The sequence below is a fragment of the Taudactylus pleione genome, unplaced genomic scaffold, assembly GCF_031769625.1.
Source record: "Taudactylus pleione unplaced genomic scaffold, aTauple2 ptg000016l, whole genome shotgun sequence".
Lineage (NCBI taxonomy): Eukaryota > Metazoa > Chordata > Amphibia > Anura > Myobatrachidae > Taudactylus > Taudactylus pleione.
The window spans coordinates 25,616,355-25,688,443 of record NW_028284418.1 but is presented as its reverse complement, the minus strand read 5'-3'; the positions used below and the strand labels follow the sequence as shown (position 1 = coordinate 25,688,443).

Here is a 72,089-nt window from a genome sequence, read left to right as displayed (position 1 = left end):
AATCACTATATTAATTACCTTAATTGTTATTCACATGTTTGCAATCCGTTTTTTTTTTTCAATGTCAATAAACTTTATTATTGTTAGTGTGTGTCATTGCTTCCGCAGAATACGTACGGTTGGACCAAGGGGATGTTTTTTCAAAATTAAAAGTTTGTTTGAATGCTACTATTGTTTTGCGTTTTTTTTATAGGCCGATTTTGGCACTTTATTTAAAATATTTAAATTAGCTTACGCATGTCACTGCATCAAGCCTATCATAACTCACATTATATTTGTGAGGGTGTAGGTCACATGACTCATACAATAACCAATAGAATGGTTTCTGTTAATTTACAAAGTACATTATCCAATCAAAATTTTTCTAGGACCTTTATTAAAACTGTTTTGTGTAAAAAAAATCATTGCCATCATGAGAGCCTCAGCTTTTTTTAGGCGTGAGCTCCTGGTCCTCACTGATGTGATGGATCGGAGAATCACGGAGCATCCGCCCCCCATCACCAACCTCCGCAAGCATTTGGCCTACACGGAGGTGCGCCGCCACCTGCGTTCCATCGGCTATCGCCGAAATATAGGCCGACTGGAACGCAGGTGGTCGGGTTTGCGCCGCAGATCCCCACGCCTGTTGGCCAATTTGCGTCAGCAGATCCGTGAAAGTGTTTTTTTTTTTTTTAAATGTAAGCATACCTGCGTGTGCATGTTTCCCGTATAGCCCTGTTTCTTTATTGTGGACATACCTGCATGTGCATGTTTCCCGTATAGCCCTGTTTCTTTATTTTGGACATACCTGCATGTGCATGTTTCCTGTATAGCCCTGTTTCTTTAGTTTGGACATACCTGCATGTGCATGTTTCCCGTATAGCCCTGTTTCTTTATTTTGGACATACCTGCATGTGCATGTTTTCCATCTAGCCCTGTTTTTTTTGGTGTGTAAATGTTTAGGCCAAAAAATGAAATATGTAATATTAAAAATGTATCTACATCATTTAGGGGCTGAGCGCAGACTCCAACGCCACCGACGTCGGGCTCGTCCCCTATCCCCCACTCCCACCCAAACATCCTCTGCCCACTCTTCCCCAAATTCCCCCTCCACCCCAGACCTGACCGACCGTGAGGCCACTCCATCTCCTCACATTCCCATCCCTCCAACTTCACCCTCCCCTCCACCCCCCCCTCTCTTTTCTTCACCCTCCCCTCCACCCCCCATCTCTTTTCCTCACCCTCAACTTCCTCCCAAATAACCCCTCCTCCATCCCGCCTGCACTGGCCCACCTCTGATGAGGACGATTTCGGGGCTCCAGGCCCAGTCAGCATTATGACCGGTATGTTTCCCTTTTAAAGTATGGTTGTTTTGTCGTTATTTTGTTTTTGGTTGATGTTCTCCTTTTGCCTGTGCAGTTCCAAATTGTAAAGTATTTTTTATGTTTTTGATATATATCTTTGTGAAACAATGTCTAGGATGTTTTCCCCTTACACATATGACACATGTCCAAACACTCATACTTGTGTCTTTCTTGTTTACGGTACCAAAAAATGTCGTATTTTTGCGTAGTTGTCACTCTATTTTGTGTTTTTTTTTCTAAAATTTTGTTGTCCATTTTTTTTCAACAATCTTTTTGTTTGGCATTCCTTTTGTTTTGGAGATGTTTTTTTCCACCTTTTTTTGTATATTCTGATTTTTTAGTTGTTTTTTGACATATAAATTAAGGTGTCATTTTATTAATCCAAACATTTTTTAAACCCACAGAGGACCAGAGGCGTAACGAGGAAATTTATGCTGGCTTGCACATCTTGAGGGGCCATGTCGTTGCCATGCTTGTGGCCTTGGATCAGATTTTGGCGCTCCGGCGCCACAAATTTGATTATTTTTTTCTCAAAAATTTGTTAGAAAATAAAATTTATTTTGATTAATTTAAGTCTCATTCCTTGTCTGTAAATCTTAGGTTGTTGAACCTTACATAAGTCTACTCTTTTACCCTGAGTTTTTGGGAAATGTAAATTTGATTGTAGAAAGCTCAAGTAAGTATGTAAGCTGGCACATTAAACACCTAACAATACCAATAGGTTTGTATACTTAACGGAAAAAATACTTTTTTCTGTTTTGTGGGTAATGTAAAAATCAAAACAAACCTGCTTAGGCCTAGATTAGAAAACATACTGATTCACCATAATACTTTTGGTGTTTGTTTTTAGGCACAAAGCAGGGTAAAAATGTTTACAAATTATGAAATTACAGGATTAGCCATTAATCAAGTTTGCATTTTTGGAAACGGGTTACACTTGGTTGTAATTTACGATGGAAATGGTTTTTTAACGTAAAAAAAAACTTTAATGCACACAAATAATAAACACCAAGTGAAATGACACAATAAATACAAACATTGAAAACACACACACAAGTCAAAAAATCACCAAAACCCACAAAAAAACAAAATCAGGAACTGGTTGAAGAAGTAGCATGCCAACATGAATCCACAAATGAGGAGAAGAAATCATTCTTCCCGAAGTCATATCAAATGTGTCCACAGAAAGTCATTTGTGTTGATCAGGTAGTAGACATGGATTTTTATGGTCATTTTAGGGATTAAAAAAAAAAAAAAGTTAAAAGTGAACAATAAAATATTACATGTCTACATTGTGGCTATTAAATAAATTGGTGGAAATAATTACCTAGAAAATCTGGCCACCACTTCATCACGTATGGCCCCCCCACATACTGACCTCTGACCAACCTCGGGGGGGCAGTCCTCAGGCAAGGCATCCTCTGGCTGCATTGGGACACCACTCCTTATGGCGATGTTGTGAAATATCCCACACAGGACCACAATTTTCGAAACCATAGCCGGGAAATACATGAGGTCGCCACCAGAGCGGTGGAGGCATCTGAATCGGCCTTTTAAAAGGCCGATACAGCGCTCCACCACCTGCCTGGTGGCTGTAAGTGCAGAATTATACTGACTTTGTGGCCCTGGTGTGGGAACCAAATAAGGAGTGAGCAGCCAGGGCGTGCAAGGGTAACCACTGTCTCCTGTGAAAATATAAAAAAAAACATCAGGACCATTGTGTAACAAGCTTTGTATTGGTTTCTACAGAAGGTGTCAACTTACCCAGAAGCCACGCATCACCAGCTTGTAGGTTGTTTAATTTGTGCCAAATCCCTGATTGCCGGCTGACGAAGGAATCATGTGCACTGCCGGGGAATTTGGTATTCAGGGACAGGATCTGGAGGGAGGCATCACATACCACCATTACATTCACCGAGTGAAAGTGCTTTCGGTTCCTAAATATAGCCTCCAGCCTTGCTGGAGGCTGAAGTGGTATGCGAGTGCCATCCACAACCCCTATGATGTGTGGGAAGCCAGCAATTTGATAAAAATTAGCCTTCGCCACATTAAGGGAACCCATATCCAATGGCATGTTAATAAAATGATGAAGGTGTTTAAAAAGGGCCTCCATCACTGCCCTCAGGATCCTTGAAAAGGAGAATTGGGATATTCCAGCGACTATTCCCACAGTGGTTTGAAAGGATCCTGAGGCACAAAAATGTAACACCGACATTAATTGCGTAAGTGGTGGTATTGCTGTAGGAATGAGAATTTGCCGTTCAAGATCACTCTCTATTAATGAGAGAGTGTTTATGATGATTCAGGGCGGAAGACGGTATCGCCTTAATACCTCATCATCTGGCATTCCAAAAAGGGTGACCCATGTTCTATATAACTGGGGCCTTGCACGCCTGCAAGGCCTACGCCTGGGACGAAGTTGAGGTTGGTCAGGTTCTGGAACCATGGCCAATATAATACGACCAACATCAACATGAAATGTTAAGCCAGGTAGTTATTGTTTTAGACAAATGTGTTATGAAAAATATACTTATCTTATCAAAGCAAACCAAAGATGCTTACAGGCCTGGGACGTGTCATGTGCAAACTAACCTACATTTCAAAAGTAGAAAATATTTTTAATATTTTAATGAACTATGAATGAAAACAAATAGTTTTTGAAAAAATAGAGAAGGGAGCACCCATTAGTTCTCAAAATAGTACGCTACTTTTACAATTAAATAAGGACACAGTTCGCTAAATAGTAAGCTACTTTTACAGTTAAATAAGGACACAGCTCGCTAAATAGTATGCTACTTCTACATTTAAATAAGGACACATTAGTTCGCTAAATAGTACGCTACTTTTACATTTAAATAAGGACACATTAGTTCGCTAAATAGTACGCTACTTTTACAGTTAAATAAGGACACATTAGTTCGCTAAATAGTACGCTACTTTTACAGTTAAATAAGGAAACATTAGTTCGCTAAATAGTACGCTACTTTTACAGTTAAATAAGGACACATTAGTTCGCTAAATAGTATGCTACATTTAGTGGTAAGACATGATTTTTCACAGAAACAAAAAAAAATTACTTAGCGAAACATATGCTAAGACCAACACATCGAAATTTGTAAATTCATAAAACCAAAAACACTTACCAAAAACAGACAAATATCCCAAAGTTATAAAACTTCACTGGGTCACTGCCAAAATAACTGTTAAAAAAAAAACAATAAAATAAATATTGGAAACTATTTACTATTAATTTTTTAGGTGGATTTTTGAAATACTTACTCAAAAAATCAAATCAAAATATCCAAAAAAAACGCAAATATGCTAACGGAAAAAAAATAAGTAAGAAAAAAACCAGAAAGATAAAAAAAAACAACTACTCCAAAACAACCAACCAGTACCAACAATCCACTACACCGCAAAACCTCCAACAATCAAATAATGCCACCTCGAATGGAGTCACACCAAGCCATAAATAGTCTTTATTTTCCCGCTCAAATTAAGGACGGACAATAGGAGCGCACAATCAATGATGCGGCCGAATAATGCTGACTCATGTATAAAAACATCACTGAAAAGCCAAATCGGTCTGCTGTAGTGAGAACTGAAGTTCAAAAATGACTACAGAGCAGCAAAGCACTGGCCAAGAGGTGCAAGGTAAGTATTTGTCTTTTTTGGGCTAAATGATTATGTTTACCAATAATTTTGGGCACATTTTACATTATAAATTTTTTTATCATTTTAAAAAAAGGTGTTGAGGATGCCATGGAAGAGGCTGCTGGGCCTAGTAGGCCAACTAAGCAAAAAAAAAAAAAAAGGCAGCCACAATTCACAAGAAAGGAGATGGAGGTTTTGGTGCAAATGTGCAATGACAACCTGCCACAGGCACCAAGGAATATGGGTGCAAGCCAGAAATGTAAAATGTGGGATGATATAGCCAGTGCTGTCAATAGGGTGGGTGAGTTTGAACGTTCAACCCGGGAGGTCAAACGCCGGTACGTAAAAACTACATTTTAGTCAAAAATGTTTACAGGTCAAAATACTGCAGGAATAATGCCAACTTTTTAACCCACAGATGGAGCGACTTCAAATATCGGCTTAAGTAAAAACTGGCTGATAGGGCTAGGCATGCAGGGGGGACAGGTAGGGGTCCCACCCCTGTGTCACTGGAGCTCACAGATTTGGAGGAAATGGCCCAGGGGTGTGTGCAGGATGAGGAGGTGTTTGGCGTGTCGAATATGGATACCGACATGCCAGACTTTGCGGCTCCTCATGTTGCCCCAGGTAAATGTTGTAATGTTAACAACTCAGAAGTGTTTTTTGGACAATATCTAGATTATAATCTTACTGTTTTCTCTTTTTTGTCACAGAGACACAGGCGGATGAGTCTGCTCCAGAGGTGAGCTTTGGCCGCAGAATTTCTACAGGCTCTGCAGGGGAGGAAGCAGTAGATCCGGCTGGGGACCCTGTGGAAGACAGTTCAGGGCAATCCCCCTCGCAGGCAGTGGCCCTCCTCACTGATCTCAATGTTAAAACGGATCAGCACACAGAGATTCTGCTGAGGATGGACGCCAATCTGCTACGGGTGGCGGATGCCCTGGAGCTAAGTGCTGCAGCCAACGTGACCATTACTAAGGCCCTGGCGGAAAATACTGGGGCCAATGTGCGAATAGCAAATGCCCTGGAGCAGCTCGTTCGCCAGCACATGTTGGAGCCGGCCTCCCTTCCTGCTGGAACATCAGGACCCTCCACCTCTGGCATAACAACAGCCATCCCTCCAAATGTGCCTAGCCCTATGCCTAGTCCAAAGGCAACAACACCTGCCTCTGGCCAGGCCAGCCGAAGGACTTCCTGGACCCGTTCATCTCCCTCCCTACCCCGGCCAAACGGACTAAAATGCGATGACAGCACTGGCTAATTTTCCCACAATCCATCTCTGTGTTTGCCCCATATTCCTTAATGCCCAAAACCTCCCTCTCCTTTCTTGTGAATTGTTTTTTAATTGTGTTTGTTTGTGGATTTCAAATGCCACTTATTTTGTTTGTGTGTTGCTAAAAACCTTTGTTATTTGTTTTTACATTATCCAGAATTTTTTTATGGAAAAAAAAACAAAAAACATTTAATAAAATTCTGTTGAAAATCTGCAAAATTCTATTGTTAATTTATTCCAAAACTGGTTAAAAGGTAATCCCGCAAACAAAATGACAAACAAGCCAACGGAAATATAAACATTAATTTTGAGAAAAAAAAAGGTTAAAAACAATTTATGAGTTTTAATTAACACTTATCAAAAAACAAAAGGACGATTGTTTTCTTGGCCCCCAAAAAAAGAAGAAAAATAACAAACATGCGTACAATATTGTTTCCCTAAAAAAAAACCCTTCAAAATATTGCAAAAACACACAAAATAAAATGACATTTGTTAGCTAATTGATTTTATGACCCAGAAATTAGCAGCTGAGTAGTTCACCTGCGTTCGGTTTTTAGCTACTAAAAAATGTCTATTTGCTAAACACCTTACAAGCATTTTTGCAATTCAAAGATGATTGTTTTTGTGGCCTCAATTGATAAATCCCAAGACCATCGATGTGCCTAGGGAAGGATGAAGAGACCATCGTCATTGCGGTAGACTATACCAGACCACAAGCTGAGCGAGCAGTCTTAATGGATAGTGGATCAGACAGTGACGTATCACTTGTTCCGTTCACATTGGCCGCTCGCATCAGATAATTTATGTATGCCCAAAAAACGCCTCGACACGCCTGCGTTTTCCCATCTCCACCCCCGTCACCGCCCCAAAATGGACAGTTCTGTCAATCACATTTGACATGTCACTTCCTGTTCGCTGTTCGACGACCGACTGAAAAAATTATCGCATTCAGCCGTACGCACATGCGCAATGTTACACCGACGCATGCGTGGTTGTACAACATCGGCTGACTACGAACGAACATCCGCTTACGAGCGGCTCTGAATGAGGGCCACAATTCACAAACACAGAAAATTATTTTTTATTTTTTTTGGAGTGCACGTTGGGGGTTACAGCACCCTTTAACGGACAAGCCAGCCGGCCCTTGATTTATGACATAGGCGCACGCTTGGCGCTAGTTTGTTGATGCACGTACGGCTACTGCGCACACAATTCACAAACAGAAATTTTTATTTTTTTATTTTTTTTGGAGTGCACTTTGGGGGAGCACCCCTGATGGACAGATCACCCCCTGGACAACACTACAGCACCCCTTTAGGACTACAGCCTTTATGGGACACTACACAACATAGTCCAGCCAACCCCTAAAGACTTTGGAGTGGACACAGCCCCTATGGACAACTGAAGCACAACACAGCCCAGCCAGCCCCTATGGACAACAGCAGCACAACACAGCCCAGCCAGCCCTAGCTCCCACCCTCCCACTTCACTGTCCACAGCCGGAGTGAGAAATGGCGCTGACGCGGGGACCTTTTATAGAATCCAAAACCTGCGAGATCCGGAAGGCGGGATGATGACGTTTTGCCTCGATTTCAGTTCCGAGTCAGGCGGGAAACCCGAGCCAGACTCGGTTCCCGACTCGGATCGGGGGGGCTCGGGGGGGTTTGGATTTCAGAAATCCGAACCCGCTCATCCCTAATATATATTGTGATAGGATCACTGGTAAAGTGGTCAGTGCCCTAGGTTTGCCCTAGGTTTTTGACCTATGTGTTCTAAAAAAGCCCCCAGTCTGCACTGAAGCAGATTTGAGTTTCGGCTTTTGGAAAAGCTGGTTTGGGACCTGGGGGTGTGGATGTGAGGAGAGGGTGGGCTGCATCCACAATCCACTCCAGGTTTTGGTTTTTGGCCTGTTAGCAGGCTCATTAAGCTCTGCACCTGAAACTGGCTGATATAGGCTGTGTCTAATTGTAAGGGAGTCTCATACCTGGGAGAGCAAGCAGGCTGGCTGGCTCAGAGAGAATTTGTGAAACTACCTGTAAGGTCTGTGCATACGCTTGTGTTGATGGTGGAGGCAGTAGGCCCCACTGTTTCTTTAGAGAGGGGACCTCTTGTTTAGTTAGCGCACAGACAGGCTAGCGTTTACTTTTATGTTTTGTTTTTCCTTTTACTTGGTACAATAAAGACTGGCGCCGTTCAGTTAGCACGAAATCCAGACTGGTGTACTATTTTCCGGCTGCTGTGTGCGTATGAAGAGGGAGTCCATCTACCCCAGGAGAGGGACCCCTAATCCAGTCCTGTTATATATATATATATATATATATTATATATTTATAAAGCCAACAAACTATCCCAAGTTGCGCAATCAGTGTCTATTTCAGACAATTCAGATAATGTCCATATTATATATGCGTGTTGCAGCACTGTATTAAAGTGTATGAAAAAGGAATACAGAAGGCGCACAATGGTGAAGTATATTACAGCAACAAACTTTACTAAAAAATAAATTAAACCACTCACATAAGCAATGTGTGATACATTGCAATATCACAATTAAAGTATGAGGAAGCAGAGATACCCGATGAAGAACTAGCATCCTTGATGTTATTCCACGCTACTCTCTGAGCCTGTGACGTCAACGCAATCATGTCCTCGTCAAGCCACGCCCACACTACATGGACAAAAAGTATTCAGACGCCTGACCATTACACCAACAGGAACTGTAATGACATTGTATTCAAATACATATAATTTTAATATGGAGTTGGTTCCCCTTTTGCCGCTATAACAGCTTCCACTCTTCTTGGAAGGTTTTCCACAAGATTATGGAGTGTTTCTGTGGGAATTTGTGCTCATTTATTCTGTAGAGCAACTGTTGCCACAAAGTTGGAAGCATAGCATTGTCCAAAATGTTTTGGTATGCTGAAGCATTAAGATTGCCCTTCACTGGAAATAAGCCCAAACCCTGAAAAACAGCCCCATACCATTATCCCTCCTCCACCAAACTTCACAGTTGGCACAATGCAGTCAGGCAGGTAACGTTCTCCCGGCATCCGCCAAACCCAGACTCGCCCATCTGACTGCCAAGTGTGATTCATCACTCCAGAGAACACGTTTCCACTGCTCCACAGTCCAGTGTCGGTGTGCTTTACACCACTCCATCCGGCTCGGCTTTTCCCGCCTGGCTTGGATCACAAAAAGAGGCACAACGTCATCTACCCGCTGTCAGAGTCTCGCAGATTTTGGATTATATAAAGGTCCCCGCGATCTGCTCCATTTTTACTCCAGATGTGGAGAGAGAAGCTAGTAGACGTGTAGTCACTGTCAGTCACTCAGTGTGTGTGTCCAGTCGGAGTCTTGGGCGGAAGGCTGCTGTTGTGTATTCCAAAAAGGGGCTTAGGCTGCAGTATATAATGGGGGGCTTCCGTCACAGGGTGCTGCAGCTTCTGAGTCACCTGTCCTGTCAGTTAACTATGGCTACTGCTGTGTTGTTGTCCATCAGGCAAAGGCTGCAGTCCATAAAGGGGTGCTGTGTTGTCCAGGGGGGTGGGTGCTGTGTCAATTAGGGGTGCTCTTCCCCAGTGTAAAATAAAATAAAATGGCTTTTTTTCTTCTTTTTTTTTGGTTGTGTGTGTGTGTGCGTTAGCAATTTAGCTGAGCTATTATTGTACGGTGACACTGCCGCAGTTTATCATCCACGTATTTGTGACTCTGTAGGTGGTCTTTCTGCACTCGGCATGGGTGCGTTGTTGATCATAAAGAAGGGGAGCTGTCTGTGTTGTTCATCAAGGGGCTGCTGCCTCGTTCAGGGGTGCTCTGCCCCAGTGTTAAAATAAATAAAAGTGAAATAAATATTAATATTATCAATCCACTAAAAATTAAAAATATATATATATTTTTTGTGTGTGTGTGCATTAGCAACTTAGCTGCGCTATTATTGTTTGGTGACACTGCCGGCCAGACCACAGTTTATCGTCCACGTATTTGTGACTCTAGCAGCACTTCCACCAGCAATACCACCTCATTTCTATTAGATGTATAAAAATTAAAAAACCTACTCCAAATTAAAGATGTCTTTTAGGAATTGAAGAACTTGATCCTACATAGATTAAGAATCAAAACATTAAAATAAATTAAAACCTAATCAATCCTTCCGTCCTTTCCCTGTCTTCAGTCCATAAACATATTCCAACTCCATCGGGCCTCTGACCTAGTTAAGGAAAACATTCTTGGTTTTCAAAATTCCTAGGGGTTGCATAGTTTATTAAACTGCCATCCTGTCTACCACTGCAATCCACTCTGTGCCATGTTGGAAGCTGAACTTCAACATGTTAGTGCTGCCCACTGCTGTCGCTTAACTTATTCAGCCAGCTAGCTGGATGCAACCTTTTGGCCTAAACTAGATGAAATCAATATTGTGAGCTGTGAGGTGGTCAAAAATGACTGGAAATTAATGGAAATAAATGTTATTGAGGTTAGTAATACTGTAGGAACAAAAACGGGCCCAAATTATTTTAGCTGTTTTATGGGGTTTATTTAGAAAAAAATACAGATCCAAATTCAAAACACGTTGCCAAAACCAAATCCAGATCCAAAACACGAGGAGATCTAGATCCGAATCCAAAACACGGGTGTCAGCGCACATCCCTAGTACAGACTAGTATTTATTAAATCCTCCAGAAAAATGTAAGGGCCTGATTCAGACCCACTCGCGAGCGGCTGGACTTTCCTTCGCTCGTTGTGTTTGATCAAAGGGGGCGTGCTGTCGATGTTGATTGACAGCACGCCCCCTTTGGTGGGCGTGCCTGCCAGACGGAGGCGCTCCCTAGGGAACGCCTACCATCAGAAGCCGGCCCCACTTAGTAGTGATGTCAGTGGGAGTGATTTTGGCTCTGATAGAGCCAAAATCACTCCTGGCCTTGCGGTTGAGAAACTCAACCGCAGGCTTCTGCTCGCACTGGCGACCATCGCGACCATCATCCTGCACGCTCGTATAGGCTGTGGGTGGTGACCCACAGCTATACGAGCGTCCAGGAGGACGCTCCATATTTATGGAGGTGGGCCCTGATTCAGAGCGAGCGCTCTGGTCAGAGCGTCCGGCTCTGAATCAGGGCCTAAATCCACTATTTTAGAATTGCCTCTGCTGCCTGGTCATTATAAATTGGTCTATAGTTATGGGTCATTAAAAAAAACAAAAAACAAAACTGTGGCCTGTAACCATCAGTAAGAGCTCAGTTATGCATTTGCAGTCGCCAATGGGGATGTGTTTGATTTTTTAAAACACACAAGATACTCTTCACAAACAGACTTGGGTTTAACTCTGCATCATCCTCATTATGTCCACAGTTACCTGCATATTATATCCTGCAATGGCCAGCATGTTATGTGCAGCAATGACTAACATATAATGCATAACAAAGACCAGCATACTATCATCTAAAAGGGCCAGCATTATTCTGTATACCCAGAAACTTGCAGCCTTAAAAACCATTTTTTTAAAATAGCATTTTTATATTATAGAATTGTTTTGAAATATTTTACATTATTAAATCCTTAGGTTGACATAAAGTAAATGTACATATTTGCTTTTGCTATATCTGTCTTTTTAATGATTTGCTTTTTACATAAAATCTGTCAAGTTGTGCATGACAGAAAGGCCATCTCGCACCCAGGGTTTAGAATTACTGGTTTACAGTCATCTGAAGGCAGCCTAAACAAGCAGGGCACTAAACACACGGCACTGGCAGTGGGAGGTATCTCATCTATGGACTAACAATATAGGTCAATTAAGACCACACAGAGACAACTATGGGTAACTTGGATTTACATTAGATTTCAATGTCAACATACAGCTACTGTGATATACATTTCTATTTATTTATTTTATGTCCATTTACAGGACTTTGTTGCCATCGTATCTCCACGTTTTATATAGATATTGCAGTATTAAAAATATTAATGAAAATAAATGGGTTGGTCAACTCTCTAGATTTTTACATTCTTTAATGTACTTAACTGAAAGGTCTACAATTGTAAAAGTTTCCTAATCAGAAGTGACCATCAATAAACATTACATGGCCAATCAAATCAACAGCTTGTGGCCAGCATTTGTGGCAACTTAAATAAAATTAAATAATATATCAAAGATTGAATGAAAGAGTTGACTACTTCAGTTTTTGTACACAATTGTGCAAGGGTTACAAATTCATTATAGGAGAGGTGTGCAAGGATTGGAGCCAGGAAGGTTTTTTCCTCAGTCTGTGAATTTTATTTAGAAGAGTAAAGAATGGAAGTATAAAATTAACACTTGAGACATGCTATAGTAGTAGATTCAAAAATGCTGGTTTAATTGGATCATTGTATGATGTGTTTTTTATTTTTGACCCATTTAGTTTGCTCTTGGGCTACCTGATGTTAGTAATGAAGCATTATCTACCACTTGAACAGACAATGTAATCAGATATGTAATAATATAATTATTTGCCAACTGTTTAATGACTGGAATTTGTACTTTCATTTTGACCAGCATAAATTATTTATTTCTTTTTTTTTTACGAATGCAAAGGGCTAAACACCCGTCATGGCACTTGGGAGTAGATGAGATGAAACTTCCTTTTGTAGAGGAAGATCATTCAAATTGGGTTAAAGTTGTAAATAGGGGTTATTTTTAAGGGTGTATGGTTCCAAGGCTATCTATGCTAAATACGAAATATGTGTGAAAGGGGGTGCACAACACCTGCAGCCTTCCTATCGTCCAGAAAAAAACGAGTGTCACCCCACTCAAGATATCATGTAGAACAAAAGCAATCTGAACAAAAGATGGCGCTGGATAAAAAATTTAAAGGTAATATTCAAAGAAAAATCAATAAACACCAAACTTCTTAGACTCCTTTGGTTCAGTCTTTAGTTTCTTTCTTCATAAAAGCTGGAGTTCCTCTAAGGTCCTCAGTGTTATGTGTATCCAAAAGACAAAAAGGAAAACAAAACACAATGTCTCTTTTAGGTGTAATTCTTAAGAAAATAATTCCAAATGTCATAAAGACAGTCCATATATATATATATATATATATATATATATATATATATATATATATATATATATATATATATATATATATATATGCATATAGTTGTGGTCCGGCTCTCCTGAGAGAATATTAGTATGGCAGGGTGCCCGCACTAGCTACTCACAGATACCGACAGAAGGTGCAGCACTCCTTGCTCTTAATAACAATCCAAAACAACGGCTGTTGACTGTAGACTGTATTTAAACAGTGTTTGTATGTCATATAATTTAAGCCTGATGACAGTGCGGTAATAAAGGCACTGAAACGTTGCTATATCAAGCCGTTGTTTTGGATTGTTATTAAGAGCAAGGAGTGCTGCACCTTCTGTCGGTATAAATATATATATATATATATATATATATAAAATCCACGTACCCCAACTCACATGTAAGCGGGGGAATTTCTATCTTGGTATCTTTAGCCTCCCTCCTAGTCACGTTCCCCAGTATATTTTATGACAGCCGTTTAAAGATGATAAAAGACTGGTGGGTGCCAAGCAGGAGGAAGGTTATTCATCAAGGTTTCTTTGGTAGATCCTCCCGATTCCGCCATCTTATCTATGCTAAATAACTTTATTTTGCCACCAGCTTCAAATGGTTTTAGTCAGGATGATGATGATTTTTCTAGCTCTACAAGTTTTTGCATGTTGGGTTGCATCTCATTGGAGGAAGAGAGCTATAGTTTTCTCCAATTTTGACCAATGCTGATGATTAGTGTTAGGACAAAGGATGGTCTCTAGGATTGTAAAGTCTTAAGTAGAACAAGGTATCGTATAAAGAGCATGAGGTCACTGATTGTGCTCCCTGTACTGCATCTGAACACCTTACCTTTCACCTGGGGACTTGAACAGTAACCTAATTATTGGGGTAATACAAAACCCAATCATTTGAACCATATCATGCACCCTATTTCAAGTATAATTTAAAAACTGCACTAAAATTGCTGGATTCCTTATTTACAAACATCTAAACCTGTAAACAAACTAAGATACATTACAAAAGGAGCACAACCAAATCATTGGGGCTTTAATGTGGATGTTTGGAACAGTGAGATTTTATTTCTTTGAGTCGCCGAGAACAAATTGTTACCAACAGAAATGAGAAAGTGGCTATGAATCTTCATAATCATTTACAGATGATGGTCTCTTTTCCATTTATGGATAGTCAATGTGTTGCTACAATAAGGATTGAAAACATGTTTATGCGTTTCAGTAAGATTGTATGAAGGTTGGGGCATGGCCTGGCCGAGCTGGTGGTAGGAGGCTGACTCCATAGCACCTAGGCCCAAATATCTGTTACAGTTATCTTGGATCATTTGCCCGGATCAGTGTCCTGGGTAGGTGAATAGGTGGAGAATCCTGTTCCTACCATTTCACAGCTCTATGTGGGTTTCTACAGTCAGGTGACTCCCGGTCCCGACCGCCATCTTGAAGTGCTGCTCTGCAATAGTGACTGCCGCTGGACTGAAGGAAAATCCACTGTCTCCTCTCCTGTGGCCCCCAGAGTGAAAGACTGGGATTTCTCATTTTTTGGATGTCCACTACCTGTTGGCCTCTAAGACTCTCCATATTGTATGGGGAGTGGCTCTAGACTGCACACCCTAATAGGTGCTATCAAGCTGAGATTATGAAATACTATGCACAGAAAAAGAAATTGCTGATGCACTATGCGATTATTACTGTTCAAATTGAAATGTATTTTGTCATTAAATATAATTTCAGATGTAGTTAGCATATCAGTGGCCAATGATACGGGCCTGCCCACCAGCGTCCAGGTCACCTCGTTTAGCAGGTCCCTAACACTCAGGGGTTCATATCTGGAACAAAGGTTACCCCAAAACCAGCCCAGCCAAGGACCCCCCCAGGGCATCACATGAAGGAAAAGTGACAGTGAAGTGTTATAAAGTATATTGTATCTGGGGATCGTCTCCTGAGAAGTTTTGTATTACCCTAATATCCTGATATGATACCTGCTGCCTAGGTTACCTCCTTCTGTGGCTATGCCTTCTCTAAATAATATGGATCGTGTCCTTAAAGCTATTGCTGACTTTGAAGAGAGGCTCATGGCTCAGATGGTGAATCTGCTGAGTTGTCTCTTCCATGTTACAACTTACCATACACTGAGGCTTGGCTTGCTGAAACGGAGACTTGCATTCCCACTCTGGAGGGTGATGATACTCCTGTTGTTGGTCACTCGACCGCCTTCAAGTTTTGGAGAAAACAAATCCGATATCATCCGATGCCATTTCAAGGATGCTTTGTTAATATCTTATCACCTCCTTTGATGTTTGATTCTGTGGGCCTAATTTCTTCTACGAAATATCAATATTTGGATTTATCCTCTTTGAAAGTTGCGAATACATCGACAATTTCTCCATTTTGGATACTTCAATTCTGCATTGGCTCTTCAAAAAGCCAGTCTTTTCTATTTGCCAGCTGTGACGTAGATTCGGGATTTATAATTTCAGTATTATATGTATTTTTTTGTTTGTTTTTGGGAGGGCTGGATTGAGACTCTTTCTTTCTTTGTTTTGCAAGAGGCAGAGGCTTGTCCTGATTAGTAATCTGGAGTCCATTGTGTTTGTCACACTGTTAGTGCCTTTTATGTGTGTTTTTATTTCTCCGCACTGATGTATGCATAAATATCCAGATTTTTCCAAATTCTCATATTTCTAATGCTAGAATTGTATTTTATTTTGTTTTAGTGTGGGAGGAATTTTACCCCTTTTTTGTGCCTGGGAGCTGGGTCACGTTTGATTTATTGTCCCTTAGCTTGTTGCCCCTGTCAATTATCCAGTACAATTATCTTTTATCTGGGTTGGGGGATGGTGGGGGTTTTACTACTGATATAGAAGTATTCTTTATATCCTTATATTTAAGTTGGGGGGGGGGGGTAGTGGCTCTTGATTACAATTGTTCTGGGGTCCTATTTGTGAGCTGGGGTTAGTTCTAACTAGTATAGGACCATTTAGTCTATTGCCCTGTTATTTAGTTTGTGTTATTATCCAATATTTGGGTATTTGGGGGGTTAGGTACTTAGTTTAGAATACTGATGGGCTAGGGTAATAGGGGATCCAGGTATACCTAGGTTGGGGTTAGATTATAGAGGGTAGGGATTTATGGAGAGGTTTGCTTTGGGGTTTAATGGGGGGTATATATTTAATTTTGTTTAGGTTTATATGTTGGTGGATAGTAAAATGTTCCCCTTTCTTTTTTATTTTTATTTTAATTTATTTTATCCTGTTTTGTGATATTTCTTGAAGATTGTACAATGACGAGATATTCTGTTTGCTCATACGACCTGCTCTCATTTAGCTCTATATCGCGTGGGCCCAGATGGTGCCTATGGGTACGCGTTATAATATCCATATGGTCTGAGCTGGTTGTGTTATTTTTTCCTTTTTGTTATATGTTTGACTTGTATATTATTTACAAGTATCTACTGATTTGGCTGACATTGTATATTTTATTGTGGATTAAGCTGTATCATATATCTGCTGACATTGATACTACACTGTAATTTTTTTTAATTTTGTTTGGGTGTATTTCGAAAAAATCTCAATAAAAATTACAAGATTTAAAAAAAAAAAGATTGTATAAAGGCTGCATAGGAAGTTTGACCTTCCAGATGTGATTTGCAAAAGAACAAAAAGTTAATACCAGAGTGTAATGCATGTAGCTGGACTAAATACTGGCAATTAGTGATAAATGCAAATTAAAGGGAGCCCTGTTAAGTGCATACTTACTGGAGACTGCAATCGCAGTAGTGGAGTTTGAAGGCCTTAAGAGAATTCGCTTTATGCCAGTACCATGAGCGGGACCTGGATCATGATGGAAATGTGTGTATACAGGTGCCGTGGAATGTACACACCAGTGGTTACCTTATCACTACAGACAGCCCAATTTCTTAACCAGTGGGATGGTTTATTAGAAGATAGGCGATATACAGCTGGGGTACACTGGTGGTAATAAAGCAAAGCTTGAGTGGAGCAGGATGTAATACAGCTCACCAGCCGATGAGTGTATACTTCTAGCAGGTAGCGGTGCAGGATGCTGGAACAACTATGATAGCGTTAATATGCCAGGTCTCAAAAGGGAGCTAAGTGGGAGATGGAATGGTATTAAGGAAGCTAGATTCAGACAGTTTGAAGGAGCTACTGGGGCTGAATGTGGAGTGTATTTTGGTATTGCAGCAGTATCTCAGCAAAGGGAAACTGTGACTCTTCTCAGGCAGCTCCCTTGACCTAGCTGAAGAATGGAAAATTCGTACACAGAATGATGATGACAGCAGCCACACTCAGGATTGAAATATAGTGAGGATGCTTCCATTTATAACTACAAACCTGATCTCAACACATTGTAGTCCACACATTAATAAAGCCGATATAGATAAATAGTGGTTAATTATTTACGCAAAATGTATGGTCAATGGCAGCTTGTGGGCAATTCAGTGCACAGGGAGTTCTTCAGATAGGAGTCCTCATGTCTTAGCACGATAGAAGCTTTTACTGTCATTGAGTCTTGCTCACATGAGTAAGTGGAGCATAGCTTTCAATATGAATGCAATGCACAGTGACCAATGTTCCAGGCGTTTACTCCATGTTCCCGCAGACCTATGTATGCGCAGTAGACTCTAGCACAAAGTAAGATTATATCTCCCTGCGATGCCCAAGATAGAGAAGGGGGCTCACACGGAGACTGAACACACGTTCCCTCCTCTCTTAAGCTGCCCCGGAGCCATGTAATCTGATGAGATGTCATTGTTGTTTATCACAATTTCCTTGGAGTATAAGGCTCGCTACATATATAGTTTTGCGTGAAAGTGTGGCCAAATTGCATGTTTCCCTGAACCTCTAAGTGAAATGAAAGTTAAAACAACCTCTGCAGGATAATACATTGTCCTACACAATTACGATTTACTTGTTGAAAATAATGGAATGAAAAATAAAATAATATAAAAAGCCACTTAAACATTGAAAATAATTGCTTTTTGAATACAATTTGACATTATAGAGCATATACAAACAGTTTGGTCACTAGTAAAATAGGTGCAGCGCGAGCCCCCACTAATGGCTCCCATACTGTGGGAAACAGAGTGAAGGGGCAAGCACAGAACTCCCCAAAATATTTTAAACATTTTTTTAATTCAGGTGATTTTGACTGATTTTTGCTAAGCAAAATTATGAGTTTCTAATTCACTTGAACAGGCAGTATATTATCAATGTGCGCTAAATAACTTTTGAAATACATTGCCTAAAGACATGAATGGGAAACACTTTGGGCCTAATTCAGAGTTGAACACAATGCCGATGTTTACAGAGTTGAGCGATTACCAGTAATCTGCGCATGTGTCTAAATCGCCCTGCGCATGCGGCCAGGTACATTATCGTAGTGTTTTGCAGTGACTTTTTACTTTCAGTGTGAGTGACAGGGAACGTGTGGAGGAGGTAATGGAGAGTGGTGGCAAAGAACATAATTGTGTCACGACCGTTTTGGGGCGTGTCAAAGCTTGCGCCTGTTGTACCATATGCAAGAAATATGGCTCCAGAGTCTCCCTTCCCATGGTCATTTTGTTGGACTGAGGATTGTCAATAATCGAAGGATCTGTGACTGATGCTGCTTCTTTGTACACAGAGGGTTGGATTTGCAAAAGCTGCCATTGGGTTGTTCAATACATCTCCTGGCGTCTACATATTTTCACATAGCAGCTGCATACACAGATGCAGCAGCAGCGGCATTAGCGTACAACTCTAATCAGGCCTCATTTCTACAAGTCCCAGTAACCGGTGACAGTCTGGGCTTGGCGAGACTTTTAGTGCCACAATAGTATATGCTGCTTTTTTTAATTATTAATTTTTTGTTTATTTAAGAGCGTTTATTTCAAGTTATTTAAATCAGCAGTGCATTTCTATTGGGCTTTTTACACCCAATAAATAAATTCAAATAAATGGGAACTTCACACATCTTACTCTTGTGGGGCAATCTCAAGTGCCCACACCAGTGAGATTATTTTTGTAAATGTTGATGGTGATGTATCAATTCATCCTTTGCTAAATTCACCTTGTTGTAAACTTCACAATGCAGACATAAATGATTAATGGAGCTATTTTTTTTTTATTAGTTATTTAAATTTCGATTTGCTTTTAGTATCAAGGAGCCTATTTTATTACTATGGCCAGAAAGTAAAGATTTTCTATGGCTACTTCTTGGGCCAATTTATCAATAATAATAAATAAAAATAGATTGCGGGGGCTGGCAGCAAAAAGAGTATTCTCACCTCTTGCCAGGAGAGTGCTTGGAGCCGCTGTACATGTGTTATACAGCATTGCCGTGTCAAATATGTTCACTGCACTGGAAGCTCATGACTGGAATTCCTGTTGCAGTTCCTGTTTCAGTTTCTACAAAAAAGAAAAAATAATAATTATAAAAAAAAATAGAATTGGTAAAAAGTTACAAAAAATATGTTAAATATGGATGACTGAGGCCGGAGAGCCCCAGTGATTGCTACAGCTAGCAATACCTACCAATGGCCGCTGCAGATAAATAGGAAGAAAACTTTACTGCTCTTTTCTCATTGATAAACCCAGTGCTATTTTTCAGCAGGAACAAGCAGGAACTCAGGGCTCGATTCAGACCCGCTCGCTCGCTCAATGCGTATGCAAATTCGGCAAGGCAAGCGATTGCATGGCAAGGCAGTAGCACGCCCACTATGTCTTGGCATGCGATCGCTTTGTGTATGCAGATGCCCACCAGCCTGTCTTAAGACGCCCACTTACGCACGTCATCTCCAGGAAGTGTATGTAACCATCGGATCCATATGCAGCACTTGTGGCTGACCATACCGTACCACAAGCACTACGAGCACTTTAGTGTAATAGTCAACCAAGTGACGTGTACTATGACGCTGCTTCTTAATTATACATGCCTCTGAAACGGCATTGAGACGCTCAGGCACGCCTGTGTTCGCACCTCCACTCCCACGTTCTTGGCCAGTCCCTGTCACCACCCACAAACGGCTTCTCCTGTCACTCATTCAGCTGGACTGTCTATGCGCCACGAGCGACCGCTTCCCGATCGCTCGGACTGGTTCGCACATGTGCACTGCGATGCATACGCAGATCTGAATTGGGCCCACAATTCCTGAACCTCTCATTACCTATGACATAATGTCCTGGACCAAAATGTATTTTCCATAAAATAAATTTAATTTTAAAGTCAATTTGAGTGCCGTCTTTTCTAAACACTATATATACAGGTCGAGTCTCCGATATCCAAAATGCTTGGGACCAGGGGTATTTTGGATAACTGAATATTCCGTATTTTGGAATATTTGCATAGCATAATGAAATATCTTGGGAATGGGACCCAAATATACACGCAGAATGCATTTATGTGTTATATACACCTTATACACACAGCCTGCAGGTAATTTTATACAATATTTACAATCATTTTGTGGCTCAAACAAAGTTTGTGTACAGAAATGAAATTCATTTATGTTTCATATTCACCTTATACACAGAGCCTGAAGGTAATTTTATACAATATTTGTAATAATTTGTGCCTTAGACAAAGTTTGTGTACATTGAACCATCAAAAATCAAAGGTTTAATTTTTTCAATCAAGCCAAAAAAAATTAGTAATGCGGAATATTTGGATATGGGAGTATCAACCTGTATATGTATATATAATATAGATAATATATAATTGTTTTTTTATAGCTCCACCCACAGATCCTGAACCTACAGTATATTTCCAGCAAAATAGCCCTGGCTGAACCCATGAGTGAACTGCAATTTGGCATGTAAATCGCAAAAAAATATATATATATGTACTAGGGGTGAGCGGGTTCGGATTTCTGAAATCCGAGCCCCCCCGATCCGAGGCAGATCAGAGTCAGGCTCGACTTTTCCCGCCTGACTCGGATCTGAAATCGAGGCAAAACGTCATCATCCCGCCTTCCGGGTCTCGCGGGTTTTGGATCCTATATAAGGTACCCGCGTCGGCGCCATTTTCTCACTCGGTTGTGGACAGTGAAGAGGGAGGGTGGGAGTTAGGGCTGACTGGGCTGTGTAGTGTAGTGTAGTGCAGTGTAGTGTTGTGCTGTGCTGTGCTGCGCTGCTGTTGTCCATAGGGGCTGTGTCCACTACTTCAAAGTCCATAGGGGCTGGCTGGACTGTGTTGTGCAGTCAGTTGTCCATAGGGGCTGTGTCCACTCCAAAGTCCTGTGCAGTGTCCCAGTCCTAAAGGGGTGCTGTAGTGTTGTCCAGGGGGTGCTCTGTCCGTCATGGGTGCTCCCCCCAAGTGCAAAAAAAAAAGATATTTTTTCTGTGTTTGTGAATTGTGTGCACTGTGGCTGCACGTGCATCAACAAAGGAGCAGCGCCAAGCGTGCGCCTGTGTCCCATAAGTAAAAGGCCGGCTGGCTTGTCCGTTAAAGGGTGCTGTAACCCCAAAGGGCACTCCAAACAAAATAAAAAAATATATTTTTTTGTGTTTGTGAATTGTGTGCGCAGTTACCGCACGTACATCAACAAAGTAGTGCCAAGCGTGCGCCTGTGTCCCATAACTAAAGGGCCAGCTGGATTGACCGTTAAAGGGTGCTGTAACCCCCAAAGGGCACTCCAAACAAAATAAAAAACTATTTTCTGTGTTTGTGAATTGTGTGGGCTGTAGCTGCACGTGCATCAACAAAGGAGCAGCGCCAAGCGTGCGCCTGTGTCCCATAAGTAAAGGGCCGGCTGGCTCATTTCTTAAAGGGTGGTGTAACCCACAAAGTGCACTAGTCTCCAACAAAAATAAAAAATTATTTTCTGTGTTTGTGTGCGCCTTAGCCACACGTATATATCAATATAACATAAATGGAGGACCAAACTTTCTCTGATAAAAATAAAATAGGGAAAGATCAAGAACCACTTCCTCCTAGTGCTGAAGCTGCTGCCACTAGTCATGACATAGACAATAACATGCCATCAACGTCGTCTGCCAAGGTCGATGCCCAATGTCATAATAGAGGGCACATACAATCCCAAATGACAAAGTTCAGGAAAATGACCTTGAAAAAAACATTTAAATCATCTGAAGAGAAACGTAAACTTGCCAATATGCCATTTACGACATGGAGTGGCAAGGAATGGCTAAGGTCTTTCCCTATGTTCATGACTAGTGGTTCAGCTTCACATGACGATAGAAGCCCTCCTCCCACTAAAAAAATCAAACGAGTTAAGCTGGCAAAAGCAAAGCGAAGAACTGTGCGTTCTAAGAAGATATCACAAATCCCCAAGGAGAGTCCAAGTGTGGTGGTGGTTGCGATGCCCGAATTTCCCAGCACTGGACGGGAAGAGGTGGCTCTTTCCACCATATGCACGCCCCCTGCAAGTGCTGAAAGGAGCACCCACAGTGCACTTGCTGATATGCAAATTGAAGATGTCACTGTTGAAGTACAACAGGATGAGGATACTGGTGTAGCTGGCGCTAAGGAGGAAGTTGGCGAGGAGGATTCTGATGGTGATGTGGTTTGTTTAAATCAGTCTCTGGGGGAGACAGTTGTTGTCCGTGGGATGAAAAAGCCCATCACGGTCATGCCTGGGCAGAAGACTAAATATTCCACCTCTTTGGTCTGGCAATATTTCTATCCAAATCCGGACAACAACTGTCTTGCCATATGTACCATATGTAAAGGTGAAATAAGTAGGGGTAGGGACGTTAACCACCTAGGAACATCCTCCCTTATACGGCACCTGCAGCGTGTTCATAAAAAGTTACTGTCAAGTTCAGAAACTTTGGCTAAGACGGTAAGCAGTCCAGGGACACCTAAATCCCGTTGTCCTGTTGTATCCAAGCACCTGCAAACCACACCGTCAACTCCTTCCTCATCAATTTCCTCCTTAGTCAGGATCGGAAGTAGTCCTGCAGGCCATGTCACTGGCATGACTGACTCTCCTATCCGGGATTCTTCCGGAGGATCCTGCATTGCTACGCCTCCTGCTGCCGCTGCTGCTGTTGCTGCTGCTGGGAGTCGTTCATCATCCCAGAGAGGAAGTAGGAACACCAATACTTTTACTAAACAATTGACCCTCCAACAGTCCTTAGCAAGGAGGATGAAGTACGACAGCAGTCATCCTGAAGCAAAACGTATAACTGAGGCCTTGACTGCTATGTTGGTGTTAGACGTGCGTCCGGTATCCGCCATTAGTGCAGTGGGATTTAGACAATTGATGGAGGTAGTGTGTCCCCGGTTCCAAATCCTGTCTAGATTCCACTTCACTAGGCAGGCGATACCGAGACTGTACAGAAACGTCAGAAAAAGTGTCCTCAGTGTCCTGAAAAATGCCGTTGTACCCAATGTCCACTTAACCACGGACATGTGGACAAGTGGAACAGGGCAGACAAAGGACTATATGACTGTGACAGCCCACTGGGTAGATGTATCACCTTACGCAGCAACAGCAGCAGCGTCACCAGTAGCAGCATATCAGAAACGCCAGCTCGTTCCAAGGCAGGCTACGCTGTGTATCACTGGTTTCAGTAAGAGGCACACCGCCGACAACCTCTTAGAGAAACTGAGGGAAATCATCGCCCAGTGGCTTACCCCACTTAGACTCTCCTGGGGATTTGTGATATCTGACAACGCCACCAATATTGTGCGGGCATTACATCTGGGCAAATTCCAGCACGTCCCATGTTTTGCTCACACAATAAACTTGGTGGTGCAGAATTTTCTGAAAAGCGACAGGGGCGTGCAGGAGACGCTTTGGGTGGCCCGAAAAATTTCGGGCCACTTTCGCCATTCAGCGACTGTGTGCCGAAGACTGGAGCGCCAGCAAACACTCTTGAACCTGCCCCACCATCACCTGAAGCAAGAGGTTGTGACGCGGTGGAACTCAACCCTCTATATGCTTCAGAGGATGGAGGAGCAGCAAAAGGCCATTCAAGCCTATACATCCACCTATGACATAGGCAAAGGAGGGGGTATGCACCTGACTCAAGCGCAGTGGAGAATGATTTCCGTGTTGTGCAAGGTTCTCCAGCCCTTCGAACTTGCCACACGTGAAGTCAGTTCAGACACTGCCAGCTTGAGTCAGGTCATTCCCCTCATCAGGCTTTTGCAGAAGCAGCTGGAGAAAGTGAAGGAGGAGCTAAGACGGAGCGATTCCGCTCGGCATGTGGGACTTGTGGATGAAGCCCTTCATTCGCTTTGCCAGGATTCCTGGGTGGTCAATCTGTGGAAATCAGACCACTACATTTTGGCCACCGTGCTCGATCCTAGGTTTAAAGCCTATGTGGTGTCTCTCTTTCCGGCCGACACAAGCTTGCAGAGGTGCAAAGACCCGCTGGTGAAAACACTGTCAGCTGAAGCGGAACGTGACACGTCAACAGCTCCTTCTTCATTTTCTCCCGCAACTGGGGCTGCCAGGAAAAAACGTAGGTATCCTAAGCAACCCGCTGGCGGTGATGCAGGGCAGGCAGGAACAAGTTTGGACTTCTGGTCCGGAATGAAGGACCTGGCAACAATTTCTGACATGTCTACTGTCACTACATATGATATTGTCACCATTGACAGAATGGTGGAGGATTACATCGGTGACAGCATCCAAGTAGGCATGTCAGACAGTCCATACCTGTACTGGCAGGAAAAAGAGGCAATTTGGAGGCCCCTGTACAAACTGGCTCTATTTTACCTGAGTTGCCCCCCCTCCAGTGTGTACTCCGAAAGAGTGTTTAGTGCAGCCGGGAACCTTGTCAGCGAAAGGCGTAGGAGGTTGCTTCCACAAAATGTGGAGAAGATGATGTTCATAAAAATTAATTATCAACTCTTCCAGGGAGACCATCCTCCAGAACGTACAGAGGGACCTGTGGTGGTGGATTCCAGTGGGGACGAGTTAATACTCTGTGAAGATGAGGATGTACACAACACTGAAGAGGGTGAGGAATCGGTGGATGAGGAGGATGAGAACGACATCTTGCCTCCGTAGAGCCAGTTTGTGCAGGGACAGATTAATTGCCAGCTTGTTTTGTGGGGGCCCAAACGAACCAATCATTTCAGCCACAGTTGTGTGGCAGACCCTGGCGCTGAAATGATTGCTTTGTTAAAGTGTGCATGTCCTGTTTATACAACATAAGGGTGGGTGGGAGGGCCCAAGGACAATTCCATCTTGCACCTCTTTTTTTTCTTTGCATTATGTACAGTTTGGGGCCTAGTTTTTCAAACTGCCATCCTGTCTGCCACTGCAGTATCACTCCTAGATGGGTCACGTGTTTGTGCCGCCCACTCGTGTCGCTTAGCATAGTCATCCAGCTACCTCGGTGCAACCTTTTGGACATAAAAACACTATTGTGAGGTGTGAGGTGTTCAATAGACTGGAAATTAGTGGAAATTAAGGTTATTGGGGTTAATAATAGCATAGGAGCAGAAAAACCAACACATTCTGTGATTTTAGCTGTTTTTATGCTTTTTTTAAAAAAAATACAGATCCAAAACACAAAACCAAGAACCCAAAACACGGAAGGGTGGTTTTGGCAAAACCAATCCAGATCCAAAACACGAAGAACGATCCAGATCCAAAACCAAAACACGAAAAGTGGCCGGTGCACACCCCTACTATGTACAAGGGTATGAGGCAGCACTCAATCCTATAATGCAAAAATAGCACTCAATCCTATGCAAAACTGCACGGTTCAGGATTCAAACATAATCCATAGAAACACTCATCCAATCCAAACAGATAAGGCATAACCAGCACTCACTTAAATCAATGAAAAAGCTTTATTCATATACAGTATATGCATCATGCGTATACACACAGAGGTGGTATTCACCAGGTGCCCAACTGTCCATTTCAACTGTTGCCAGTTTTTCTCAGGAGCAGCAGTTGAAATGGACCGTTGGGCACCTGGTGAATACCACTCCTGTATGTACAGTATGTATGTATGGCCAAAAGTTTTGAGAATGACACAAGTATTGGGTTTCACAAAGTTTGCTGCTTCAGTGTTTTTAGACTATTTTGTCTCTTGTTACTATGGTATACTGAAGTAAAATTACAAGTATTTCATACGTGTCAAAGGCTTTTATTGACAATTACATTAAGTTTATGCAAAGAGTCAATATTTGCAGTGTTGACCATTCTTTTTCAAGACCTCTGCAATTCGCCCTGGCAAGCTGTCAATCAACTTCTGGGCCACATACTGACTGATGGCCACCCATTCTTGCCTAATCAATGCTTGGAGTTTGTCAGAATTCGTGGGTTTTTGTTTGTCCACCTGCCTCTTGAGGATTGACCACAAGTTCTCAATGGGATTAAGGTCTGAGGAGTTTCCTGGCTATGGACCCAAAATATTGATGATTTGTTCCCTGAGCCACATCATGCTGGAAAGGCATTGTTCGTCACCAAACTGTTCATGGATGGTTGGGTGAAGTTGCTCTTGGAAGATGTTTTGGTACCATTCTTTATTCGTGGCTGTGTTCTTAGGCAAAATTGTGAGTGAGCCCACTCCCTTGGCTGAGAAGCAACCCCACACATGAATGGTCTAAGGATGCTTTACTGTATGTGCAGGGCCAGCAACATATATCTTGGGGCCCGGTACGCTCATGTTTTTGGGCCCCCTATCCCCTCCCGGTAGCTACATGCAGGTCTGCGTTTGGCTCATCCACTGTATCTCTCCAGCCTCATCCTGTGACTATTTCAGTACGTAAAGATAAACTACATTTGCCAAAGTTCCATTGTGGTCATTGGAGGAGCTATCCTGGTTACCGGCATTCTCCACATACGGGGGATAGAGTTAAAATGATCATCTGTCTCAAAGGTGTTGCCAGGTTGTGGGATTTCTGATTGCTTATTATTTCAAACCTGATTCCATTTGGGTCACATGTTCTAAACTTCCTATGGATTACAGATCTCTAGTATAAAGCCTGTTACTAACTGTGTCTCAGTGTCTGTGCAATGTTACTTTCAGGTCTTTCTTGGACTCCTGCCAGATCCCCGCTGTGCCTGTGGTTTGCTGTGGACTTTGCTATATTTCTACCTGTGTTTCGGTTAAACTTCGGATACCGGTTACCAGCCGTACTACAGAGCTCAGTATTGTTATTCTGCTCCTTTGCTGTGGTTGCATCCCCTGCTGGATTATTTACTCTGCCTGTTGTCTTCTACTTGCATGGACATTGAACTCACCTATACTACAGTTGTCAACTGCACCGTTACAGTTTCATCACCAGACCCTTTGTGCATCGCAGGGCTCAACCCCGCTCCAGATCCCCGTCACGCTGCAGGGCTCAACCCTGCTCTGGACCCTCACTACATCGCGGGGCTCAACCCCACTCTGGATTCTCATCACACTGCAGGGCTCAACCCTGCTCCGGACCTTCACCACATCGCAGGGCTCAACCCTGTCATGGATCTTCACTGCATCACAGGGCTCAACCCTGTCATGGATCTTCACTGCATCACAGGGCTCAACCCTGTCATGGATCTTCACTGCATCACAGGGCTCAACCCTGCTTCACATCACACGGCTCAACCCTGTCTCGGATTTTCATGTCTCAGGGCTCAACCCCGTTCCGGATCTTCACTACATTGCAGGGCTCAACCCTGTTCCGGATTTTCATCACACTACAGGGCTCAACCCTAGTAACGTCCTTTATACTATCCTGAGGTCTTAGCCTCATATTGGACTCGGGGTTCTCTACCACACTAGTATCAGTGATTTTATTTACATATGGGGGTTTACTCCTATATTGACTATTGTATATCTGAACTTCTGTGTTGTTGAGACTTTATGTAAAACGTTGCTATATATTTTGCCTGTGAATAAATTCTATTTACTTTTATTCCGTGTTACTGAGATTCCATGAAAAGGTCATTCCTAAAACCCCTCAGTTTATAGTGCCCAGTAGGCCTGACTCCTTCCAGAAGTCTCAAGTGTCGGCAGCCGTGACACATCCCCAACTGTGTCTCAGCCTTATTCTTGCCTGTGTTGCACTAGACTCGACCCTCATCTCTCCAGCCTCTTCCTCACATGTGTCACTCTAGTGCCATCCCTATCTCCAGCCTCATCCTATGTGCCTCTCCATCTGCAGCCACCCACTCATATCTCCTGTATCTCTTAGCATTATTATCCCCCCACCCATGTCTCTCAGCTTAATTTGCATCTCTCAGATTCATTTCCAAGCCCCTGTGTCTCTCATTTTTATTCCCAGGACCCTGTGTCTCTCAGCTTCATTTTCCTAAGCCCCATGTGTCTCAGCTTCATTTTCTGCAGCTGTGTCTCTCATCTTTTCCATAGCCCCTGTGTCTCTCAGCTACATTTCCCCCAGTCCTATGTGTCCCCCCTCTGCCCCTGTGTCTGCCACAACCTCCCTTTTTCCCAACCCATGTCTGTCACACATACCCCTCTTCCCCTGCCCCTGTGCATGTCAAATCCCCCCTCTTCCCCATTCTGTGTCTGTCACATTCCCCTCTTCCCCTGGCCCTGTTTCTTTCACATCTCCCCCCTCTTCCCCTGCCCCTGCGTATGTCACACATACCCTTCTTTCCCAGCCCCTGTGTCTGTCACATCCCTCCTCTTTCCCAGCCCGTGTGTATGTCACACATACCCTTCTTTCCCAGCCCCTGTGTCTGTCACATCCCCCCTCTTCCCCAGTCTGTGTCTGTCACATCCCCCCCTCTTCCGTAGCCCCGGTGTCTGTAACATCTCCCCCCACTTTCCCAGCCCCTGTGTCTGTCACATCCCCCCTCTTTCCCAGTCTGTGTCTGTCACATCACCCCTTTTCCCCATCCCCAATGTGTCTGTAACATCACCCCCTACTTTCCCACCCTCTGTGTCTGTCACATCCCCCCTTCCCCTGTGTCACATTTCCCCCTCTTCCCCTGCATCTGTCACATCCCCCCCTTCCCCTGCATCTGTCACATCCCCCCTTCCCCTGCATCTGTCACATCCCTCCCTCTTCCCCAGCCCGTGTCTGTCACATCCCCCCCTCTTCCCCTGCATCTGTCACATCCCTCCCTCTTCCCCAGCCCATGTCTGTCACATCCCCCCCTCTTCCCTGCGTCTGTCACATCCCTCCCTCTTCCCCAGCCCGTGTCTGTCACATCCCCCCCTCTTCCCCTGCATCTGTCACATCCCCTCCCTCTTCACTTGCCATTGTGTCTGTCACATCCCCCCCTTCCCCAGACCCTGTGTTTGTCACACCCTCCCCTCTCCCCCAGGGTCTGACACAAACAGCCCCTGTGTCTGTCACACCCCCCCCTTCCCCAGACCCTGTGTACTGCTCAATCTGCTCTTCCCTGGCGGCTCAGAGACCCGACCAGTGGCTCCTCCCTGATTCAGCAGCGCGACGTCATGATGTCACGTGCGCTGCGCCGGCTGCTATACTCTTGACTCTGCGCCGCGATAGAGGACACTGGATAGATGTTCCCCTGATGTGCCGGCCCCAGTGGTTCTAGCCGGGTGCCCTGTTTGCTACTGTTGCCTCTGCCACCTGCTGTGTAAGCAGCTTACACAGCAGGTGGCAGAGGCAATGGAGACACATGAACTGGGCTCTCGAAATTCCTGAGGGGTCAGGGCCCCTCAGAATCTTGGGGCCCGGTACAAGTGTCCTGTTTGTACCCCCTGTCACCGGGCCTGAGTATGTGGCCCAGAATTTGATTGACAGCATGCCAGGGCGAATTGCATAGGTCTTGAAAAAGAAGGGTCAACACTGCAAATATTGACTGTTTGCATAAACTAAACTTAATGTAATTGTCAATAAAAGCTTTTGACACTTATGAAATGTTTGTAATTTTACTTCAGTACAGTATACCATAGTAACATCTGACAAAAAGTCTAAAAACACTGAAGAAGCAAACTTTGTTAAAAGTGTAAAACAATATTTGTATAATTCTCAAAACTTTTGGCCATGGCTGTGTATGTATATATATATATATATATATATATATATATATATATATGAGAGGGAGACAGTTTTGCTCAAAATCATCCAGAAAGATCTTCCCCTGAAGAGTTTTCCAGTGATGGTAATACTCATAATGCTACATTATATGTGCAGGGAGACCGTTTAGAAAACATATGTTGTCATAGGATAAGATGAAGTTGTGGCACATCCCTGCTCTCTTCCCCCATAATGAAGCATGACTGGGATAAAACAGACCTTTAGATCACTTGCAACATAAACAATGCATCACTCGACCACAGTATTTTCCTTATATCTAAAATTACCTCCTGAGTTTGCTTGAATTTTATAGAAACTTTATTTTCACATCCCATCAACTGGGGGGAGTCCTGCGAACTGATCTTTAGTGGTCTAAGTTTCATAGGCCACAAGCAAATTGTAAAAATGTTTAGCATCAGTATAAAAAAATCTAATAAAAAGAACAGAAGAAATCCCAACAACAAATGTAATTTTATATTTGCCAAAGCTGCTGTCACAGATTGGCACAGAAATATGGCTACAGCATAAAATATGCACAATTTTATTGTAAACGGAGAACTTGAGTCTGCATTTAACGTAATAAGCACATCAAGTTTCATGTTACAGATATGGTACTTTCGCAAGTGCTTCGGAAGAGACATAAAATGTTGCCCTTTACATTCATGTCCCACATTTAATCAATTCTTTGAAAGTTTTAAGAGGTACAGTAATATGTACTCACATGAAAGTACTGTAAACATTGTTTATAGAACAATGTGATATCAAACATCTTTTTGGCTTTCAGAAAAAAGCACCACCTATCTCTAACGTTTTACTGTCTTTACTTAATGTTTGCAATATATTTAGAAGTCTGATTCGTTCTTGAAGAACTAAAGAGTCACATTTGTGGCTCTATAATAGGGTGCACCTATTAAAATCAATGAGCCAAATGTTACAGACGCTGCTCCCCAATAAGCAAATCAGGATTGCTTCAGTTGGAAAATATACTATAGTATGTGCAGAAAAATATCATGCACAATGGGTGCGCATTATAATTATAGCCACACATGACCATTAGAAATAAATAGATTAAAAATATAGAGTTATGGTAGACTTACCTAGATAACTCCTTTCTTCGATATCCATAGGGTCCACAGGGATACCATGAGGATATTATGTTTGGAAGACCAGGCACCAAACAGTTAAAGCTTTGGCTCCCACAGGACCCCTCTTCCATATATATCCCGCACCTAGCCATAGGACTTCAGTTTAGTTAACAAGCCTCAAGGCAGGAGTAGGAAAGAGGAGAAGGAAGAACAATCGTACACCAGAAACACTTTTGCAGTAGATGAGGGAATCTGTGACCGCAAGAAAATCACCCAATGAAGCCAGATGCATCAGGGTGGGTGCCCTGTGGACCCTCTGGACCTCGAAGAAAAGGAGTTATCTAGGTAAGTCTACCATAACTCTATATTTCTTCTTCAGGGTCCATAGGGATCCACAGGGATACCATGGGGACGTCCAAAAGCAGTTCCCCTAGGGTGGGGGACGCTCCTGAGCAGAACTCATCGTCCAAAGGAAGCATCCTGCGAGTCAAAAGTATCAAAGACATAGAACCTAAGAAAAGTGTGGGCAGAAGACCATGTGGCAGCCTTGTATAATTGTTCAGCCGAGGCCCCACGACTGAATGCCCACGATGACCCTACAGACAGAGAAGAATGCACTGTCTCCGTGCTTGGGACAGGAAAATCAGCCTGTGTATACACCTGGGAGATAGTCATATGTAGCCATCTCACCAGAGTCTGTTTACTAGCTGGGTATCCTCATTTGAGAAAACCATGTAATACAAAAAAGAGAATCTGATTTGCTAACAGAATTCGTACGCTCCACATAAATACGGAGAGCACGAACTACATCCAGGGAAGCTTCACCTACAGAAAGGTCTGGAGCCTGAAAAGCTGGAACCACAATTTCTTAATTTACATGAAAACAGGACACTACCCTAGGAAGGTAACCCTCCCTTGTACAAAGAACAGCTTTATCCTGGTGAAAAATCAAATATGGGGAGTGACATGAGAGCGCTGCCAAATTCGAGACTCTGTGAGCTGAAGAGATAGCAAGAAGAAAATTGTCTTTGCTGTCAACCACTTAAAATCTACAGAAGGTTCAAATGGGGAAGCTTGAACCCCTTAAGAACCAAAGTCAAATTCCACGGTGCTACTGGTGGAACAAAGGGTGACTGAACTCGCAGAACTCCTTGGAATAAAAATTCTAACATCTGATAATGAAGCAATCTTATTCTGGAACCAGAATACTGCACTCTCAAAGTGGCAAGGCGAGCACCTACAGCACCTGGTATTCCCAGGTGGTCTCCTATCCAAGTAACAACCAGGCTCAACATTGTGCAGCCTCCAAGATTCGATGAGATCTGGCATGTCCAGTGTGGTGTGGCTATAAGTGAATCCTGAACACCTTATTATCATATTCCTTATTGGAACACCATTGACCAATAGAAAACCCACCTCTGTAATAGATGCGAGCAGAAGCAGGTTTCTGTGCACTAACATCAGTTGAATTACAGAATTGGAAAACCTTTTGTTCCTAGGATGGAAGATTCAAGAGCCACGCCATCAAAACCAGACGAGGCAAGTCTGGATGTCGGCAAGGGCCCTGCGTTAGCAGATCCTTCCATAAAGGAAGAGGATAGGACTCTCTATGAACAGATTATGTATGTTGGTGAGCTAATGACATTTGGGCCAAGCATGAGCCACCGGTATTACCGTTACACCTTCCTGTTTGAATTTTCTGAGAACTCCTGGGAGTAGAGAAATCGGAGGCAATAGATACGCGAGCTTGAAATCCCATCCCAGTGCATCCACAAATGCCGCTGATGGGTCTCTAGACCTGGACCCGCACTTGGGTGTGGCGTGATGCCATTAAATCTATCTCTGGTAGACCCCATTTGTTTACCAGGAGCTGAAACACTCCCGGATATAGAGACCACTCTCCAGCGTGTATGTCCTGGCAACTTAGACAGTCTGCTTCACAATTTAGCACTTCCGGTATGAATATTGCGAGATGGCTGGAAGATTACATTCTGTCCAAATCACATCCCTTGTTACTTCCTGCATGTCTACATAACTTCTTGTGCCTCCCTGATGATGGAGGTAGGCCACCTTGGAGCAGGTCCTGTGCCCTTATCAGTGCTCTGTATACTGCTCGCAGGTCCAGAATGTTTATTGGCAGATGACCTTCTTGATTTGTCCATCTTCCCTGAAAGGTGTGATGACCTGTCACTGCCCTCTATCCGCTAAGTCCGGCATCCGTGGTTAGATCCAATTTGGAATCCAGAACCAGTGCCCTTTGTTTAGATGATCCTTTCTTAGCAACCACAGGAGGGAGTGATGAACCTCTGGAGTGAGAAGGATCCTCTAAGATCTTATAAAATGATTCTGTCCGTTCCACCTGGAGAGAATCAAACTTTGTAGAGGTCTGAAATGGAACTGGGCATATTCCACCATGTTGAAGGTGGATCCATGGACCCCAGGACCTGCCTTGCTGAGTGAATGGGTACTCTCTGATTTCGGAGCAATATGCACACCCCGCAAATGTAAAACCTCCATAGACTGTTAATATCAGGAGGCCGTTCAAGTATGGCAGTACCCTAACTCCTTCTGAGATGAGCAGTCATGACCGCCATTATCTTGGTAAACACCCGCGGGGCTGTGGACAGACCAAAAAGGCAATGGTAATGTTGCTGACGAACAGCCAAAACTCAGAAACCCTTGGTGAATAGTGCAATAGGTACATACAGATATGATCCTGTATGTTCAGGGAACCATGAAATCCCCAGGTTCCATAGCCAGCATAATTGACCGTAGGGTCTCCATACGGAACTTGGGCACAAGGATGAACCTGTTGAAAGATTTCAGATTCAGAATAGAGCGATACCTATTTAGCTTCTGAATCAAACCCAAATCTGAGTAATAACTCATTCCTTGTTAAAGGAATCGGGATTAACACCCCTGAAATTAGCAGGGCATAAATGGCCTTGATAGCATCGAATGGGGGAGTTGTGCAAATAACCTTCTTAGGTGTAACCCTTCAGGAAGGTGTCACGTAAGAATCCCCAGTAGGGAGGGGGATATCTCACCTAATGCACCCTCTCTGTGGGAGAGGGTAAATATATTAATCTTTTTTCCATGCCTCCCCTATAAACTCAGTGAGCTGTTCAGATTGAGGGAAGCCAGCCTAAATCACCTTCTGGTGTCTGAACACCAGGTTTATTAGGCTTTAGGAGCCGGTACTTCATCCTCTATAATGAGGATTGAATTAACCGCCCCTCTAGAGAGGAACATCCACTGATGAATGATGCTCCTCCTCCGAGATAGGCCCAGAGGAAGAAACCTGTGTAGCCTCTGCCTCCTCAAATGATATAACAGAATCTGAAAGAAGGATGGACTGCAATCCAGATATATGCTTAGATGGCTGATGCCTCTCTGTGGGAGAGGGATTATTCGCCTGTAACATCTGCAGATAGGTAGATGCTAAAAATCAGATTCTGAACTGAGTGGACATAACCCTCCATCTAGGAAGGATGTATGGGAAGAGGAAACATACTGTAGTAGGCTGTAATCACTGTGGGTAATCAAAAGTGGGAGGCAGTGTTGGGGCTGACCCCTGAAAAGGTGCTGGTGAGGTGGACTGTTGTGTTTGTTGTATAACAATCAAACCACAGTCCATCCTGTATGAAATCCTGAGAGGCCAACTGCACAGGATTTACATGAAACCAGCTCAAGGACAACAACAGTCTCCTGTTGTCTTGAGACATGGGAAATACTTCCAAGTAACCTACAACCAGTGTAGGGTTAACAATACAATGTGACCCTATTCACAGATAAAATTAAATGTGAAGTACTCTCTAACCCCTATACATCAGGTAGTTAGGAAACACAACAGAAAACAAAAAACTGTTCTTTCCAGCAGAGTTAGCATAAGTCACATAGAATGCATATATTTGCAAAAGGGCATTAAAATCAACTACCTAAATACATAAGTATGGTAGAATCTACATGCATAAATATTCTGCCTCCTCTACTTACAAGTCGGCACTGAGTCAACTTTTACAACCACAAAAGTTGATTCCAGTGCTATATACTTTGGTCCTAAAGAGAAAGGTATACTCAGAGAGAGACCAAATCTCCCCTCAGCAAACATTCCATGATCAATTGCAGCTGAGCGTCTCCAATTAATTAGGAGAAAGGGAGATGGCAGCTCAGTCTTCACAAGTAAATGTGAAGTCAAATTTAACCCCTACACACCTGGTAGTTGAGGGTCAAATAGAAATAGCAGTGATATTTCTAACTGTCTGAACTCCTGTTTCCCTTTATGCTTAGCATATATACGTATAAAGGTAGCAATGCAATGTGACTACCTTCAACAATACCTTTATGTCCTGTGAGGACACATATGCCGTACATGATTTAGATGAGACCAGCACAGGTGGCTAAACCCTCCTGTTTTCCTTTATCTTTTGACATGTTCAGAGTAAAGGCAACAATCGCAGTTTATGTGACAGTCTTCACAACTCTAATGAATATGAAGCACTCAGAAAGAAATAACAGTGATAGTTAAATTGACAGTAGAAATTTGCAAATAGGCACTAAATCGCAATCACATTGGTAGGATATAAGTGCAATGCAAACAGCAGCTAGCAACAGTCACATACAATGCATATGTAATATAATTACAATGGGCTCAAAATCAACGACAGCAACGCAAAGTAATAGGATATAGAGCACCGTATACCTTAACCAAAGAAGAGGTATACAGGGAGACTGACCCAGACCCTCCTGAGACCACATCTACCAGGTGCACTGAGCATGGGCCGTGAGTGTCTTACACACGTGGAGGGTAGGTGGAGCAACCCAGACGCGCAAAACCATTCATCGGGACGGTGTCTGGGTTGGGGTAGAAGCTGCCGGGGGAGCGCCTACCTCCCCAAAGCTGCGTTAACCAGCCGGGTATGCTGGTCTCGTGGCAGCAGATTGTGTCTGCTGCCGATCGTCAGCATCAGGCGATAAGGTCCCGGCTGGTGTAGTAAGGATGCGGACAATCCCTGGTACTTACAACAGCGGCTTCTGGTGCGTCTCTGACACCAGAAGTGAGGAATCACCTTACTGGACATCTCCGAGCATCCGATGCAGTCCATGTCGCAGCATTGCTGCTAGCTAAGCTCAGCAGCGACTCAAGAAACAAAGTAAAATAAATCATAAAATAAAAGCTTAGGACTGCCTAAGCAGTCCCCTTTACAAAGGTGCGTCTGAATCCTACCGCACCAAACGTACAACTGAAGTCCTATGACTAGGGGTGGGGTATATATGGCGGAGGACCCAGGGTATTCTGGGAGCCAAAGCTTTAACTGTTTGGTGCCTGGTCTTCCAACCATAATATCCCCATGGTATCCCTGTGGATCTCTATGGACCCCGAAGATGAAACATGTATTATTTATTGCACATAAACCAAGAAATAATTTGTCTCTTAATAATATATATATATATATATATATATATATAAAACCAATATATTTTGGTCCAAAGGACTAAGTTGATGCTTAGTCAAAGTTCTAGTCTTATGTTTACATAGTAATATACTCACCTTCTTATAATAAATGACAGGGGGTCTAGTGATTGCACACAATCCAAAGATGGTTAGCACATACCTATAATGATGTATTACCAGATGGAGGCAAATTGGGAGTCGGAGATAATCTCAGCAATCCAATTTTTGAACCCCAATTTGCTGCATTTTTTAATGGTGAGGGTTTTGATACCAGTCACCTCCACAGCCAAATAATTCTGGTGAGTATCGCTGTCACTGCCGCTCCATATAGAGCCACTGCCAGAGGCTACTGTGTCTTACTGGTGTCCGCGGCCGGAGGGAGAGACTTAATATAGAGCGGTCAACTTGCTCCCTCCACTGTTCAGCTGAGCTCCGCCGACAATTGGTTAACACTGGATCCCGATCACTGCCAAAAAGAGGGTAATGTCCATAAGTAAACAAGGTCCTTGGAAACAGCACCATGACGCAATTCTTCATCTGATTATAGTGACTGTTTCCTCAGAGAGTAGGGTAGATTCTGTCATGGTTTGCTTTGCCTCACTGGTGTTGGTGACACCCAGTGTGCTGTACTCACCTTGTCACCTCTCATAAGGTCCTTCGGATGCATGACATTTTGGAGGTATGACCGCGAGTCACACCCCTGTTCTCAATATGCTGGGGGCTTGCGCAGCGCTCTGGGAGCCACTGGGCAGCCCCCTGCCTCTCTCCCGGCACAGTGGATGATGGACAAATGCACGCATCATCCATCACTGCTACCTGGTGCTCAGTGACACCAAAATAACAGAACAGCTCTGCTATTTTGGTGCCACCCACTCACATGGTGACTCACTATGCGACCTGCTCTCCCCTAGTGATGTGGCTGCTTTCCCTGCTCCAGTCTGGACTAAAAATCTGGAATCACTGTCACACAGACTTTATTTCTAGTGTAAGAATAATAAGGTAAATGGCCCAATTCATTTAACTTTCTTATAAGGTAATTGGCAAAGGGCAGTATAAGAGAGAAATGTGTTTGAATGTAAAGGTTACAGTGCCTTCAGCTTAGTCATATCTATCCACTTTTCTTTTACTTCCCCATAGCATGAAGTTATTGGTCCAGGTTGGGTACTGTCATCTTTGCTTTTATTATTATTATTACCAGTTCTTTATATAGCGCACACATATTCCGCAGTGCTTTTACAGAGGAGTATGTGGCCATTCACATCAGCCCCTGCCCTAGTGGAGCTTACAATCTATATTTCCTACCACATGTACATGCACATACTTGCACGCTAGGGTTAATTTTTGTTGGAAGCCAATTAGCCTACTAGTATATTTTTGGAGTGTGGGAGGAAACCGGAGTACCCAGAGGAAACCCACACAAGCACAGGGAGAATATACAAACTCCACACAGTTAGGGCCGTAGTGGGAATCAAACACGACCTCAGCTACTGTGAGGCAGTAATGCTAACCATTACACCGTCTTTGCTACCCATGCCCATTTTTAAGGACCTGGAGCCTGGAGCATATACATGGAATTATTTATGCCTTACAACTTAAAAAGAGGGTAGGAAAACCGAACATAGGTAGGCAGTAGTTTACCTGTACCATTTCCATATCCGTGTCAATGATCTGAAAGTTACTGTGATATTAAAGGACTGATAAAGGAAGTTGATTTGTTTTAGGTGTCAAATAATTGTTTATTAGAGTACTCCCCTCTACCAACTATTGCTTTTATGCTCTATAGTAATATGCTTTTAATTAGTGTGTATTGTGATCTCAGGGAAAAGAGTCTTCCAAGACCTAGAGAGCAATTAGTAGAAAAAAATTGTCTTTACTATGTGGAAATTCTGCGACAAGGCAAACAGCAAAGAAATACCTTAAAGTTTACCTGGCCGCAATATTTCTCGTTCATAAACATGGGACAACTGTGTAAAGGGGCCCATACATCTAGCCGCTAATCACGGTAATTCCCCGTTCTGCTGACACTCGGATCGGGGAATTGTGAATATTCAACATTATGAAAATCTTGATTCCCCAATCCCGACCCGAAAATGGTAAAAATCTGGGATTTTTTAAATGTTATTTTTCCCCAATCCACCAACAGATCATGGTTCACTGATGGCCGCTGATCCACGGATCGATCACAGATTGGCAGAACAGCGGATCATGGCCTTAGATGTATGGGCCCCTTAAGTCTGCTTGGCATCATACACAGAGAATGTGCAAAGCTATTTACATCCAGTAACCTAGTAAACATGGATTTGTACAGTCTACTGCAAAGCCTTTTAGCAATCAATTATGCCAGTCTGCTTTTATAATGGTTGCATCTGCTTTACAGTAACCACACATATGCTTCAAACCAACAGCTACAGTTGCTATTCTGCTACGTTATGTACCCAATCTCCCCAGACTTCTTAGGTTGTTAGGAAGTGTATTCTGCTGTGTACACACTGGAGCGACGGGCATTTATTTCCAACATTGGAACGAATGCTTGTGAACAGTGATTGTGCGTCCAAACTGACCGACTTTAATGAATGACGGAACGATCACCATACGTAATATATTAACAATTCACTGGCTGCTAGCGATATCTACGTCGCTAGTGACCATGGGAACACGCAACCATGCGTACACATTGAGCGATGTAGGCGATATGTCGTTAGAAAACTTCATATCGGCCCGACATTGCTCCAGTGTGTACATACTGTGATAGGATCACTGGTAAAGTGGTCTGTGGCAGGTACATTTGTCCCAGATTCCTGTCTTTTGTGTTTTAAACCCCCAGGAGAAAGTCTGCAGTGTAGCAGGCTTGAGTTTCGGCTTTTTGAAAAGCCGGTTTGGGACCTGGGGGTTGTGGGTGAGAGGAGAGGGAGGGCTCCACCCACGGCCACTCCAGGTTTTGGTTCTCGCAGCCTGGTAACAGGCTTGTTAGTTTTCCACCTGAGAGTGGCCAATATAAGCCTAGTTTGTTTAGGGCTGATTGTCTCACCTGGGAGAGCAGGCAGGGAGTTTGCTCAGAGACACTTGGATACCTAACTGTGAGTGTTGTGCTGTGCTTTTGTTGCTGGCGAGGGCATTAGGCCCTGCCAGGTTCTGGTAGTGAGGGAACTACCTGTGAAGTTAGTGCCCCGACAGGGCTAGGATTTATATTTATGTTTTCTTTATGTTTCTGACATTGTACAATAAAGACTGGCGCCGACCAGCTTATACTTGCATCCAGACTGGTGTGCTGCTTCCCTGCTGCTGTGTGTGTGTAAGGAAGGAGTCCTCTACCCAGGAGAGGGACCCCCTAACCTAACTGTGTCACAATATGGTGGAGAATGCGGGCACCCACACACACTGAAGTTGCAGCAAGAGGAAAACTTTCCATTTAAAAATTAAAGGGACAGACACCCAATTTGTGAGTGTGGAAATAACACTGTGTCCTTGGAGTCCCATAGAGGAGGCGTCAGCCAATGCTCAGAGAGGCAAGGTTCAGCTTCCAACCTACGCCCCAGGACAAACTGGAGGAAATTGTGAAGGCCTTGCTCCAAGCTACAGCAGCTCAGCAGGAATCTACCAGGGCTCAGCAGGAAGCTACAGCAGCTCAGCAGGAATCTACCAGGGCTCAGCAGGAATCCACCAGGGTGCAACTGTTGACCTTGGAGACAGCCCAGAGGCAACAACAGGTCGCCATTGAGGAAACCCGCCAGGCCTTAGCGGAAAACAGCCAGCCCATAAGAGAGGTGGTACAGCACCTGGTCGCCCGGCCCCGAGATGTTACTGCTGGTCCTCCCACCACCACTCACTCCGTACGCGCCAGTCACTTCCTCCAAAAGATGACTTCGGGCGATGATGTGGAGGCCTATCTCGCCGCATTTGAAAGAACGGCCGAAAGGGAGAGTTGGCCCAAGGAGCAGTGGGCAAGTCTGGTGGCACCTTTTTTGTCTGGGGAGCCACAAAAAGCATATTTCGACTTATGCCTGGCTGATGCCAAGGACTATAAAAAACTAAAACAGGAGATCCTAACTCGCTTGGGAGTCACCACCTTTGTTCGTGCCCAATGGGTCCACCGCTGGGAGTTCCATATGGATAAGCCTCCACCTTCACAGATGCATGACCTCGTCCATCTGTCCTCAAAATGGCTACAGCCCGAGACGCTGACGGGACCACAGATCGTGGAAAGGGTCGTGATGGACCAGTACCTGCGATCATTACCTGTGACTCTGCGCAAGTGGGTGAGCCATGCAGACCCTAAGTCCGCGGACCAGTTGGTCGAGCTGGTGGAGAGGTACGTGGCGGCTGAGGAGCTGATGAGTATGCCCCACCGAGCCCCGATGGCGCACTGGCGAACTCCCAGAGACACTGGTAAGACTGTTCCAGGGGAGAAGGGTGCTGGGCGGTGGAATGTACCTAAGACTGAGGGTGTAGAACATGGAGACAGGCCTGCCAGGCCGGGAAGGTTCTTGCCCCGTAAACGACTAGACATTAATATGACTCAGTGTTTCCGATGTGGTGGCTTCGGCCATATTGCCGCTAATTGTGCACTTACAACTGAACCTATGCAATGTGATACTGCTCATGTCTACCGCAGGGGGTCTTTCTTTGCACAGATAGCCTGTACGGCTGACCGGCAGGCTGAGACTGATAAGCACATGTGTGTACTCACTGTAGATGGCAACCGAGTAGAGGCACTGTTAGACTCTGGTAGCTTGGTGACACTTATAAAAGCTGAGCTGGTGAACCCCTTGAGGCATACAGGGAAAACTGTTGGTGTGACCTGCATACATGGGGATACTCAATATTATGTTATGGCCGAGGTGAACATCGAGACACCATGTGGCTCTGCTATAGTTTCTGTGGGTTTGGTGCATGGTCTGGTGTACGATGCAATATTGGGGAGAGACTTTGCTCACTTCTGGAAGTTGTGGGAAAGCCGTTTTGTTCCAGAGGTGAACAACCCCAATCCATTTGAGAAGGTTGTCGATGTAGTGGAGGAGGGAGTTTCTTCTGAGTCAGAGTTATTCCCTTTTTCTACTATGGTTGGCGAACGAGAGAATGCGGAACGTGACAGTGGCCCGCCAACTGATGTGCCTCCCATTGAGGTGGGAAGTGTTGTTGGGCCAGGTGATCGTCTGCCTGAGTTAGAGGTCAGAAGAGAGGTCTTTGCCGTGGAGCAGTTGAAGGACCCTACTTTGGTAAAAGCCAGGGAGAATGTAAAAGTAGTTGATGGTAAACCCGTAGACCCTGATAGTACTTTGTCCTATCCCCACATGGCAATGTGTCAGGATTTGTTATATCAGGTGACTAAGAAGGGGGAAGATGTTGTGGAACAACTAATAGTTCCCAAAGCCTACAGAAGAACAGTGTTGGATCTGGCCCATGATCATATAATGGCAGGCCATCTAGGGGTAGAGAAAACCACTGAGCGAATAATGCAGAGGTTTTTCTGGCCCGGGCTTCATAAAGAGGTATCGGACTTTTGCGCATCCTGCCCTGAGTGTCATGCTCCCAGGCCACATTTTAAGGGTCCACTAGTTCCATTGCCTATCATAGAGGTGCCGTTTGAAAGAATAGTGATGGATTTGGTTGGACCCTTAATGAAGTCTGCCAGGGGACACCAGTATATTCTGGTCATAATGGATTACGCTACCAGGTACCCGGAAGCGATCCCGTTGCGCAATACGTCAACCAAGACCATTGCCAGAGAGCTAGTTCATGTCTTTAGCAGGCTGGGTATACCTGAGGAGATACTAACTGACCAGGGTACACCGTTTATGTCCAAAGTCATGAAAGAGTTATGCCGCCTGTTCAAAATCGAACAGTTAAGAACTTCGGTTTATCACCCCCAAACCGATGGGCTGGTCGAGAGGTTTAACAAGACGTTAAAACACATGCTTAGGAAAGTGGCCGACAAGGAAGGTAGGGATTGGGACTACTTATTGCCGTATTTACTGTTGGCCATAAGAGAAGTTCCCCAGTCCTCCACCGGGTTTTCACCCTTCGACTTGTTGTATGGGAGACACCCAAGGGGGTTACTAGACATTGCCAAAGAGACATGGGAGGGGCAGTCTAGTCCTTACAAAACGGTGATTGAGTATGTTTCCTAAATGCAGGAGAGAATTGCTGCGGTAGTGCCGATAGTGAGAGAGCACCTGGAACAGGCTCAACAGGCACAGCAGAGGGTATACAACCGCAATGCTCGGTTACGCAGCTTTGCTCCTGGGGACAGAGTGTTAGTATTGGTTCCCATTGTGGAAAATAAACTTTTGGCTAAATGGCAAGGGCCCTTTGAAATCTTAGAAAGAGTGGGGCAGGTCAATTACAAAGTTTACCAGCCGGGGAAAAGAAAGCCGGAACAGATATACCATATAAATCTGTTAAAGCCCTGGAAAGATAGAACGGTACTGTCGGCCGTCCAAGACCCTCCAGTAAGCCCAGGGCCCTTAGTTCCCGAAGTGACAGTGGCAAAAACCCTGTTGGCAATTCAACAACAAGAGGTCAAGGAGTTTCTGATTAGAAATAGGGTGCTGTTCTCTGACGTACCTGGGAAAACCTCGGTCATTAACATGACATCATCACTGACCCAGGGGTTAAAGTTAATCTAAAGCCCTATAGGTTACCAGAAGCACAAAGAGAATCGGTGTCGAAAGAAATTAAAAATATGCTAGAGTTAGGGGTTATTGAAGAATCACATAGTGAATGGTCAAGTCCCATTGTGTTGATTCCAAAGCCCGACGGGAGTGTGCGTTTCTGCAATGACTTCCGAAAGTTGAACAGTGTTTCAAAATTCGATGCCTACCCGATGCCAAGAGTGGATGAACTGATTGAGAGACTAGGGACGGCAAGGTATTTAACCACTCTTGACCTAACCAAAGGGTATTGGCAAGTACCGTTAACCGAGAGCGCCAAACAAAAGACAGCTTTTTCAGCACCAGAGGGCTTGTTTCAGTACAAGATGTTGCCCTTCGGGTTACATGGGGCACCTGCTACCTTCCAAAGAATGATGGACAGGATTCTAAGGCCCCGTAGACGGTATGCGGCTGCTTATCTGGATGACGTGGTCGTTCATAGTCCTGATTGGCAGTCTCACTTACCCAGGGTACAAGCAGTGTTGGACTCCATCTATAAGGCAGGTTTGACAGCCAACCCAAAAAAGTGTTGTCTAGGCATGGAGGAAGTAAAATATCTGGGATACACCATTGGCAGAGGCCTGATAAAGCCTCAGCTCAATAAAGTTGATGCCATACAAAACTGGCCACGGCCTCTGAATAAGAAGCAGGTGAGAGCCTTCTTGGGAATTACGGGGTACTACAGGAGGTTTATACCCAACTTTGCCACCATGGCAGTCCCACTGACTGACCTGACCAAAGGCAAACAAAAAGTCATGGTAGAATGGAGTCCTGAGGCAGAGAAAGCTTTTCAGGAGTTGAAAGTAGCGTTGTGTTCCCAACCAGTCCTGATGACTCCTAATTTTGAAAGGGAATTCATAGTACAAACCGATGCATCAGAAGTAGGTATAGGAGCGGTCCTGTCCCAGAACAAGGAGGGTGAGGAACACCCTATTTTCTATCTTAGCAGAAAGTTGAATGTACATGAGAGAAACTATGCCACAGTGGAGAAGGAGGCGTTGGCCATAAAGTGGGCGTTAGAGGCTCTCAGGTACTACTTGGTCGGAAGAAAGTTCAAATTGATCACTGACCATGCCCCTCTGAAGTGGATGTCTGAAAATAAGGACAGTAATGCGAGAATTACAAGATGGTTCTTGGCGTTACAAACTTTTACATTTTCAGTGGAACACAGGCCAGGAATCCAGCTGGCCAATGCTGACGCGTTGTCACGCGTTCATTGTTTGGGGGCTTCAGTTGTTCCGCCCCACAGGTCGAAACAAAGGGGGGGGATATGTGATAGGATCACTGGTAAAGTGGTCTGTGGCAGGTACATTTGTCCCAGATTCCTGTCTTTTGTGTTTTAAACCCCCAGGAGAAAGTCTGCAGTGTAGCAGGCTTGAGTTTCGGCTTTTTGAAAAGCCAGTTTGGGACCTGGGGGTTGTGGGTGAGAGGAGAGGGAGGGCTCCACCCACGGCCACTCCAGGTTTTGGTTCTCGCAGCCTGGTAACAGGCTTGTTAGTTTTCCACCTGAGAGTGGCCAATATAAGCCTAGTTTGTTTAGGGCTGATGGTCTCACCTGGGAGAGCAGGCAGGGAGTTTGCTCAGAGACACTTGGATACCTAACTGTGAGTGTTTGCTGTGCTTTTGTTGCTGGCGAGGGCATTAGACCCTGCCAGGTTCTGGTAGTGAGGGAACTACCTGTGAAGTTAGTGCCCCGACAAGGCTAGGATTTATATTTATGTTTTCTTTATGTTTCTGACATTGTACAATAAAGACTGGCGCCGACCAGCTTGTACTTGCATCCAGACTGGTGTGCTGCTTCCCTGCTGCTGTGTGTGTGTGTAAGGAAGGAGTCCTCTACCCAGGAGAGGGACCCCCTAACCTAACTGTGTCACAATACTAAATTGTACTCTCCAGGAGATCCAGAAGAGCTGTGCGGCCGTGGACAGAGAATTGCGCAATAGCAGTGCCGCCCTCAGCAGCAGAATGACGAATTTTGTGTAATCAGACAGCAGAAGGTTGTGGCCATGATGACATTAATTTACTGCGGACCACCCACTTCACTGGGGAAGTTGATGGCATAGGGTTGCCACCCATCCGGGGTTACTCCAGACAGTACGAAATAAAGTATATCTGTCCGGAATCCGGAATGTTAATAATCCCAGCCTGGCAGTGTCCAAAAATTTAATTATTTAATTTTTTTACACTGCACACTGTTGAGGTGACTGTCTACCTGCTAGCCTACATTCTGCTCACCATCTTGAAGAACCGCGGACTTCTCTGCTGAGCTCCTTTACCACAGATGCCCTCCACACTGCTTCCTCCGACCAGCAGTCCACCTCCTCACTGCTCCTCCCATCTGTAGCCCGCTTCCTTATTGCTCCCGCACTTGACAGGTTTTGGAGAAGGACCGGGTATTTTGCTCTATACAGGTCCTAATTCTTTTAAAGTAATGTGTATATCTGCACAACAATAAATGTATAAAATCATGGCTGGCAATGAAAAAAATTATTATTTAGTTGTTTATGGCAACTCAAATTACATTTTATTTTTAGTTAATTTAATCAATATATTTTATATCCATAGGACCAGTGAATGATTTATTACATAAGTATCTATCCCACTTTGGGAGTTCTGCAGCAAATTGTGTGCAATAGTATGGCTTCATAGCTAAAAAGGAGACAGGCTTAGGGGAATATTTCCTAACATGCGGGTTTTTAGAAGTAGAGTTGTTGCCCGTAGCAACCACTCAGATTCTAGCTATTATTTTCTAGAAGGTGCTAGATAAATGTTAAGTAGAATCTGATTGGTTGCTATGGGCAACATCTGTACTTCTAAAAACCATACTTCAGTAAATATAGCCCTTAGTGTGTGGCAATTAGTATGTCTTCCCCAGTAAAGCTTTGCAGAGAAATCCTATACAGGTGGGAGGGAGGCTGTCTATGGAAGGGTGAGGGTTTGGTAAAGCATTACTTCAAATTCCATTATTTTATGAGGGCATTTTAAAGATTAATCTCCATCTGGAAATGTGTTATCTTTTGCAACTTCTCAAGTGTCAGCAGCATGACTGACTCATGAGGAGGCCCTGAGTGATGGCATGTAAAGCGGCATGAGCGGCTCTATTTGTTCTACATAGGGGCATGTGGGAGCTCTGATGCCATATAAGAAGGGTTAAGTGAGTGTGCTAATGCCATATGAAGGGGCATGAGGGGGCTCTGATGCCATACAAAGGGGCATGAGGGAGCTCTGATGCCATACAAAGGGGAATGAGGGGGCTCTCTCTGTCATATATAGAGGCAGGAGTAGTTAAATGGCCTGAAATTTGACAATTAAAAAGAGTTGTAACCAGTGGCAGATTTTACCTGGGGGCTCAGTAAGCCATTTGCAGTTCACGACTGTATGGCTACACTGTGACTGGCAGTGGCTTCCCATTGGAAACACACCTGCCAGTCACGCACAGGACAGGCAGCCCCTGGGTCTGCCAGTCCGAGCTGCGATTAGCAAAGAGTGGCTTCCAGTTGAAGTCACTGCTCTGCCTTTCGGGCAACCCTACCCGGCTTCTAGGGACTGCAGCAGATGTAGTCCCTAGAAGCTGGTGTTATGCACATGCGCTTTGCCACAGCTGCTTTTGTGTATGCTTCGGTCCCGTCGCTTGCCAGATCCATTACGCAACTGGCAGGACTAGCAGCAGCACCAGCCCCCCTCATGCAATAGGGTAGGAGCAGCTGCTGGTTGTAACCCTACTGTGTTGTCCATGACTGCTGGTCATACCCCCTGCCCGGGAATCTGAAAAAAGCTGGTAACCCTACGGTGGCTTCCAGGAGGCTGCACTACTCTTGGGAGATCTGTGGACCTCCCTGTAATTCTGGAGTTCCCTGGACATTTTGGAAGGTAGGCAAGAATGCATTCTTACCATCTGTTACATTTGATTAATGTACAATATTGAGTAGCATGTCTGGGCTATACAAAGGAAGATAATAATAACCAGTGATTTTCTGCACTCAACTTCACCTTAGTCACATAAGTAATTTTCAATGCTTACAGCGACATAAAACATTGGCAAAAAAAATGCATGAGTTTGCTCCTGTGCTCCCCTTCGTACATTTCCCTGACAATGGTTTGTTGTCTACAGAAGATTATTGACAATATACATTCCGCTCTCTGCGCGTTTTAGACCAATAAAAGAATGCGTTATAGGCCTGTCTAGCAGGGAACTATTTAGAGGATTTCTACAGTGTATAGTTATATTATTCTTCAAAGTAATGCCACTCACAACTTAAAACCTGAGCTATCTGCTTTACAAGCAAGGGGGCCAGAGTGTATTTAACCTTCCTGACAGAAGAGAAGGGTTACACAAATACATTAATGTGATACAACATGAGTGCACCGTAATTTAGCAGTTATCACAGCTGCCTTCCAAAAATCTGTAGGGAAAAATAAGAGACAGCCAGGCACCTCCAGCCGCCATTGCAATCTTATCAAAAGAGATATAATAACACTAGTGCTACACAGTCCTACTGAGTAACACATAGTACATATAATCTCAGCCCAAACAGTGTACATTAAGAAAATCTAATCCCCAGCTCAGTTTAACCCTACATATTAATAGTTGTATAAAGGAAGTAATCTTTCTATCTAGAAGTGGTTTAATTACACTGACCCTCATGGGTTCCACCATGAGACACTTAAAACGTGAATCGTGACACAAATGGAGGAAGGGACTGTCCCTTGAGTACAAATAAAGGCTAATAAATTAAGTTTATCACCTTTATTTGAAAAATACTCCTTAAGTGGAATGATCAAATGTTGTCATGTTATGGCTACGTATACATCAACAATTTAAGCAAACACCACAATAGTAATGTACTTATCACTATGAGGAATACTCACAGGACACATGATGGACTATAGTAGAGCAGTTGCATTCAGGGTCTGTATATCATCCAGTCAGTATAGACAAAGCATTTTTCAAAATTACCAGTAGATTGCTATTATGGGCAGAACTCCTAATACTCAAAAATTTGGGACAGCTTCTAAAAAAGGTTGTTGCAACTTCCTTCTAAGATTGTATGGCCTTGTCAATATAAAGAGACTGCATGCTAAAGCTCTAGGCTATCTTCAGTCTGTTCCCACACCCAGAAAGAGAACAAAAAGGCGCTGAAACCTATGGACACAATCGGGGCCTAATTAGTAACACACTCTACCTGTTAACCTGCTAGCCCTACAAATATGGGAAAAACTGGATAATTCCCAAGAACAAAAACCAAGAAAGAAAAAGCGTGAGGGCGCTAGTCACTGGTAATATATTTAATACATAAACATAATACATCTAATCAACACCATAAAACGGGAGACTTCACACAATAGAATAAAATAAATAAATAAAAAATAACAAATAAGATAAAAATCTAGCTAATAGATCAACGCAATGATCAGTATGCACCACATAGAATAATTGTAATCTCAGACAGTATCCCCAGCAGTCGATCGTGCACGATTTTCAATGAAGGGAGTCGCTTCACTCCTACTTCCGGTCCCTTCTGTACATGTACAGAAGGGACCGGAAGTAGGAGTGAAGCGACTGCCTTCATTGAAAATCGTGCACGGTCGACTGCTGGGGATACTGTCTGAGATTACAATTATTCTATGTGGTGCATACTGATCATTGCGTTGATCTATTAGCTAGATTTTTATCTTATTTGTTATTTTTTATTTATTTATTTTATTTTATTTTGTTCCCACACCCCCTCACTTAAAGCACTCTTGCAATGCCACTTACACCAGAGAAGAACATACCTCTGAACCAGTCCAGACTGTAGGAATGATTGACCAGTCATAAGCCCAATTCTGTGTGGGTCTGTGGCTTAGGCTGGGTACACACTGAGCGATATATTGGCCATTCAATCAAATGCCCGATATATCGTGAGCACGTTGGCAGGTGTGTACTCCCAATATGTCTGTGAATGATGTAGTTCATAGACATATCGCATTGGCTGTGCAGCACAGCCGATGGCCGATATATCTGCAGCTGTAGGTTCATCAGTAAGGGACTTCAATATCAAGCTTTTCGTTCCCAGTAACACAGGAAATATCACAGAATTGGAACAAAGTATGGTTGTACTATTTATCATGCTACAAAAATGTTTTCGGAACTTGATTCTGATAGCTAATTCCATCTTCAGGTGGCGTTAGCAGGGCCGGATTGATGGCCACATGGGCCTGGAGCTGAAAATGACCAAAGGGCCTATTATGAGAAGCAGAGGAGGTGTGACCAGTGCTGTGTGGGTGTGGCCAGTGCCATGTGGGCATGTACCCCCTATACTCTCTGCTCCAATGTCTCCCTAAATAAGTAAAAGGAAAAAAATCCTTCATTTTGTGAGGTAAATAGAAATACAAATTTACTACTTATGATTTATGGCTGACCGTGTGGAGAGCAGATGGCCAGTCAACATCATGTTGTCATGACAATGGGCCTATTTTTATGTGGAGGCCTAGAGCTGTAGCTCCATCCGCCCCATTGTTAATCTGGCCCTGGGCGTTAGCACACTTTTGTCTATTGGAAGAGTGCAAAGAAGGATCCATTTAGATTCATTGACCTCTCAGAGCCCACAAGTACAATCAAAGGCTGCATGTGCATAAAAACTACCCGCAATGTAAACTATCACTGCTGTCATAAGCTGCAAAAGTGTTGCATGCATGATTCACTGAGACAGCTTATCAGAGCAGCTTTCCCGGCTTCTGGATAATGATAAACAGTCCTGAAATACTTTCCAAAATCACAGTGAATATCAGATATAAGGAACATTAGGTATTTCATCACAATTTTAATAAATAGGCCCCTAAGACTTGTTCCTCACTAGTGCACTGTAAAGCCGGCCATACACGGTGCGATATAGTAGCCGATCCGATGGATTGGCACGATATAGCTGCTATATCGTACCGTGTATGGGCATGATATGGGCATGATATCATCCTGTGCTCGCTTCTGTGTGTTTGTACATCGCATCCCCAGATCTTACAGAAAACTCTATCGATCAGGGGATGCGATGTACGACCCCTTGTTGCGCCATACGGGTGAGGAAAGGGGGTGCCGGCATATTGGGCGGTTGGCCACCACTTTGCTCCATGTGTGAGGACTGCCCGATATGTCGGGCATCGGATTGGCCGTCGTCATACATGGTGCATATCGCACAGTGTATGCCCCGCTTTAGGTATGTATATAAGATGGCCCTTGGGATTGTGTATGCTTTGTATGGGAATAGACTATGGGCGGGATGTACTAAACATCGCATCCGTGATGCGGTACATCCCGCCTCCCTACAGGTCCTGGAGATTATTCCGGGGCTTGATACACATGGAACTGCATTTTCGGGGGTTTTACAGTACTTTTCCCTTTAGTACATCCTGCCCCATATCTCCTGATAACATGCAGGCCTATTACATTGCATCATTCACCAATGTTTTCTTATTGCTTTACTAGGGTGTGGTATCCATGACATACTGTAACAAAAATTACACATTTTAAATACCACTATGGAGATGGGGAGGACGAATTCTCCTGATGACAGCCCTACTATTGTGGTCAGTTTTTATGTAAGAAGACACGTGTAATCAAAAATAGGTGTGTGTGTATGTATATGTGATTATATATATATATATATATATATATATGCACACACACATACATACACATATACTAAAGGAATTATTTTCTACTGTACAGGTTAATAATGACTAGAATTCCGCACTCACTTTTCTAAAATTTTCTTGGGCTCAGTTACTAATCTGTTATATAAAAAAAAAGGTCTGTTACGTGAATTCATTGAGCTCAGACCCAACCCACATGTAAGAAGACACATATGTAGCTGAGGGTTCGGTATTTTAGGTGACATTCACCATATCGATATTCATAATATCATGAAATTAACCATCGGCGACCGCCGTCAGGTTGCCATGTTCGGGGATGATTGATCTGCATACACTGAACGTCTGAACGTTCAGTGTATGCACTTCACCCCGCGGGAGAAGACGGCGTCGTAATCGTGCCGTCGTCCCCGCATCTAGTAGTGGATGGGCAGCATAAGCCTGTACACATACTTACCAATCGGTCGCTCCATATGCCTGGCCAGACACAGATCCGACCTGTACACACCCGCAGATGCACTATGCAATATGTCGTTCGTCGGCTGTACGAACTACAAATAGCATAGAGAGTACCCAGCATTATTCACTGACAGTTGACTAAATAAACTATTAATATTCCAGTAACAGAAAACACCCAAACTCTGAATTAATTTATACTGTACTATCTAAACTTTCCTTTAGATTGCAAGCTGTTCAGTCTAGATCATTTCTCTCCAAATGAGTATTCAAGATTAATAAACAATAGAAAAAAGTAAATGAATAAACGTTTCCACAATGCATCCAAATTTTTACATGATCCTAATTACGCGCAAAGCAACAGTCACCTATAAGACGGCAGCCAATGATGCCTGGAGATAGAACGTCTCGTCCACTGTAACAGCTTTCACACGTGGGCGAGAGATCTCCTCTCCCCCTTTGCTAGTAAACAGGACAGTGTTTGCCATCCAGGCAAGCTGAGCCTGTGAGCTACAATATTTGTAATTAGACGTTTTCACTTCTCTGCCTCCACTGGTATCCCCCAAGTCCTGGCCATTCTCTAGGGCTGGCGCCAGAATCTTAGTGCCTGCTCTGTGTATATGTCATTGAGACTAGGACAATATTTCAGTGTGGAGCCAAGCCACAGGGATCCACTCAATAAAACCCTCACTAAAAATACCAGTCCCCCAGCCCCCACACACACCTCTCCGGGTCCTCGGCACTCTCACTCATTGGCAGGCAGGCAAGCATGAAAAATGAGCTGAATTCACCAGCCCAGGTTTAACTTAAAGCAGTTAATTAACAGACCCTCACCCTCCCCTCCCTGCTCCACTTCAGCTGACAGGGGACTTAGCAGCTAAATCACTGTCTTGTTTGGTGCCTCCAATACCGTGGAATAATTTGATCTCGCTACAGTGTATAAAGGTCTGCATACATACAGACTGCAGTCAGTGACTGGGACAATGAGGTGCATTATATATATATATATATATATATACATTTTTTATATACACACACATACTATATAATATTTATATATATATATATATAGATAGACAGATATATATATATCTATATATATATATATATATATATATAAATATTATATAGTATGTGTGTGTATATAAAAAATTTATATATATATATATATATATATATATATATACACATACAGTATATACAATATTTACATATCATCCTCCTATGCCTTCAGTATATGTGGTACATGGTACACCTGCCTGGTGACTGTCGTTTCAGATGAGTGTCTGTATCATTCAGATTGTGATAAATTCCAGGTTGTTGGGTTTTTTTAGCTCTTAAGGTGTGTACACACTGGGCGATAAAGTGGACGACTGAACGATAACGATATCGTTATCGTTCAGTCGTTCATTATATTGTCCATTTTTTACACCAAAACGATGAACGATAATGACGATGCGTGTTCTCGCGGGTCGTTCGTCATTGTCGTTCATCGGGCAAACATGCAGGCCAAAATGACGATATCGTCAGGTTGCTGCATGTTGGGGAATGGGGGAGAGAGCCGGACGCTGAACGATATCGTTAATGATATCGTTCAGCGGGTGTGCACAATATCATGAATGACGTTGAGCACACCCTGCCGGGGACACACTAGACGATATCGCTCAGGGAGCATATCGTCTAGTGTGTATGCTCCTTATGTGTACACACACAACTATTTTATTAACGATTTAACTATAACGACGTCGTTATCGTTAAATCGTTCAAAAAATCGTTCAGTGTAAAACGATAAATGACGAACGATTATCGTTCATGCACGTTCACGTTTGTCGATTGTAGTTCAGTCAGACTGACCAACTGAACGATTTTCAATAGAAGTTGCAACATTTTTACTTCAACACACAGAAAATTGTTTATTAAGTAAAGTAAAACCAACTACTTTGTAAAACTATTTTCGTTAACTTTTTCAAGGGAAAAACTGAACGAAAATTGTTCATTACTTAAATCGTTGTGTGTACGCACCTTTACTGCTACACTGTGGCACTCAGTGGCCCCTATTTACTACAATCCACATTTCAAATGCAGATTGTAGTGTGATAATTTCACCTAAATTCACATTGCAAATTTAGGAACTACTGTATCACAAAAATGTATCAACATTCTCAAGTAGGGACAGAGCTTGTGAGAAAGCTCTTTCCCTGCGAATCATCACAGCACAATTCTCACTGTATTTATTGCAAAAAATACAGTAAGAGTGCCTCCGCGCATGCACAGACGTCGGCTAGTGCTACCCCTTCCCCGTGGCTGCCCCCCAGCGACTGCTCCCCCATGACCCACACCTCTACCCCTTCTAACACTTACCTTGGTGATCGGTGATCTCTCTTCTCCGGTCAGCTGGTCTCCAGGCTCCTGTGACCCAGTCAGCTGTGCTGTAAACTGAGATGCCGATTTACATCACAACTGGCTGTGGTCACAGTGCAGGAGCCCCAGCGACCAGCTGACCAGAGAAGAGAGCTCACCGATCACTGGACCCCTGGGTGTTTCAGGTTTTCTTGGGTTTTTTTAACTATTTTTTACAGTGATCAACTTGTGGTCTATTTAGCCCACAAAGCTGATCACAGGGGGTTGGCTCCCGGCTCTGCTCTGCATGTCAGAGCAGAGCAGGAGTCAGGGAACCAGGGGGAACTCTGCTTAATGCCATCTCCAGATGGTGATGTTATAGCAGGGCTCCTACCCGGTATTTTTTCACAATTCCCCCTTAGTAAATTTCAAGCAGATTGCATTTCCCATAACAAGTACGGGAAATGCAATGTGCTTGCTAAAGAAATGTGAATTCAAGGGCTAGGAGTAGTTTTTCATGAAAACTGCTCCAAAAGCCCTGTAATACTGTACATTTCAGTGAAAGTAAAATAATGTGAATTTTTCACAAAAAAAGATTGATAAATAGAGCCCTATGAGTGTTGCCTTTGACATGCAACTGTCACCTAATATGGTCCAGTTATAGTTTCTACAGAGAACTCCGCTAAGATGAAATGCTGAACATACTGATGATATCATATCATTCAGTCTGCGGCTTGGGGGAATGGTGAGCAATCTCAGAGGGAGAACTGCACATGCGCAGGTCTCTCACAAACAGAGTTTTTCTCTGAATCAGGCCCAATGTACAGATGTATCTTCATACGCTGATGCTTCAGTTGCGCCAAACAGCCCCTATCGGTGTGCCAGATCCCAAATGACTCAGCCGTTTCCGCTGAAAATGTGCATCTTATTCACACAAATAAAATGACTGGAAGTGTCAGAACTACTTTAATAGACTGCACTGATCAATTTGTTGTGCAACATTTGTCATATGTGACTGAATGAGACTGGGGGCGGGATGCATGACTCATCGCAGGCTGCAGAATGTGATGCATCCCGCCACTCTTTGCATGTATGTCGCCGTTGGTAACGCTGGTATGCATGACAAACACCACAAAGAACCACTCTCTCGGTAAGAGTGGCCCATTGCGATGGAAGCCCCAGAAGCCCTTCTGCGCATGCCGCGGGGGGGGGTGCTGGGAGGGATCCCTCTCAAAGTACTCTCCCGATAGAAGCCCATAGGCTTCTATAGGGTAACACCATCAGGAAGATGGCGTTACCCATCACAACCAAGCCCTAGAGTGCATCACATTCCGGGGCTTGGGGCATATGAGAAATGCGGTCAAACCCGCATTTTCGGGGTTTGACCACATTTCTACCTTTCCTGCATCCCGCCATGAATCTGTATATGAAGTGTTGCAATACAGCGGACTTTCCTCATGCCAAGTTATGTTATACTGTACTTCATTTGCGACTTTGTACGTGTCTAAGACTAATTCCGGTGAGGTGGCAGCCCTGCTTCTATAGCACAATGTGACTGATGTTTCACAGTATCTGTGATGCAAATAAGATGCAGAATGTAAAGAAAGAGACAGTACACCACATCCCTCGGAGCAGCTCATGTCATCTCATGTCGTGTGGTATATTGAGGCCAGGTGTATGAGGACACATCGATATTACACAAATCACTTGAAAAATGTTTGTAAAGTACATAAGTACCACATCAAGTTTTAAACTTTTGTGTGCTCGTAAAGTAAATCAAAACCACAAGCATGCAAAGTCTTCAATTGGAAAATAACACTAAACCATGATCCAGGCCTTTGCTGTCTTCAAACAATTAGCGTTAGCTTAAAATTATACCCCTAAATTCATTCTGTAACTTTGCACATTTATAAAGTTATCCAAACATGTTTACGCTATTTTAGGTTTTATGTAAGTTTATGAGACATATTGATATGCTGTATACTTTGATGTGTGTGTTTTACTAACCTTTTATTTGATTTCAATCATTTTATGCTTCATATGATTTGTTCCATATATTTTAAATATTATTGCCAATTTTTATTTTCTTATTTATTTCTATGCCACTGTAATGCTTGGCGCTGCCAGATTTAAGCCTCGCCTCCCAGTGACATCAGCTGTCAGTCACAGAGAGGGTTGAATATAGAAGTAGATGAACAGGCCTCTGAGGTACTGCAGTGAGTTCGGCTTTCAACTGCTATACTTAAGCTGGCCACACATCTAAAGATTATCTGTCCAACCAGCCAACTAGTTCATTGGTTGGAATGAAAATCTGGTAAGGTATGTGAGTAAATGATGATCAGCAATTTGCTCCCAAACGCCGGAAAATGGACAAAAAATGTTGTTTGAATAAATTGTTTAGATCAAACATTTAACAAACTTGTCTGACGACCATTTTCATCTGTTTTGTGGCATTTAGGAGCAAATTGCTGATCATCATTTACTCCCATACGGTACCAGATTTTCATTCCAACCAATCAACTAGTTGGCTGGTTGGATGAAAGTTGGTCTAGTGTGTGGCCAGCTTTACTGTGCTGGAGGATGTGAAGAAACAATAAAGTTTTGTTATTGTTTCACTATGAGCTGGTCTGGCGCCCATCATTTTTTGACTTTGCACTGCACCTGCTGTCCATATGTATCCCCTTTACCAGTTAATATTTGCTAAACCACCTGAATTACAGTAGGATAGTGTGCCACATTACATTTGGTACCCCAAGTATGTGCATCACATTCACCAGTACGGGTCACATGACCATCACAAGAAGGCAGGGTATATAAGTAGATTGGTAGTAGCAGAAGCTCTTCCTTTCACTCCCAGAAGGTGAATCAAGTTCATACAGGTGCCTTGAGCCGAAAACTTAATGGTTAGGGACATTTTGCAAAATGTGAGCTGATGGATATCCAAGCTACAGACCCTAAAAACAGAAGCAATCAGATGGGTGTACGGACTATCCCCTCATCATATACATGGCCAAAAGTTTTGAGAATGACACAAGTATTGGTTTTCACAAAGTCTGCTGCTTTAGTTTTTATGATGGCACTTTGCATATACTCCAGAATGTCATGAAGAGTGATCAGATGAATTGCAATTAATTGCAAAGTCCCTCTTTGCCATGACAATGAACGTAATCCCAAAAACAACATATCCACTGCATTTCAGCCCTGCCACAAAAGGATCAGCTAACATCATGTCAGTAATTCTCTCGTTAACACAGGTGAGATTGTTGATGAGGACAAGGCTGGCGATCACTCTGTCATGCCGATTGAGTAAGAATAACAGACTTGAGGCTTTAAAAGGAGGGTGGAGCTTGAAATCATTGTTCTTCCTCTGTTAACCATGGTTACCAGCAAGGGAACACGTGCAGTCATCATTGCTTTGCACAAAAAGGGCTTCACAGGCAAGGATATGGCTGGTAGTAAGATAGCACCTAAATCAACCATTTATCAGATCATCAAGAACTTCAAGGAGAGAGGTTCAATAGTTGTAAAGGAGGCTTCAGGGCACCCAAGAATGTGCAGCAAGCACCAGGACTGTCTCCTAAAGTTGATTCAACTGCGGGATAAGGGCTTGCGCTGGAATGGCATCAGGCAAGTGTGAGTGCATCTTCATGCACAGTGAGGCAAAGACTTTTGGAGGATGGCCTGGTGACAAGAAGGACAGCAAAGAAGCCACGTCTCTCCAGGAAAAATATCAGGGACAGACTGATATTCTGCAAAAGGTACAGGGAATGGACTACCGAGGACTGGGGTAAAGTTATTTTCTCTGATGAATCCCCTTTCAGATTGTTTGGGGCATCTGGAAAACTGCTTGTCCAGAGAAGGAAAGGTGAGCCCTGCCGTCAGACCTGTGTCATGCCAAAGCATCCTGAGACCATCCATGTGTGGGGTTGCTTCTCAGCCAAGGGAGTGGGCTCACTCACAATTTTGCCTAAGAACACATCCATGAATAAAGAATGGTACCAAAACATCCTCCAAGAGCAACCTCTCCCAACCATCCAAGAACAGTTTGGTGGCAAACAACGCCTTTTCTAGCATGATGGAGCACCTTTCCATAATGCAAAAGTGATAACTAAGTGTCTTGAGGAACAAAACATCAAAATGTTGGGTCCATGGCCAGGAAACTCCCCAGACCTTAATCCCATTGAGAACTTGTGGTCAATCCTCAAGAGGTGGGTTGACAAACAAAAACCCACAAATTCTGACAAACTCCAAGCATTGATTAGGCAAGAATGGGAGGCCATCAGTCAGTATGTGGCCCAGAATTTGATTGACAGCATGTCAGGGTGAATTGCAGAGTTCTTGAAAAAGTAGGGTCAACACTGCAAATATTGACTCTTTGCATAAACTTAATGTAATTGTCAATAAAAGCCTTTGACGCTTATGAAATGCTTGTAATTTTACTTCAGTATACCATAGTAACATCTGACAAAATGGTCTAAAAACACTGAAGCTGCAAACTTTGTGAAAACCAATACTTGTGTCATTATCAAAACTTTTGGCCATGGCTGTATATGTATATCCTTGGTCCCTTACACTTAGTGAATCTTAACATGGGTAGGCAAGCTTAAGATATGTACAGTAGACACTTGCAGGGGTGCCTCTGGTTGGTGGTCCAACACTAAATCAATTATTTATGGTCAATGTAATGTAAATATGTAGAAAAACAGAAGCACAAACCTATCCACCACAACATAACTGAACATAAGGATGACAGATAAGCACAATTTACTACATTTTATTCTGAATTTTTTAATAACAAACTTTTGGCCCAGGGTTGCCGTGAAAACAATGCTGATAACTCTAGGGCACCGTGATTCCAAAAAGTTTGGGAACCACTGCAGTAGAGTAAGTATGTGTTCACATTCCCCCTGTATATTTATGAAATATAGATGCATCCCCAGATAAGCTTCTTTGGAGATGTATCTTTGCACTTTATGTTTGCCCAATGTAAGGATAGGTTATAATAATGTTGATCACAATAATAACATTATCAGCAGTTTCTGATTGGCTGTTTGCCTTATGTCACGCTGTGGCTGTGTTTTTCTTATGTGATATTTTAATTTTTACTACAACTGGAAAATATTTCCCAGTGGATTTATGAAGCGATAAATAATGGATGTAGTTTTATATGACAAAAGCGATTTTGCATTTATTAATAATGCTGTCAAGACACTATTCTCTCTTGTGTATAAGAAACATTATTACATTATATTGTATAGGAATAGGGTAATTCAACTTTTGCATTTACTACTAACACTAACAAGCCACTTCTCTGTACTATTGTAAGTATATACATTTGGACAACTTACGAACAGGTGTTGCAGATACACTGCTGTGTGTTCACCTGGATGTAGCTTGAGATATGCATAGACAAACACTGGGGGGGGGTTCCAGTTTCCCGGAAACCCCCCTCTCAGCCATTAGATCGAATCATGACTACAGTATTAATATATAATAGAATTTTACTAGAGCTGAGGCCATAACATGCCCAGTGGCAGCAGCTTCTCCTACCAAGTCTACTGTGTGTAGATCTGAGTGCTCCATCAGCCCATGGACCAGAGAAACCAGAGAGCAGCTGCCAGTAAGAAGAGGCATATATCTTAACATGAGGTGGGAGAATGTGTGCTTAGGAAGCTCAGTTCTGTCTGCTACTGGTTATATTAAGTATTATTATGAGATTTTTAACCTTTTCTTGACAGCTTATGTTATAAACCATCCATAGTGTTAATGATTAATTCTGTATAATATACACTATCCAGTGTATGAGACCAAAGTATACATATTTACATACGTCTAGGGCCATTGCTAGGTTCCAATGTTCTGCAGAGGTGGGGTCTTGTAGTGTAAGATTGGTCACCACATCCGGAACAATAAAACATTCAGCTCAGATGGTCTAGCCCTAGCACTGCATCTGATGGTTTATTGTGATTGCTGACCCTATATACAGTATGTGGCAAACTATAGCTTGTAAAGTGTCAATTATGCCTTCTTCATGGGCCATGCTCTAAAATCCATCATTTGTAAAATGACTTAACAGTCTTAATAAATAGAACAATCTAGTTGATTTATTAATGGGAAAGTAAGAGGAAGTGGGTCCAGGGAGGTTAATATGGAGGAAATAATAATCACCATACAAATGACAGGTTATTCTTATACAAATAAAATATGTATAAAACAGTAGTTAGCAATTCAATAGTAAATAGCCAATAATTCTCTTTATCCAAACTGCTGCAGCACTTTGGCTATAACTATGGAAAATATGGTTTCTCAATTACTCCAATACACTATAAGCTAAGCACACAATAACCTTCTCAAGAATACATATATGAAGAATTAGTGAAGCAGATTTTTACTCAGCAGACTAGCAAAATCCCAGACTGATCAGTCAATTACTTTAAAGTGAACCCAAAGTTCTTTTGATGGAGTACTCTCTGCTATCTTGCTAGGTAGTCACTGCCCTATTACATGCATAAACTTGTAATCCACAATAGGCAAAGATAACAGAATTAGCATATAATGCTGGCCTTTCTTGAGTCCAGATAACAATAGTTTCCACTTTCCAATTATACAGGTCAATAAATACAGTTCCACTTTAGTAGCACAGTTATCTTCAGCACTCAGTAGTATCAGTAGCTCAGTCCTAAGTGCACTCTTAATCATCTATTATATCAATCTGCCTCACAATATGGCTTTCTTATTCTTTAGACTAATAGGCTCAGTCCTGGTTCAATGGTAGCTCAATCAGCACATATATCATGCTCTCAGATGTATATATCTTTAGCTCAGTCTCTTGCAGGTGTTAGAATGACTCAATATTGCAATATACTTTCAGTAGGGATGTCTCCCTTTATCAGTCTAATGAGGGTTGGTTCGCATCCCCCTTCCCGCCGACCTCTGCAGCAAGTGTAGGGGCAGTCGGCAGATGGCCCATGCACACAGCACAATGATCAGATATATCTGCCATCAGCTGTGCTGCACAGTCTACGCAATATGTCTGTGAACTACGTAGTTTACAGACATATTGTTTGTACACACTGGCCGACAGGCACACAATATATCGGCCGTTGAATTGAACGGCAAATATGTCGGCCAGTGTGTACCCAGCATTACTTCAGGCACCATGATAGTCCTTGCACCTTGTGAGCTTCCCACAGCAGGTGGGGAGGAGATAACCGATGTATCAGTTTCAAAGCAGAAACTAATTAATCCATCATCTTCATGTTTTTTGAGAAAGGATCAATTTATTTTTATTAAGTGAAATTCCTGGGGACAGCTGCAGGATGTTAGACATTATAGCTATTATGGCATGGTCAGAGCTGGTAATTAACTTGATCTCTGTCTCATGTTAGAGATTTAAAGCAAAATTGCCTCTAGGGCATATAATTTATCTTCAGGTGAGAGCCATGGGCAGTTGAAAAAAAAATGCTGTATTGTTTTCCCTAGATATTAGTCTTAGAAACCTTTGTAGTTATTCTTCAAGGCTACATAAAGGGTTCCAGTCAACATATCAACTATCAAAATGTCAGTATCAGAAAGATGTCATTGGGGATGTCGATATGTCATCTGTTGATGTCTTGAACATGTTTATATGATGTTGACATATTGAATGTTGACATTGTGCATGTCAGTATATCATACCTATACCCTGCATAAGACGGAGTAGAAGTTACTGTGGAAACATCTAGGTGTGTACATAGTTTGGTCCATCAGGTGTATCACTAATTCATGTCTCATCTGCATCTACCATGGTTTCTTTATGCTTAAATGATATATAAATATTTGTGATTTCTCAATTAGGATGATATGTACTTGGGTTTTAGAACTTGGAGAAAAACAAAAGAGGCCTGACTGCAAAGTTACGAGGGTTGTTCAAAAAGTAATGCCTAAATGCTCATAACTCTGAAATAATATGCAATATTTATTTGAAACTTTGTCAGTTTGTAGTTTAATATGTCTGCTAGCTATATATGTATTTTTGTTTAGGTAGTCCAAGAAATACCATGGAATTCAAGATGAAACAAAGAGCCATCATTGAATTTCTGGAAAAAGAAGGCTGCAGTGTTACATAAATCCACAGAAGGCTGAAAAAAGTGTATGGTGAGCGTACAATTGACTATAGCAATGTCAGAAGGTGGATGAAGTGTTTTCAATCGGGAGAATCGTCCGTGTGCGACAAACCTTATGGTGACAGACCATCAACTGCAGTGACAGCAGAGAACCGACACAACGTCATTGCCATGATTCAGAAAGACCGTTGTGTGACCATCAGAGATGTCAGTGATGAACTTGAATGTAGCCATGGCACTGTAAAAACACTAATCAATGATTTGGGGTATCGTAAAGTGTGTGCTAAATGGGTTCCAAAGCAATTAACCAGGGATCATAAGGCCCAGAGGGTGGAAGTGTGCAATGACCTTTTGACCAACTTTGAAGCCAACCCTGAAACATTTTTGGAAAATGTCATTACAGGAGATGAGACCTGGGTATTCCTTTATGACCCAGAAACAAAGGCCCAATCAAAGCAATTGAAACACCCAAGTTCACCTAGGCCAAAAAAGTTTAAATCACAGCGATCCATAAACAAAGTTATGGCCACATTCTTCTGGGATTGCCGAGGTGTTATTTTCATCGATTACTTGGAACCAAACCAATCAATTAACAATGATCGATACATTATTACACTTAAGAAGCTGAAAGAAGCCATCCACAAAAAAAGGTCAACAATTCCATTGTCAAATGTCATCTTACACCACGACAATGCCAGACCTCACACTTCAATGGCAACATCTGTAGCCATTGCCAAAATGGAGTTGGGAATAATTCCAACCTCTGGAATTTTACCAAAGTGGATTCACAGCTTGGGTTGAGAGGTGGAGAAAATGTTTGAGGGCAGATGGTGAATTTTTTGAGTAGAGTCATTCTGTTGCTAAGACTTCAAAGTAGTTTACTGCAAATTTTCAAATCTGTTTCTATAACAAAATTTGAGTTGTGAGCATTTAGGCATTACTTTTTGAACAACCCTCGTATTTATAAGAAAATTAAAGTAGATACCAGGCTCTAACAAGTAGGGCCCTCTTGTGCTTCTCCCTACTTTACTTCCATCTAATTCTTACTCACCACTAGGGCACCTAAAACTTGGTTGCTTATGCTCTGCTGCTTATGTGGGTGTTATGGTCACTAATGTAGCAATGTATATTATCCATGTCCTTGTCCTGCATTGTATTGTATTGTACTGTAAGTCACTGGTCACCTATTTGTTTATGTACTGTGTAAGGCGCTGTGGAACACTTGTGGCGCCATATAAATAAATGATAATAATAAAGTGCATGTTTATAGAAATGGAGCTATTGTCCATAGCAACCAATCAGATTTGAACTATTATCTCCTAGAAGGTGCTAGATAAATGATATGTAGAATATGATTATTTGTAATGGGCAACATCTCCACTTCTATAAACCTGCACTTTAGTAAATATACCCATTAGAGACCAATGATATCTCTTATAGACATGAAGTAACATACAACAATGACCTACACTTCACTATATGAAAAATATCTATATAACTTGTCTGAGAGTGAATAATTTGTAACAAATAATTTGCTATAAAAAGTATATATATAATGTATAATAATTACCAATAATAATACAATTGGTATCATCATAATTATTTAAAATGTGCACAAATCATTAAAAATAATAAAAAAAAACAGTTAACCTTTGAGAAAGATGATGCAGAGCGCTGAAACATGTTAGGAGAACGTGGAATACTACAGTACATGAACAGGAGAACTTTTCATAAAGGATATTTTCATAAGCCTGTTGTTGTTTTACTTGCGACCTGTTACAAATAGTAATCCCTCTGCCAGTGCACTCTGAGCATGGGGGCAAGCATAGGAGTGGTCTCCTCATTCAAAGGATATAATTACTGTCGATCTTACCTGTTTCTAGACGTCTGGCATATCGTATGACCGCTACCAGCACCAGCACCATTGCAGTGTACTCACTGCATGCGATGAGACTTGCAGTTTCTGAGACAGATCAGACTTGCTGTAATTGTGCATGAGGGTCCGATGTTACTCAATGTTACCGATGTATATGCAGGTCTGCGAGCAGGGGCGTCTTTAGAGAGGAGGGGGCCCATGTGCATTCCCCGTCCGGGACCCCCTCCTCTCTTCCCGGGGGCTGGCAGCCGACTGACGTGGCTGGCCGGCCACCGGAGCATTAGTAGACTCTGGGTTACTAGAGTGTGCCCAGAGTCTACTGCGCATGCGCAAAACGCCAGAAGAATGGCTGCGGTGGACATTTTAATAGAACTGCGAGCATAATCGCAGCTGTGATCGCAAAAGCGATCCATAATGAATCAGACCCTCTTAAAAATATTCTTTTGTCTACAAACAGTGAATTCCACCAGCATATATTTTTAGCATTGATACAAATATTGTCACCCAACAGTGCACAACATTAATCATACTGACTCTCATGATCATAGAAAATAGTATAATAAGTCCTGGTCTGTAATTCAGGTTCATAATAATTTTAAGCTGAAATTACACTGACAAATAGAAAATAACCCAAACAATGTTAACGCAAAGTAAACTAATGTAAATTGCTCAAAGATCTTTAGTATGTCTATCACACATTTGGGGCTCTATTTATCAACATAATTTTTGCTAAAATAATGTGAAAAAGGGTGTTTTCACACCCTTTTCACATTATGTTAGTATCACCTATAGTTATTACAGCGCAATTGGAGTAGAATTCGTAAAATTCTACTCCAACCCCTAAGTATCACTTATTTTTAGTAAAGCAGATCGCATTTCCCATAATTGTAATGGGAAATGTGATCCGACCAGAGTTACTAAAAATAAAATGTGAAAAAATACCGGGGAAAGCCCTGTGATAATAACGCCACCTGGAGGTGGCGTTATCCAGGGTCTCCCCCGGTTACCGGCCTCCTGCCCTGCTCTAACGGGGAGAGCAGAGCCGGGAGTCGGTCCCAGTAATCAGCTGTGTGGTCTAAACAGACCGCAAGCTGATTACTGTAAAAAAAAGAAAAAAAAAATAGTAAAAAAAAAAATTTACTTACCTGACTCCTGCGACCGGTGATCAGGCCTCCGGTGATGACTCCCCTCCGGCCAGCTGGTCTCCCACAGTGCACTGCTGCCCGGTCATCAGGTGATCGGGCCCCAGTGCAGTATGGGAGATCACCTGACCGGAGGAATGGAGAACATCACCAGAGGCCCGGAGCATGCAGGTAAGTGCTATTAAGGGAGAGGGGGGTTGCGGGGGGGAGGGGGGTCCGTGATCGCGGGGCTTAGCGCCGGGGGTGGGGCTTAGCGCGGGGGTAGCAGCGGCGACCAGTTGGCGCATGCACGGGCACTTAATCACGGTATTTTTTGCGAAAATACCGTGATAAGGCTCCGAAGGGGATTTGCAGGGACAGAGGGCCTAATTCAGACCCGCTTGCGAGCATCCTATGCACGATGGTGCCCTAATGCGCATGCACACGACGGAGGGAGCTCCGTCGTGCGCATGCGCGAGACCCGCATAGCGACAGCCAAGCTGTCGCTCCAGGTCTCGCACCAAAGGGGGCGTGTTGTCGATGGTGATTGACAGCACGCCCCCTTTGGTGGGTGTGCCAGGGGCGTGGCTGCCAGACGGAGGCGTTCCCATGTGAATGCCTACCGTCTGGGTCCGGCCCCACTGACATCACTAGTGATGTCAGTGGGAGTGATTTTGGCTCTGGTCTCGTCGCAAGCCCGATGGTCGCGATGGTCTTGACCATCGCAACCATCATCATGGATGCTCGCATAAGCTGTGGGTGGTAACCCACAGCTATGCGAGCGTCCAAGAGGCCGCTCCATTTTTAGGTAGGAGGGCCCTGATTCAGAGCGAGCGCTCTGGTCAGAGCGTCCGGCTCTGAATCAGGCCCAGAGCTTTATCGCAAGCTCTGTCCCTGTAAGGGATTTGTAGTAAATCTCTGTGATATTTCCTGAATTCCCAATGCGAATTCACTCGGTAATATCACACTGCAATACGCATTCAATATGTGGATTGTAGTAAATAGAGCCCTTGATCACAGTGTTTCACATGTGGCTATGAGGATACAATGTAGTCAACAATCTGTTACCTCTTTGTCTAGTACTTGGAGTAACACATCCCCTTAAGGATTCAGATTGCAATGGCAGATCAGAATTAACTAGATAAACGGTAATATTTTACCTATCTTAGATAGATTTTAGATAACAAATTAAGGAGTCTATTTACTAAGCAGTGTCAGGAGACAGAGTGAAAAGTGATAAGGTGCCAGGCAATCAGCTCCCAACTGTCATTTTTCAAACACAGCCTGTGAGATGGCAGTTACGACCTGATTGGCTGGCTCTTTATAATTTTTCACTCTGTCTCCTAGCACTGCTTAGTAAATAGACCCCTAAGAGTTCTTTACGGACATATTAGAATCCAGGCAATGGGGAGCTCCCGGAGCTATTCAATTCACTGCGCTGTTTGCTTAGCTGGCAAGTGGTTAAGACAGAGAATGCCGGTTCTCGCAACTTTACCTGGGTGCTTACTCTTGAGAACCGGCATTTTCCGACTGAAGTGCCGGTCGCACGGCTGTCATTGTGGCGCAAAGCAGTGTAGTCGGATTTCTCCTTGCATCCCCAGGAGGGTGCGAGAAGAAATCCTTAAGTCCCCTCCCGGGGCTATTCAGCAACACACTGAATTGAATCGCCCCCATAGTGATTATAATAGATCAGCAGGCAATAAGGCATAAAGCAGTAACCAAGTGTGCTTATAGATCCCTAGTATAGTGTGGGTCAGGCAGCTGCTGCTTGCTGTGTGCCACGCATTATACAACAAGTGAGTGTGTCTTTCATACACCCAGGGATATGAAAAAGTACAGTGGGCCTCTGCTGTTGCTGCCTGATCCTGAATGACCCCCAGCACAGGGACCATCAGGATCAGCCCTACAATGAGAGTACCCTGAATCTGAATAAAGATAAGCTATAGTACAGATAAAAAGGTATCACTACCACACTGCAGTGGTACATGCTGCTCCTTTCCATGTGCCAGGCATTATATGGAGAGGTGTTATTATTAAACTGATATTTCGCCTGCTTATATTGTATTTTAATTGTTTTTACCTATTTTGTTTTGTATATGTCCCAACATTCTTTTTTTTTTTTAGAACTAGAATAAAAGCTAAGCTTTAATAGAGGTATTTTTCTAAGAGGTGCCCCCCAAAAAACAAGAGTATTTTTTCTTCTCTGGATTAAACTTCAAACATTTAATCCTGGTCAAACTACACCACCCTACCAAATTTGCATGGAGGACAAATAGACACACACACACACACACACACACAAGACACAAGACACACACACACATCGGCTGTGCTGCAGGACCGACCTGATGGAATGGGTATGAAATACCGCCGGCCGCATTCCCGTCAGCGGCAGCCCGACATGAGCGGAGTTCGAAGCAGCGGAAGCCCGACAGCGCTGGAAATCTCGATCGTGGATAGGTAAGTATCTACTAACCTAACCCCCCTAACCCTCCTTATGGGTGCCTAACCCTAACTTCCCCCCCAAGTGCCTAACCCTAATCCCCCCTCTAAGTGCCTAACCCTAACCACCCCCTTCCCCGCTGCCTAAACCTAAGTCCCCCGGGGGGTGCCTAACCCTAAGTCCCCCCCGAGGGTGCCTAACCCTAACCCTCCCTAGCCTAACCCTAACCCTCCCGGGGGGGTGCCTAACCCTAAGTCCCCCCCGGGAGCCCTAAACCTAACCCTCCCCCCGCGGCTGTCCGCTCGTGGTGCCTGGCATCACTATGATCGGGATGCCGGGCGCCGGTCTCCCGGTGTCGGGGAATTGCGGGCGTCTACATCTAGACGCCCGGCATTTCACCCTTGCCGGGATATGACAGTCGGGAAGCCGGCTGTCGGTATTTAGGCAGTCGGCTTCCCGATTGCTTCCCGACCTGATATGTCTGTGAATGATGTAGTTTACAGATATATCGGTTATACATACCTGCCAATGCACTTGCGACATACTGTATATAGCTTATCAATAGAATGAGCGATATATCGCCCAGCATTAGAAACAATTCATCAAATAACTTTGCGAGTCAAAACACAGTCACATCAATCATCTATGATTGTTTTGTTTCTTCTTAAGAACCATTAATCCAAACACAAATAATCTCTGGATATTTCAATAAAAGTTTCCATAAACCAAGTACACTTTCTATTGTTTTAGATAAGAACTGGCTTCAACTTCCAAGGTAAACTTGCTGCCCTTCATTTATAAGATAAACAAGGAGACGTTAAGATAAAAAAAAAAGTAATTTCATTACACTGTGACATTTCCTTTGAGACTTAAAGTTATAATTACGTGAGGTCAATTTTAGTATTTTAGACAAAAACAAAAAGACTGTCAGTCCTTATCACGTACTGCCTAATCCAGATGAGCTACACTCCCAAATTTGTTCTGACCAATTTCTTTAGTCATCATGCAAGGACTTCCTGGTACTGTAGTGTGGGCTTCCCGTGTCTCTGCACTACCTCAGAGGCCCACACCTCCAACTCCAACTCCTATGCTCTGCCCTACTGGTGACTGACAGCAGAGGTCTTATGAGCAGCTGTGAAAGGCATTGCATTACATCCTCTTAACCCAGGTATTCTTCACTAAGCCTGACTAAATCTACACACGTGCTCTCACATTCACACCCATACGTACCTAACTCACACAGAAGACACATTGCACCAAAGAGGACTGCATCCCTAACACCACAGAGTCCAAAGGGGCAGTGTACAGTTTCCTATAACTATCAGAAACACAGCACAGCTATGATGCTATCTATTATATCCCCTCCTACAGGATTCCCTAGTAAAAGATATTGATTACATACACAGGGGCTGCCTTTCCATTCTTCTTACTGGGAGAGTCTGCAGACTCACATAGCCCTGAAATGACAGAATACACTAAGGCCAATATTCTGCATTCAACATTAGTCCTCAGCAGTAGACCAGATTTTACTCACCAGTAAAATCCGCCACCCCCGTGAGACAGTGAGTGTTCTGGCAGTGGCTTCCTATTAGAAGTAGGGGTGAGCGGGTTCGGATTTCTAAAATCCGAACCCCCCCGTGCCCCCCCGATCCGAGACCGATCCGAGTCAGGCTCGACTCTTCCCGCCTGACTCGGATCTGAAATCGAGGCAAAACGTTATCATCCCTCCTTCCGGGTCTCGCGGGTTTTGGATTCTATATAAGGTACCCGCATCGGCGCCATTTTCTCACTCGGCTGTGGACAGTGAAGAGGGAGGGTGGGAGTTAGGGCTGGCTGTGTAGTGTAGTGTAGTGTAGTGCAGTGTAGTGTTGTGTTATGCTGTGCTGTGCTGCTGTTGTCCATAGGGGCTGTGTCCACTCCTCCAAAGTCCATAGGGGCTGGCTGTGTTGTGCTGTGCTGCTGTTGTCCATAGGGGCTGTGTACACTCCTCCAAAGTCCATAGGGGCTGGCTTTGTTGTGCTGTGTTGCTGTTGTCCATAGGGGCTGTGTCCACTCCTCCAAAGTCCATAGGGACTGGCTGTGTTGTGCTGTGCTGCTGTTGTCCATAGGGGCTGTGTCCACTCCTCCAAAGTCCATAGGGGCTGGCTGGACTGTGTTGTGCAGTCAGTTGTCCATAGGGGCTGTGTCCACTCCAAAGTCCTGTGTAGTGTCCCAGTCCTAAAGGGGTGCTGTAGTGTTGTCCAGGGGGTGCTCTGTCCATCAGGGGTGCTCCCCCCAAGTGCAAAAAAAATAAATATTTTTTCTGTTTGTGAATTGTGTGCGCAGTAGCCGCACGTGCATCAACAAAGTAGCGCCAAGCATGCGCCTGTGTCATAAGTAAAGGGCCGGCTGGCTTGACCGTTAAAGGGTGCGTTAAAGTACACTCCAAACAAAATAAAAAAATATTTTCTGTGTTTGTGAATTGTGTGCACTGTGGCTGCTCGTGCATCAACAAAGGAGCAGCGCCAAGTGTGCACCTGTGTCCCATAAGTAAAGGGCCAGCTGGCTTGTCCGTTAAAGGGTGCTGTAACCCCCAAAGTACACTCCAAACAAAAAAAAAAATATTTTCTGTGTTTCTGAATTGTGCGCACTGTGGCTGCACGTGCATCAACAAAGGAGGAGCGCCAAGCGTGCACCTGTGTCCCATAAGTAAAAGGCCAGCTGGCTTGTCCGTTAAAGGGTGCTGTAACCCCCAAAGTACACTCCAAAAAAATATATATATATTTTCTGTGTTTGTGAATTGTGTGCACTGTGGCTGCACGTGCATCAACAAAGGAGCAGCGCCAAGCGTGCGCCTGTGTCCCATAAGTAAAAGGCCAGCTGGCTTGTCCGTTAAAGGGTGCTGTAACCCCCAACATACACTCCAAACAAAAAAAATATATATTTTCTGTGTTTGTGAATTGTGTGCACTGTGGCTGCACGTGCATCAACAAAGGAGCAGCGCCAAGCGTGCGCCTGTGTCCCATAAGTAACGGGCCGGCTGGCTCATTTCTTAAAGGGTGCTGTAACCCACAAAGTGCACTAGTCTCCAACAAAAATAAAAAATTATTTTCTGTGTTTGTGTGCGCCTTAGCCGCACGTATATATCAATATAACATAAATGGAGGACCAAACTTTCTCTGATAAAAATAAAATAGGGAAAGATCAAGAACCACTTCCTCCTAGTGCTGAAGCTGCTGCCACTAGTCATGACATAGACGATAACATGCCATCAACGTCGTTTGCCAAGGCCGATGCCCAATGTCATAGTAGAGGGCACATACAATCCCAAATGACAAAGTTCAGGAAAATGACCTTGAAAAAAACATTTAAATCATCTGGAGAGAAACGTAAACTTGCCAATATGCCATTTACGACACGGAGTGGCAAGGAACGGCTAAGGTCTTTCCCTATGTTCATGACTAGTGGTTCAGCTTCACATGATGATGGAAGCCCTCCTGCTAAAAAAATCAAACGAGTAAAGCTGGCAAAAGCACAGCGAAGAACTGTGCATTCTAAGAAGATATCACAAATCCCCAAGGAGAGTCCAAGTGTGGTGGCGATTGCGATGCCTGACCTTCCCAGCACTGGACGGGAAGAGGTGGCTCTTTCCACCATTTGCACGCCCCCTGCAAGTCAGTCCACTTGCTGATATGCAAATTGAAGATGTCACTGTTGAAGTACAACAGGATGAGGATACTGGTGTAGCTGGCGCTGAGGAGGAAGTTGGTGAGGAGGATTCTGATGGTGATGTGGTTTGTTTAAATCAGGCTCCGGGGGAGACAGTTGTTGTCCGTGGGATGAAAAAGCCCATCACGGTCATGCCTGGGCAGAAGACCAAACATTCCACCTCTTTGGTCTGGCAATATTTCTATCCAAATCCGGACAACAACTGTCTTGCCATATGTCCCATATGTAAAGGTGAAATAAGTAGGGGTAGGGACGTTAACCACCTAGGAACATCCTCCCTTATACGGCACCTGCAGCGCGTTCATAAAAAGTTACTGTCAAGTTCAGAAACTTTGGCTAAGACGGTAAGCAGTCCAGGGACACCTAAATCCCATTGTCCTGTTGTATCCAAGCACCTGCAAACCACACCGTCAACTCCCTCCTCGTCAATTTCCTCCTTAGTCAGGATCGGAAGTACTCCTGCAGGCCATGTCACTGGCATGACTGATTCTCCTATCCGGGATTCCTCCGGAGGATCCTGCATTGCTACGCCTCCTGCTGCCGCTGCTGCTGTTGCTGCTGCTGGGAGTCGTTCATCATCCCAGAGAGGAAGTAGGAACACCACTACTTTTACTAAACAATTGACCCTCCAACAGTCCTTAGCGAGGAGGATGAAGTACGATAGCAGTCATCCTGAAGCAAAATGTATAACTGAGGCCTTGACTGCTATGTTGGTGTTAGACGTGCGTCCGGTATCCGCCATTAGTGCAGTGGGATTTAGACAATTGATGGAGGTAGTGTGTCCCCGGTTCCAAATCCCATCTAGATTCCACTTCACTAGGCAGGCGATACCAAGACTGTACAGAAACGTCAGAAAAAGTGTCCTCAGTGTCCTGAAAAATGCCGTTGTACCCAATGTCCACTTAACCACGGACATGTGGACAAGTGGAACAGGGCAGACTAAGGACTATATGACTGTGACAGCCCACTGGG

The 72,089-nt window shown here is 43.6% G+C and overlaps 1 long non-coding RNA gene across 1 annotated transcript; it reads right to left on the bottom strand.

The window, feature by feature from the left end:
- Positions 1-12,592: 12,592 nt before the first annotated feature.
- On the bottom strand, positions 12,593-52,299 carry LOC148541874 (uncharacterized). The gene is made up of 3 exons (XR_015878472.1): positions 52,249-52,299; positions 19,610-19,730; positions 12,593-13,203 (listed from the first exon to the last, which is right to left on the bottom strand). It is a non-coding gene; the product is annotated as an uncharacterized LOC148541874 (long non-coding RNA).
- Positions 52,300-72,089: the final 19,790 nt, after the last annotated feature.